This window comes from Miscanthus floridulus, chromosome 12 (assembly GCF_019320115.1).
Source record: "Miscanthus floridulus cultivar M001 chromosome 12, ASM1932011v1, whole genome shotgun sequence".
Lineage (NCBI taxonomy): Eukaryota > Viridiplantae > Streptophyta > Magnoliopsida > Poales > Poaceae > Miscanthus > Miscanthus floridulus.
Genome location: NC_089591.1, coordinates 45,240,778 through 45,312,533, shown reverse-complemented (window position 1 = coordinate 45,312,533; position 71,756 = coordinate 45,240,778). Strand labels below are relative to the sequence as shown.

The 71,756-nt window shown below is 48.4% G+C and overlaps 3 protein-coding genes and 2 pseudogenes across 3 annotated transcripts; 2 read left to right on the top strand and 3 right to left on the bottom strand.

Annotated features, from left to right (window-relative positions):
• The first annotated feature begins 15,730 nt into the window (after positions 1-15,730).
• LOC136497790 (thioredoxin M3, chloroplastic-like) lies at positions 15,731-17,420 on the top strand. Its single transcript, XM_066493652.1, has 2 exons — positions 15,731-16,097; positions 16,898-17,420. The coding sequence occupies exons 1-2, from the start codon at positions 15,845-15,847 to the stop codon at positions 17,218-17,220; spliced, it is 576 nt and encodes a 191-aa protein (XP_066349749.1). The 5' UTR covers positions 15,731-15,844; the 3' UTR covers positions 17,221-17,420.
• A 17,928-nt stretch (positions 17,421-35,348) lies between these two features.
• Positions 35,349-37,535, bottom strand: LOC136495797 (uncharacterized). The gene is made up of 3 exons (XM_066491624.1): positions 37,098-37,535; positions 35,959-36,546; positions 35,349-35,507 (listed from the first exon to the last, which is right to left on the bottom strand). The coding sequence occupies exons 1-3, from the start codon at positions 37,533-37,535 to the stop codon at positions 35,349-35,351; spliced, it is 1,185 nt and encodes a 394-aa protein (XP_066347721.1).
• A 1,856-nt stretch (positions 37,536-39,391) lies between these two features.
• On the bottom strand, positions 39,392-39,919 carry LOC136495796 (lysine-rich arabinogalactan protein 19-like). Its single transcript, XM_066491623.1, has one exon. It carries the CDS (start codon positions 39,917-39,919, stop codon positions 39,392-39,394), a length of 528 nt encoding a protein of 175 aa, XP_066347720.1.
• A 2,684-nt stretch (positions 39,920-42,603) lies between these two features.
• Positions 42,604-45,180, bottom strand: LOC136498513 (subtilisin-like protease SBT1.7; annotated as a pseudogene).
• A 26,399-nt stretch (positions 45,181-71,579) lies between these two features.
• The window catches only part of LOC136495795 (uncharacterized), a 757-nt pseudogene continuing 580 nt past the window's right edge, over positions 71,580-71,756 (top strand).

Sequence of the window (71,756 nt, the reverse complement as noted above, 5' to 3'; positions counted from 1 at the left end):
AAGTCCTGGCGTGCTTCAAGTGAATCCTTTGGCTTCTCGTACACACCCATGAATCCTAACAGGTTCACACAAAGATTCTTTGTTAGGTGCATCACGTCGATTGCGTGGCGGACCTCTAGGACTTGCCAATAGGGTAGCTCCCAAAAGATGGACTTCTTCTTCCACATGGGTGCGTGTCCCTTAGCATCTTTGGGAATAGATTCACTGCCTTGTCCCTTTCCAAATACTACTTTCACATCCTTGACCATTGCGAGTACATCTTCCCCGGTTTGGTTATAAGGCTTCTTCCGATGGTCTGGCTTACCTTTAAAATGCTTCCCTTTCTTTCTTACTTGGTGATTCAACGGAAGGAATCGACGATGGCCAAGGTACACGACCTTTCGACATCTTTTCAAATATATACTGTCAAGGTCATCAAAACAATGTGTGCATGCATTATATCCTTTGTTTGTCTGACCTAAAAGATTACTTAAAGCAGGCCAATCATTGATTGTTACGAACAACATTGCTCGTAGGTCAAAGTATTCTTGTTTGTACTCATCCCAGACACGTACACCTGGTTTGTTCCATAAAACTAGAAGTTCTTCAACTAATGGCTTCAGATAGACATCAATATCGTTGCCAGGTTGCCTCGGACCTTGGATGAGGATCGGCATCATAATGAACTTCCGCTTCATACATAACCATGGAGGAAGGTTGTAGATACATAGAGTAACTGGCCAAGTGCTATGACTAGTGCTCTGCTCTCCAAAAGGATTCATACCATCTGTACTTAAGGCGAACCTTAAGTTTCTAGCCTCATTTGCAAACTCTGGAAATTCCCTGTCTATCGCTCTCCACTGGGACCCATCAGCTGGGTGTCTCAGCATATTGTCTACCTTACGGTCTTCTTTATACCACCGCAACAACTTTGCATGGTCTTTATTTCTGAACAAACGTTTTAAGCGTGGTATTATAGGAGCATACCACATAACCTTGGCAGGGATTTTCTTTCTAGGACGTTGTTCACCCTCGACGTCACCAGGATCATCGCGCCTGATCTTATACCGCGATGCTTTACATACCGGGCATTCATCCAAATTCTCGTATTCATTGCCATGGTAGAGGATGCCTTGTCGGATATACCATTCTTTGCCTTCCATTATAGCAATTCCAGTGTTGTACCCAGCTTTTTTTGCCCCTCTTCGGCCGTCGGGTATAGCAACTTCCTATGATCCTCAAGCATGCGCTCGAACTTAACTTTCTCTTTTTCACTTTCCCATTCTTGTTGTGCATCACGAATGGCATCGCCAAGAGCATCACCGAGATCATCTTCTACCGCTACCTCTTCTTCATCTCCCCCCATTGTAGTATCATCAAAGGCACCATACTGAGCAATAATGTCATCAATGTCTAAATCTTCTCCTTCACCTTCTTCCATCATGACCCCGCTTTCTCCATGCTTAGTCCAACATATATAGTTTGACATGAAACCTGACTTAAGCAAATGTGAATGAAGACTCATTGAGCTTGAATATTCCTTTAAATTCTTACATAGGGCACATGGACAGCACATGAAACCATCCCGCTTATTTGCCTCGGCCACACCTAAGAAATAGTGCAAGCCCTCAATAAAGTCTTGGGAGCGGCGATCGGCATTGTACATCCAATGGCGTGACATAATCTGTATTACACGACAAATTATGAAAACCTTGAACATAATTTAGTATTTTATTACACAACATAAATGACACACACACGGTTGATTAATTAACTAAGTCTGGCTACAACGTAAGCAATCCCAACTATCACTAAACAAACTAAAACTATAATGCACTTCAGTAACATAATTATTTCGTGATCGTACGCAACTAAAACAGACAAATCATTCTTCTATTGAATATCAATAAGCTTCTCCTACTGGCTCACTGCCTCATCAGCAGCAGCCGCTACCTCAAGCGCACCCAAATTCTGCACGTATGTAGCATAATCTTCCTCCCAGTACCAACCATCGCATCCATTGCCCTCCCACTGTAATTAAAGCCAAAAAATATTTAGTCAAAAATATTCAAGAAAAGCAGGTCAATTAGCCATAAAGATAAAATGCGTAAGAAACTCACATCGCGATCCGGGCACTTGTAGAAAACATGGCCCTTGTTGGGTCCCTGTCTCTTGACTCGGTACTCCATCACAATCTTCTGCTTACACTTGCCGCAGATAATGAGAGGGAGTTCTGGCCTCAGTCGTTTTGCAACCGAACAAGAGGCCGATGATCCGGTACCAGTTGTCATCTACTTTCTATACTTATTTTTGCAAACTAGTGTAAATTTCATATTTTCTAAAATGATATATTTAAACAAAACTAGTACAGATTTCACATGTTTCAATAAATAACCACCCGTACTAGTTGACCTTGCTTACGTGATCATCTTGGCCAGCATTTCTCCACCGGACGGCACCATACTTGGCCAAGGAAGAGCTCCGATTCTACGAGAAAGGGAACACGGTCTTCCACGACCGTTGCAGCTCTCCCTCGTAGCATCAAAGTTCCTCCTTGACGTCCGTTACCGCTCGGTAGAGAACATGTTGGCCGAGCTGAACACGGTCCGCAAGTTCAACTAGTACGGATTTTCTATAATTTTCTAACTATTTACTAAGTTTTTCATTTCATGGAAAATTTAATTCTAAAAAAAAGCATGATTTCTAAGTAGTTCATTTCATGGAAAAAATAATTCTAAGTGACCTGCTCGATATCGGCGAGCTCGCGGACGTTTAGGTTGCCGAGGATAGTAACATTTGTAGATGACATTTGTAGGTCTAAAGTTATCAAATATCCATCAAATTATAGCTCAAAAACATGTTTCAATAAATAACCATCCGTAGTAGTTGACCTTGCTTACGTGATCAACTCGGCGAGCATTTCTCCACCGGACGGCACCGTACTAGGCCAAGGAAGAGCTCCGATTCTACGAGAAAGGGAACACGGTCTTCCACGACCGTTGCCGCTCTCCCTCGTAGAATCAAAGCTTCTCCTTGACGTCCGTTACCGCTCGGCAGAGAACATGCTCGCCGACTTGAACACGGTCCGCAAATTCAACTAGTACGGATTTTCTACAATTTTCTAAGTTTACATATAAAATCATAATAAAGTCCAACATATAAAGTTACACATGCATCTACATCGCAAAATGAGATAAGCTACTGATAAAACATAAGAGGATTAAGTTTGTTACCTCCAAAATCGAAGAGCAACACCAATGGAGGGGGAGAGAGCAAGAACAACAGCAAGCTGAAAAACAGAGGCAGTGAGTTTGAATGAAATGGCTCGGGCTCGGGGAGGAAGAAATGAGCTGAATTATAGGCCGGGATTATTAGTCCCGGTTAGGGGTCCAAACCGGGACTAAAGATTAATCTTTATTCCCGGGGCATCACCCAAACCGGGACTAAAATCTTTAGTCCCGGCTGGTATTACCAGCCGGGACTAAAGGTTTACCTTTAGTCCTGGTTGGTAATACCAGCCGGGACTAAAGGCCCCTGCCCCGCGGACGACCATTGGGCAGGGACCTTTAGTCCCGGTTCGTATTACCAACCGGGACTAAAGGGTCCTTTAGTCCCGGGGGCAAAAAATGCTGAGGCTAATGCCAAATTGGGACATCGTTCTAAAGTCTGTTCTCTAGTAGTGTCGTGATTCACCCACATTAAAAAAATTCAAAAGAATTATTACCCTAATACTATGTGGAGGATATATATTATTTATTTATTTTATATGATCGGAACCTAAAAAAGTTAAGTTGGTAAATCAATAAATTTTAGAAGTGTCTAAAAAAATTAGGAGCATATTTGTTGGCTTCCTCCAATAATTTTTAAAAGCTCACTCCTAAAATATAAAAGATAATTTTGCATCAGGAATTCAAAATCACCACTTTATACTTTCTTTCTCTCTTGTACATCTGCATCATGAACCATGTCTTACTCTTTATTCTTTCCACATCCTTCCACCTCCGGATCGGCACGTCGATACACGCATGTATATTTTCACGCGATTTGATGTTTTTCCCAAGTTTGGAAAGTTTAGGAGTTGAGATAGATAATGGTTGGAGAGCAATTTTTTAATGTTGCTAAGAGCTTGTTTGGATGGCCATGTATCCTGTCGGGTTCATAAACCTGGGGTCCCTCGATGACCGGCTTCCACGCCCGGGCTCGGCCCAGGAAAACAACATATAGTTCATGGGCCGGCCTAAGAGTCTAAAACACAACGGGCCGGAAGGGCAGTCCGGTCACCGACCGGAAGGTCTACCCAAAAGAACAAGTGCTTGCTCGTCAACTTCTTTGGCCCACCTCTCCGACCGGAGCACTCGGGCACCAGCCGTCTCCGAGCGGTCTCTCCAATCGGAAGGCCTGGCCCAAAACACTGCTTCCTACTCTGACCCCGCGACTCTGACCCCGCGATCGGGGCTCATGGGAACCCTGCTCACCGCTCTTCTCCGACCGGCGCACTCAGAGCCGACTGGAGCCATCCGACCGGGGGCGCCCCGTTCGGTAGGAACCAGAAGACGTGCGGAGAAAGGCAAGGTAAGGCTCACAAGTAAAAACCACTGTACCAGGGACCATACCCTGCACGAAATAGTACTCTACAGCCACCATCTCTCCCTACAGTTTTGTAGGGGCTGCTAAAACTCCCATACGGTAAGCCCCCGCGTGTCTCTGGACATCGATCGCGGTATGGGCACCAGGATTTGCCGTACTAGGTAAACATAGCGCGACTCCTCACATGCCACTAAGCATCAAATAGTATTTGCAGGTACCAGCGTCCATCCTTCCTGAAGAAGATAGCACGATCTCCCATGCGCATCCGACATTCTACAGCGACATCAACAGTGTTTGGGGCGCCTACCATTATCTAGTCTTCATCAGCGTGGGCAACAAGGCTTAGAAACATTCGAACTCTCTCCCTCTCACCTGTAAAGCCAACCCCTTTATCTATAAAAGGGGATGCGCTCCCTCTAAGAAAGGAGGTTGACTTCTTCAAGTTCAGATTCACTAGATCGATAGCTCACAACCCCTCAAGCACACGCTTGGACTTCTAGCTCATAGCGGAGTTCCGATCACCCTCGGCCCTTCCGATCAGACCCGACCGGGCCTCTTGAACACCCCTCCTTTCTCCTTCTCGTTTGTAACCCCACTACAGACTTCGAGCTCCTAGGCTCAGGAATAAAGTCATCGACCGACCCCGACTGGACGTAGGGCATGTTGCCCGAACCAGTATAAATCCTGTGTCATTGAGTGCCAGGCCACCTCCGATCACAACGTACAGCAAAACTATAAATATTCACTAGTTGGTCACTTTCTACACCGACAGTTGGCACCGTCCATGGGGAAGACGATGTACGTTCAACACTTTTTGGTCATCAGATGGCCCATTTCTTTACCACCCCCGTCGTGACGGGCTTGGGCGATACGATTCGCTTCGACTCGTTGGAGTTTCCTGCACTCTCGCCCATCGGGATGTGGGTTCCACCCGTCTTCGAGCCATCCTAGGCCTTCCTCTTCAGAAGCCTGGACTTTGTCGCTGACCGACTCGGCGTACTCCACCTCCGCGAGAAGGCTCACGACCCGGCACCCATCGGAGGGATGTCCTCCATCGACTCTGGGATGCACGACTTCGATGGCACGGCATCTGCGCTTCATTCCAAGCAAACTCTCTACTCAAACCCCACTGTAAGTAATACGCGTACTTTTATTCGCCCTTTATTTACTACCTCCCACCGATCGCCCGGGGCGACTTCACCACAAACACCGTACGGTCGGTTCCCCTACTCCCTCGCATCCTCTATAGATGCTTGCACTCAGGGGCTCCGAAGGGCGCTGGCACAATCCCCACTCACGTCCGAATTTGTAGGAATGGCAGGCCTCGCTCCTATCGTTTCCCATGAACTCTTGGACAACGAGGGCGAGAGAGATGGTTCCAACATCGGTGATGTGGCGCCCCGCCACCATCTGTCCTAGGAATGCGCTATGATGAATAGTCCAGGATAGCCACCGATGGTTGTGGAGTCCGCGCAAACTCATGCCCCTCTAGACCCGCGTGCGGAGGCCCTCGCATCTGCGCAAGCGCATGCTGAGGAATTACGACAACGGCGGCAGAGCCAGCCGTCACCTGCGCCAGCACGGTTGGCGTGGCACGTTGCGCCCCATGCGCATGGCCCGGTGGGTGGCGCCCGTGGTCGCACTCGTCAGGTCCAGCACAACATCATGAATGAGGGGAACGATGTCCCATAATTCGCCCAGGACGACCAGAATATCGCTGCCGTAGCAATGCTTCTCCACGATGTTCCCGAGCCCATCGACCCTCAGGAGCGGGCAGTCTACCGGAACCTTTGGGTTCTAGTAGAGGCCACCGCCGTCCAATAGGCAGAAAGCTCCGCATCGCGACTTCAACCTGTGCCCTCTCTCCCCACCGGGGGGGGCACGTGCCAGCCGGATCAATCCGTTTGCTCACCGCTGCAGCCGTCAGGCTCAGCTCGGGGTGCGGCAGCCGCGCCACGGTCTGACCAGGCACCTGCTCTACACCAACCATACCAGGACACTCGTAGCATCATCAATGACTGGCATTGGGCCCAACATGGCAACGACGTCCGCCATAGGGCAGCAGGCGACACGAATCCTGGGCGAACCATCGAGGGAAGCGGTGAAACGCACCCTAGGCGCGGTCGCCGACCGGAAAATCAGAGCCCCAGCCCTGAGGGCCCGGGGCCACGGGCCTTCAGCCGACGCATCCAGAGAGCACCGTTCCCACAACATTTCTGGTCTCCCACCAACATCACCAAATACACCGGGGAGACAAACCCAGGCATTTGGCTCGAAGACTTCTAGCTCACCTGTCGAGCTGGAGGAGTGGATGATGACTATTCCATCATCCAATACCTTCCCATTTGCATGGGGGAACATGTTCGGGCATGGCTCAAATTCCTTCCACATGACAGCATCCACGACTGGGCAGACCTTAAGAGGGTCTTCCTCGAGAATTTCCAGGGGACGTACGTCCACCCGGGAAACTCCTGGGACCTCAAAAGCTGCCAGCAGGAGCCCAGCGAGTCCCTACAGGATTACATCCGTAGGTTTTCCCAACGATGCAACTCCCTCCCTGATGTTGTCGATGCAGACATCGTCAACGCTTTCCTCTTCGGGACAAACTATGAGTCCCTGATCCACAAGCTTGCCTGCCTAAAACCCCGTACCACCCGTGATCTGCTCGACGTCGCCACCAACCACGCCTCTAGCGAGGAGGTGGTCGGAGCGGTCTTCAGCGGAGGCCAGGACAAAGGCAAGCCCAAGCGCGCGTATCCAGACAAAGGCCCCTCCACTTAGAGGGGCAAGAAGAACGGGAAGGATCGGCACTGATCGAATGACACTGCATTGGTCGCCGCGGCTGATCACACACCTAGGTAGCCCCAACAGGGACCGCCTGACCACTTCAACAAACTCATGGATGATCCATGCCTCAATCACACCTACCCCGTCAAACACTTCTACAAGGAGTGCGAGCTCCTCAAACGTTTCCTCCGACAGGCCGGCGTGCCAAAGGAGGGAGACGGCAAGGAGCTGGTAGCCAAGAGGGGTGGCACGGTAGGCAAGGACGGGGATGGTTTCCCTGAACCTGAGGAGTGCATCATGATCTTCGGTGGGTCCGACGCCATCTGGTCCAAATGTCAGCATAAGGCATGCTACAAAGAGGCGTGCGCCGCCAAAACGGCTGTCCCCTCCTTTCTCAGCTGATCGAAATCCCTAATCACCTTTGATCAGAGGGACCATCCCCCCTATGTCGCGAGACCGGGACGCTACCCGCTCATCATTGACCCCATCATCTACAAGAAGCGCCTCACCAAGGTGCTGATGGATGGGGGCAGCGGCCTCAACATCCTGTATGTTGACACCCTCAATGCCATGCGCATCCCCTGATCGGAGCTCCACCTGGCGGCCCCCCCTTCCATGGGGTAATCCCAGGAGCATAGGCATACCTGCTTGGATAGATCGATCTGCCCATCACGTTCGGCAGCTGGGCCAACTTTCGCTTGGAGGTCCTCACCTTCGAAGTGGTAGACTTTTTGGGGTCCTACCACGCCATCTTGGGGCGGCCATGCTATGCAAGATTCAATGGTGATCCTCAACTACACCTACCTCAAGCTGAAGATGCCGAGGACCAAATGGCTGTCATCACAGTGAGTAGCGCCTTCTCACACGCCTTCGAGTGCGACCGCGAGCACTACGAGCTCGCCACCGCTGGTCGTCAACTCATCTGAGCTCCTACAGCTCAGGGAGTCATCAACCCCTAGCAGTCCTAGACTGCAACAAACCAACCTCCTCGATGGCCTTTCACCCGCTCGAGGAAACCAAGGCGGTGGGTGTCGACCCCACTGACCCAGCCAAGACGGTGCGAATCGAGACCTAGATCTCGGCCCAATAGGAATGCGAGCACATCGACTTCCTGCACGACAATCACGATGTCTTTGCATGGTAGCCTTCTGACATGCGAGGATACCACAGGAAGTCACTAAGCATGCGCTACGCCTTATCCTAGGCTCAAGGCCCGCCAAGCAACGCCTACATCGTTTCAACGACGAGAGGCGCAGGGCCATAGGCAAGGAGATCGCCAAGCTCTTGGCAGCCGGATTCATTAGGGAGGTTTTCCACTTCGACTGGCTCGCCAATCCCGCCCTTGTCAAAAAGAAGACCGGGAAGTGGAGAATGTGCGTCGATTACACCGGACTTAATAAAGCGTGTCTGAAGGATCACTTTCCTTTACCACGCATAGACCAGATAATTGACTCTACCTTGAGTTGCGAGATCCTCTCCTTTCTAGATGCCTACTCAGGCTATCACTAGATCATGATGAAAGATTTCGATCAGCTCGTGACCTCGTTTATCACCTCATATGGTTCATACTGCTACATGACCATGCCTTTCGGTCTAAAGAACGCTGGCGCCACCTACCAAAGGTGCATGCAGCAATGCTTCACCGACCAAATCGACCCGCCTAATTAGCCTGATCAGGCTGAATGGTCGAAAACCAACAATCGCCATCTATATTGATGACATAGTGGTCAAAATGGCTTGAGCTTGTGACCTGATCGCAAACTTGGCCGCAACGTTCGCAAACCTCCGAAGGTTCAACATCAAGCTAAATCCATGAAAAATGTGTTTTCAGGGTTCTAAGGGGAAAGCTGCTTGGATACATCGTATCCGAGCGTGGCATCGAGGCCAACCCCGAAAAAGATCGCAGCCATCTCCAACATGGGCCCCATACACAATGTAAAAGGCGTACAAAGGCTCATCGGCTGCCTAGGCGGCCCTTAGTCGCTTCATCTCCCGGCTCGGCGAACGGGGGCTACCACTTTATAAGCTCCTCAAAAAGACAGACACCTTCATCTGGACTGAGGAAGCCTAGTAGGCTCTCAAAAGCCTCAAAACATCCCTGATGTCAACCCCGATCCTCGTTGCAACCAAACAGGGAGAACCCCTCCTCCTTTATGTCACGGCAAGTAACCATGTGGTGAGTGCCGCCCTGGTCGTCGAAAGGGAGGAACTGGGACACTAGCTCAAGGTACAGCGACCCATATACTTCGTCGGAGAAGTACTTACCGACCCCAAGGTCTGGTACCTCTAGGTGCAAAAACTCCTATACGCCGTGCTAATGGCCACTAGGAAGCTCCTACACTATTTCACCGAACACGAAGTCACAGTCGTCACTTCATACTCACTCGGAGACATCATCCGCAACCGCGATGCCACGGGACGAATCTCTAAGTGGGCCCTTGAACTCATGGGCCATGACATCAGGTATACCCCCTGCACCGCAATTAAGTCTCAGGCTCTCGTGGATTTTGTCGCCAAATGGACGGAGGTCCAGCTACCGGCCCCAGACATCTCCCACGAGTACTAGACAATGTACTTCGATGGGTCCATAATGGTGCCCAGCTTGGGGGCTGGAGTGGTTCTGATCTCCCTAGATGGGAGTAGGCTCCGCTATGCCATCCGCCTCCACTTTTCGGCTTCAAACAACGCCACGGAATATGAGGCCCTTATCAACAGACTATGCATCGCCATCGAGCTCAGTGCTACGCGACTCTACGTCTACGGTGACTCGGAACTAGTCATTGATCAGGTCATGAAGGAGTCCTTCTGCAAAAGTCCCCTCATGATAGCATACTGCTAAGAGGTGTGTAAGCTCAAGGACAAATTCTAGGGAATCGAACTGCATCATGTCCCTTGAAGGGACAACGATGCCGCCGATTTCCTGGCAAAACTGGCCGCCAGGCGAGATCCGTCCCCGAGCGGAGTCTTCATCAACGACGTCCATGAGCCGTCCGCCCGCATCCTAAAAGGTCCAACCCAGACACAACCTGATGGCCAGCCGGCGCTTGGGGGCTCCGATCCCAGTACCTCTATAACGACGTCACCCGTGGACGTCGCCGTATTGGCACTCGATCAAACCGATTAGCGAGTACCACTACTCGCCTACCTCCTCGAGGAGGTTCTCCCACCTAAAAGAACTGAAGCCCAATGAATCGATCGACGCGCCAAGACCTTCATCGTGCTCGGTAACGAACTCTACAAACGGAGTCCGTCAGGAGTGCTCATGAAGTGCGTTCCCGCCAGCCGAAAAAAACAGATCCTCCTCGAGGTCCATGCCGGGATCTGTGGGCATCATGTGGCCCCAAGGTCCCTAGTTGGAAAAACCTTTTGCCAAGGTTTTTACTGGCCCACCGCGCTATGAGATGCAGAGGAGGTCGTCCGTAGGTGCGAAGGATGCCAGTTCTACGCTCGGCAAACCTATTTACCGGCGCAAGAGCTCCAAACCATCCCAATCACCTGGCCATTCGTGGTCTAGGGCCTTGACATGGTAGGACCCCTTAAGAAAGGCCCAAGTGGTTTTACTCACCTACTTGTAGCAGTCGACAAGTTTACCAAATGGATAGAGGCCAAGCCCATCACCAATCTCCGCTCGAAAGAGGCGGTCAAATTCTTCCTCGACATCATCTATCGATTCGGCGTTCCTAACTATATTATCACTAACCACAGGACTAACTTCACCGAGAAGAAGTTCCTAGACTTCAGCAATGAATACGGCATCATAATCGATTGGGCTTCGGTCGGACATCCACGAACTAACGGTCAGGTCGAACGCGCCAACGGCATGGTCCTCCAAGGACTCAAGTCATGCATCTTCGACCGACTCAACAAACACACCGGACGATGCGTTGTAGAAGTCCCAGCGATCCTCTGGAGCCTAAGAATGACCCCAAACCGATCCATGGGATTCACACCTTTCTTCCTGGCCTACGGAGCGGAAGTCGTGTTGCCCTCCGACCTCGACCACGGCGCACCAAGGGTAAAAGCTTTCGACCGCGACTGAGCCGCGGTGGCTCAACAAGACGTAGTCGACCTACTTGAAGAGGCCCGCGAGACAACCATCATCCGCGTCGCTCGCTATCAACAAACCCTCCATAGGTACCACGAAAGGAAGATCAAAGGAAGGATTCTCGAAGTCGGTGATCTCGTGCTCCGAAGGACCCAATCGACAAAGGAAAAACACAAGCTCTCTCCACCCTAGGAAGGACCCTGTATGGTAACCGAAGTAATCCGACCGGGCACCTACTGACTAGAGGACAACAACGGCAATGTTCTCAACAACACTTGGAACATTGGACAGCTATGTCATTTTTCCCTTAAAATTGGTCTAAACACTTTTGGTTAAAGCACATGCTCCTGTAAGAGCGCCCTCGCCTGAACGCTTTCAACCCGGGTCGCTCGGGGGCTCCATAAATGTACAAATATTGAGTATTACCTCTCTTTCTCTTTACTTTCATATGGAGAAACTCCTTCCTACCTGAACAAAAGGGCAGTTCGTTCCTTTGATTTATCTTACGTAACTTTGCTTTAGAACATTCCGACTGATTGCACCCCGCCTTTTCCTATGGCTACGACTGGTTGAGCCTCGTGGGCCACGCCCTGGGCTCACAAAGTTGCTACCTACGGAACAAACGGGCAGGTATGAGAGAGAAAGAAATTTAAAACAAAATTATGCTAAGGGAGAACTAAGGAATGAAAGGGAACAAGCTTCCCCGAACGGAGCAACTCCACCACAAAAACAAAAACCGATTGCAGTCATTAAACACACACATGAACGTTTTACACAGGGGTCCCCCCCATAAACTTAACTATTACATTTTCTACTATTACAAAAACTACTGCGGCCACTCGACAACTTCGCCTGAACGCCAGAAATCGCTCGGTTCCGCTCTTTCAAAACTTCGGCAAAACGCAATAGGTACCTCAAGGGCGTCGCACCTATAGATGCTCAGCAGAAGAACATGGAGCTCCTGACCTTCTTATGCAGTCAAGGCAGCTCCTGAGTAGGGGCACCGCTACCAAGGTAAGGTCACCATGGCTGAAAGAAATCTCATCAAACTTTATGAACTGGCCAACTTGAGCAGCTACAGGCATGGAACCCTCCACTGGCATAGTCGTGAGTAACCTCCCCTCCGACGAGGCTCGCCCGGTAAAGATCCACCAGAGAGTCTACACACTGCTCCATCCCGAAGGAGGCCTCGCAGACCAGATCCAGCGTCACCTCTAGTCCGACATCACGCTCTAGGTTTGCAAAAGGATCCGTAAGTCCTCCCCCTCGCTCACTCTTCCTCTCACTTAGGAACCGCCGTAGCATACAGGCACTCTCGGTGAGAAAGAAGAAGGAAGAGAGAGCGAGGAATCTCCGCCAGAAGAGACCACCGGACCTCCCTGAGTCGATCGAATCACCCAGGAGGGACACTAGGCGATAGGTAAGGAGCAAAGGGACACCTCATGTAGGCCATGCTGACTCTGTCTCGAACGACGAGCATGGGTCCTGGTCGGACATTTCCGACTGAAGCTCTCCGACCCCTGTCACTCCAGTCGTCAAGGTAAACATTACCAAAACCCCCTCTATTTATTTACAAATCACTCATACATCCATATGTGCATTCATCTCATACGCCTGAACCCCTCGGACGGTTAGGGCATGATCCGCCCGGGGGCTCAGGAACTAAGCATCGCACGTGCAGCGAAATGCACCAGAACGCTCCATGTTGCGCCATGAAGTGGCGTTTGCCTCATTCGACATGAGCAAACAATAGAGCCAGGGGAGAAAACCGTAGATGAGCACCGTGCGGCCTTCGCTCGGTCTGGCAAACCGGGTCATCTCAACCTTCTCGTTCGATCCTGAACCTCTCACCAAGCCCATAGAATCTCCATCGAGGGGAGGCCATTAGGCCACCCGAGTCGGTCTCCGGAATGACCTAGGCATCTGCAGGGTTGCAGGTAAAGGAGTAGTGGAATGCCACAAGAGGGCTATGCTGACCCCGTCACGAATGACGGACCCGGATTCCGCTCAATCACACCAGTTAGCGAGCTCACCGAGCTAGTCTTCGAGCCCGAGCGATCGGGACAGGCGACGAAACTTCAGCCTCTCTAGTTGTGAGGAACTGGATGGGGTAGCGTAAAACAACTCACACCGACCCCCACGAAGGCCCGACAAGGCTCAGGGGCTCAAATGCCAAGGGACCGCGACTCCGAACTCGCATCGACAGGATCGGCGACATCCGGCTACGGCTCTTGGGACCGTGACTCTGAACTCACATCGACAGGATCGGCGACATTTGGCTATGGCTCTTGGGATCACGACTCCGAACTCACGTCGACAGGATCAGCGACATCCGGCTACGACTCTTGGGACCGTGACTCCGAACTCGCGTAATGGCTTCACTAGCTGAAACTAACTAAAACTAACTCTCTCGATCCACGACGCGCACCGACGCCTGGGTCTACTCATGACTCCGCCTCACCCGATCCCACGATGCGCATCGACACCAAAGATTAGTAAGCTCTGTCGCATCCAAACTAAGCTATCTCCGTTCATGGCGTGCACCGATGCCAGGGTTTGTCTCAAACTAAACTTCCTCGCCCGATCCCCGGTGCGCACCGATGCTAGGATCAGTAAGTTCTATCTCGATCCAATCCCCGCACTTAAAAACACCTCGGCTGCACAACGACGCCATGGTTAAATAAAATTTCGTCTCAAAACTAAAAACACACACACCCACGGGTGCGCTAGCGCGCACCCACCGACACAACACAAAAACCCCCCAGCCGGTTCCGCCCGAACCACCCGGGGACTCGGGGGCTACACCTGCGGGTGCGCTCGTGCGCACCCACCAGCAAGACAAAAAATCCCCTGGATGATTCGGCTCAAATCGCCCGGGGGCTCGGGGCTCCTATCGGGTTCATAAATCCGGGGTCCCTCGAGGACCGGCTTCCACGCCCGGGCTCGGCCTAGGAAAACAACATATAGTTCATGGGCCGGCCCAAGAGTCTAAAACACAACAGGCCGGAAGGGCAGTCCGGTCGCCGACCGAAAGGTCTACCCAAAAGAACAAGCACCCGCTCGTCAACTTCTTCGGCCCACCTCTCCGACCGGAGCACTCGGGCACCAGCTGTCTCCGAGCGGTCTCTCCAATCGGAAGGCCTAGCCCAAAACGCTGCTTCCTACTTCGACCCCGCGACCGGGGCTCATGAGAACCCTGCTCACCGCTCTTCTCCGACCGGCGCACTCAGAGCCGACTAGAGCCATCCGACCGAGGGCGCCCCGTTCGGTAGGAACCACAAGACGTGCGAAGAAAGGCAAGGCAAGGCTCACAAGTCAAAACCACTGTACCAGGGACCATACCCTGCATGAAACAGTACTCTGCAGCCACAATCTCCCCCTACAGTTTTGTAGGGGCCGCTAAAACTCCCATACAGTAAGCCCCCCCGCGTGTCTCTGGACATCGATCGCGGTATGGGCACCAGGATTTGCCGTACTGGGTAAACATAGCGCGACTCCTCACATGCCACTAGGCATCAAATAGTATTGCAGGTACCGGCGTCCATCCTTCCTGAAGAAGATAGCACGACCTCCCGTGCGCATCTGACATTCTACAGCGACATCAACATTGTTGGGGGCGCCTACCATTATCCAGTCTTCATCAGCGTGGACAACAAGGCTTAGAAACATCCGAACTCTCTTCCTCTCACCTGTAAAGCCACCCCCTTTATGTATAAAAGGGGATGCGCTCCCTCCAATAAAGGAGGTCGACTTCTTCAAGTTCAGACTCACTAGATCGATAGCTCACAACCCCTCAAGCACACGCTTGGACTTCTAGCTCATAGCGGAGTTCCGGTCGCCCTTGGCCCTTCCGGTCGGACCTGACCGGGCCTTTTGAACACTCCTCCTTTCTCCTTCTCGTTTGTAACCCACTACAGACTTCGAGCATTTAGGCTCAGGAATAAAGTCACCGATATATCCACCTCAATCTACGTGTGTTGGTGGATTGGTCATCCAAACATGACTTTTGGGCTCTTAGGGGTTTAGGGTCTATTTGGATCTCCTCCTTTAAATTTTATAGAGCTCTAAAAGATTTATTAGATCAATTTGGCTCACTCTTAAGCTCTAAAGGTCTGATGTAAGATGGGTTAAAGTTTAAATTAAATTTTAGACTATTTATTTGGAGCTTTAACTTTAAAATTTAGAGGAGAAAATCCAAACAGACATTAAATATGCTATGAAAATCTTTTTGAACTAGACTTTAGTAAAAAAAAATTGTCCCGTGAGATGGAAGGAGAAGTTTTGGAAGGGTTCAACACTCCAGCGGTCCAGCCACAGCATCTACACGTTTTCGCCCTGGTCAACGTCGCTGTTTTGAGGCAGGATCGGCGGTGGGCGGCTGTCTCGTGAATTTTCTACCAACCGCATTTCTCCGCCACGACTCGAGCTCGACACACGAAATCAGACATGGCCGCCGCTGCCGCCGTCGCCGCTCCTTCCTGCCCCGCGCCTCCGCGCGGGCTCCGTTGCGCCAAGACGGTGTCTTTTCCCTTCTCCGCCGCTTCCAGCCGCGGAAGGGTCGTCTACGGCTCCTCCTACGCCCGCCGGTGGCAGTGCCGCCGCTGGGCCCACCGGCCGGACGCTACGACGACGCGGATCCGGCGGCCGACGGCGCCCCTCACGGCGGTAGTGAGGGTGAGCTGCGCCTACTCCCCCGGCGGTAAGGGCCTAACTGCCGCTGAATCGCTGATTGATCTCCGTGCCGTGAAGCTTTATTTCTCACGCCCTCTTACTGCTCGCTTACCGCTCCTCGGAAAGTGCCATAGCCTGCTTCAAGCTTCTATTGTAGTTTCCGATTACCATTATTTTGTAGCGTACATGCTTACGGGTGTCTAGTGCTTGGCCAGTCGGCCTAAATGCTGTGGTGAAAGGCAACTTGATAGAAGCTAGATGTAACGGATGGAATGGACATTGTAGTTCATCCTTCGATTTGAAGCCGTGATTAGCTAGAATGATGGAAAGTTGAGTCTTGATACATGTTGAAATTAGCTTTTGGCAGCTCTGGCTGTGAAATTGAACTTTCCTGGAACTTCTTTGAAATATTCGAATGGCTGTTTGCTGTTCCCATGCAACAATGGAATTTCATGAGTATCGTAAATAAATTAAAATATCAATTAGTTTTATACCATAAAGATAGATAGGCACTACGCATCTATGCTTATTTTGTTATCTTACTGCCATACAGCTTTCAGCTTTGTCCATTCATAGTTTGATTGAGTAGATTTCATTCTCTGTTTTATTCATCTTCTTTGTGTGATAGATAGCCCATCAACTTTGGGCATCTTTGTGATTGACCTAAATAAAGACTTTCAGATGCCCTGTATACTTCTTGTTTTTTTTAACTTTTCTAACTCTGTTATATGAGCAAGAACTACTGCTTTATATTCGACATGGATTTTTATCTGTGAAGCTTATGTAGAATATTTAGAAAATGTCTAATGATATTGTCTACTTCTACAGCTGAAACAATCACTGCATGCTCTTGGAATGAATATGTGATCTGCAGTGATGTACCTGTGCTTATTGAGTTTTGGGCCTCCTGGTGTGGACCTTGCAGAATGGTCACACGGATTGTCGATGAGATAGCACAAGAATATGCTGGGAGAATAAAATGCTATAAGCTTGACACTGACGATTACCCACAAGTTGCTACAGCTTACAGCATCGATAGGATTCCAACTGTTTTACTCTTCAAGGATGGAGAAAAAATACATAGTATTACCGGGACACTGCCAAAGGCTGTTTATGTGAAAGCCATTGAGAAATCTATTGCAGAACAATGACATATTTGGTTAATATTCTTTGGTCCAGAGTTATTGATCTGTATACTTCATTTTATACCAGATAGTGCAGAGAGAACTCAAGGTAAAATTTGAGTTTACAGCACAAGCATCTTATCTAGAAGTATGGGACTGATGGTGATCCTTTTGCTATACAATAGCAGTGTAAATATAGATGTATTTCTTAAAAGCCAGTGTTTTTTTTTTAAACCAAAAAGCTTCCCCAAAGGCTGTAATGTATTACAGGGCAGCATATTTGAGGCCCTCGGCGAAACCTTATTAAATGAAACCAAAGTGAGGTTTTCCTCAATTTTATTGTTGCGTCTCTATCATCTAATTTTTATCTTGATTTGCTTAGGCCTTGTTTGGGTAATCCCGAGGATTTGGAGGGATTAACCGAACAAGCCTTTGGTGCAAGAACATCACTGCAATCTGAGATAATTTATTTTGTCCAGAACATACTTCTACTTTTGCTAACTGCTAAGGTCATATATGATACCTTTTTTAGAGTTTATACTATATGATATCCACATTTTGTCTAATTTCCTGATTCTTTAAGTGAACGAGCAGGGGATCTGCCTATTGTATTACTTAAGAAGACACAGACGGGCAAAACTAATTTTCCTGATTACCTCCGTATTTCTGAACAGTTTCTTTAATGCTGGTTTGGATGCCCATGTGAATATTTTAATTGGATGTAGATTAAGTGATTTTCCATAAGATCCTGTTTAGCCTTTCATAATTGTTTGTATTCTCAAGAATGATCAGGAAAGGTAATCTATATCAGGATTGGGCACCGGTGGAGCTGGTGTGGGATCTCTTAGTCACCGCTCCTACTAAAAAGATTAGGTGCACAATTTAAGGTTGAAGTGTTAACATGACACAACTATTATCAATACATGGCAGAATTTTGCCTACTCTAGCTCGAATGCTATTGATCTTGAAAGTGCATTTGTCTTCTATGTGGGTTTTGGTGTATTGATGACATCTAAATTAGGGACTAATGTGATCTTAATAAGATATGTCGCAGCTATTAGTCCCATGAAAGACTCAAAGAGTTGATAAAGATGAAATTGTATCTCTCAATTCTTGAAGTTGTAAAGGCGGACGAACTCAAAGTGCTCTCCAAGGATTTTGTATTTTGTTTTGAGTTTAGGATCCATCGTACTATAAAAAGAGATGTAAACTTAGTTGGTCTGAGGAAGATAGAGTGCTCAAGCATACAAATAAAATCAAAAGAGAGAAACTCTAGCACTTAACGAGCACGTAGAATATCTTTTTGAGACTTTTGGTGTCGAAAGTCCCGACTTGTAAGTCGGAACTTTCGACGGTCGGAAGTTCCGATGCCCAGTCACTTAGCCTACGCGGTGATTGTGGCTGTCGGAAGTCCCGACTTAGGTCGGGAATCTCGACATCTAGACCTTGGCTGGCTCGCTGACTGCTCTCGTCAGAAGTCCCGATGTACGTCGAGAGTTCTGATGTTGACCTGCTCGTAGTGACTTTGACCTAGTTGGAAACAGTGTTTTCTTTATAGGTCGGAAGTCCCGAGATCTTCGTCGAAACTTCCGACGTAGATCTGAACGGTTGGTTTTCTACGTTGAGTATAAATAGCTTCTCCTCTCTTCTAACCGTCACTCATTCATTGCAACCTACTCACGTCAAAACTGCTCCCAAGCATTGAAGACTGCCCTCTCCTCTCCCCTTTGCTCCAATCTTCGATTCTCCTAGGGTTTTGAGTGAAAGGAGAGTGTATTGAGTGAGAGCATCTGTTATGGCAAGTGGAGCCAGACCAGGGGCCCACGCGGTACTATAGCGCGTGAACATAACAACGTGAACAGTACCAGATTAGATTAGATTGGTTTGGTTTGTTAGGAAAGGAATAAGATAGATTGATTCGATTAGGATGTTTCCTTAGGGGTCAAGTCAATCATCTCTATAAAAGAAAACCCTGTATCAGTTATAATCAAGCAAGAAGCAACAATTAAGTTGCTGGCTTCCCCTAGGAGCCAGCCATCCCTACCCTCTCTCCCTCGCATGAACAGTACCCCCGCGGGGTACTATAGCTCTCTCTCAACTCTCTCCCTCTCAATCCTAGCTAGTAGGACATCAAGTCCTATTAATCTGGTATCAGAGATCTCTAGTTCGATCATGTCCAGCCCTCTACAGAGTTCTTCCCACTCGCCGCCGCCGCACACCCACCCGCCGCCACCAGCGTCTTCATCGGCGCTACTGCCCCACACATCAGGCGTGCCGACATTGGGCGCGCTGGCGTCCTCAGGGGTGATCGTGCCCTCTGCCCCGACGCCATCATCTCTCGCCGCCCTCGTCCTCACCCCAGAGCAGATGACGGCCGCAATCCTGGAGTTAGGGCAGGCCGTGGCGGACATCAGGGCCTTCCTCGTCGAGCCCTATGCACCCCAGCCGCAGTCATGGTGGAGGACCCTGTGCTGTAGCAGGGGGTCCGTGGCTGTGGATGGCATAGATCATCATGATCTTGTCGATGCCACCGCCGTCGACGAGACTCTCGAGCATGCTTTGCACATGGAGGAGCTCATGCAGATCACCGACTCCAACCAGCTGCGCGGCTTCGACGAGGCACCAGTGGCTGTCCACTTCGCCGAATTGGATCAGATCGATTCCGCTGTGGTTGCTGCACCACTGTCCTTAACGATGTCGCCAGCAGCACCATCGACAGCCGTAGTGGTGCTAGTGCAGTTCCACACTGCTACGCCACTTGCTGCATCGGCGCCATCACCAACAACGACGGTGTCAGCTACGTCGTTGCGCTCCTCTTCCCCCGCCATGGTCACATCACCAATGAAGGCCCCGGCTGCCACAACTCCAGCAGTCTCATCACCAGCTTTGCCAACAACCCCGCCGGCACTAGTGTCACCAATGCAGGCGATCATCCATGCACTGACATTGGCGGACATGGTGCCTTTGTCGCTGCCTCTACGAGCCGCAGCACCGATCCCTCGAGCAGGGCCGTGGCTGTTTGCATGCGCTTATTCTCCGCCGGCTCAGCAGCAGGCCTTCAAAGCTCCATCGTGAAAGGATCAAGATGCCCAAGAGGGGGGGGGGTGAATTGGGCTAATTCTAAATTTTCTTGCAATAATCAAATCCTACGGATAGCCCAATTAACCCCTTGTGCCTAGAAAAGTGTTTCTATCAAACTAACGCACAAAGGACTTGCAACCTATGTTCCAAACTTACTCTAGCATGGCAATTCTATGAATGTAAAGACAAGTATTGAATTGCTCAAAGTAAATACTCAAAGTAAATGCTCAAAGTAAAGAGAGAGAGGAACGCGGCGATGTTTTACCGAGGTATCGGAGAGTCGCCACTCCCCACTAGTCCTCGTTGGAGCACCCGCGCAAGGGTGTAGCTCCCCCTTGATCCGCGCAAGGATCAAGTGCTCTCTATGGGTTGATTCTTCGACACTTCGTCGCGGCGAATCACCCAAAGCCGCTCACAACTTTAGTTGGGTCACCCACAAGCTCCGCTGAGTGATCACCAAGCTCCCAATCACCACCAAGCCGTCTAGGTGATGGCGATCACCAAGAGTAACAAGCATGAACTCTCACTTGACCACGCGAAGCCTAATGAGAAGATGGATGCACACTTGGCTACTCTTGATTCACTAATGAGGCTACTCTCTTGGATTCTCAAATCTCAATCACCTCACTAGGATCTTGCTCTTCTTGGCACTCACAAACGTGTTTCTCAGCTGTTGGAATGAGCAAAAGTGACTCCACACACGAGTGGAGCTTCTATTTATAAGGCAGCCTAAAAAACGAACCGTTATGAGCTTCTGCAGGGTGATCGGAGGCTCCGATCATGTTGACTAGACGCTCCGGTCAGTTCAACCCACAAGCCAGTGAAAATGTATTGACCGGACGCTGGCAGGGTCCGGTCACCACTGACCGAACGCGTCTGGTCGCATGAAACCCTCACTGGAGGCTTACTGGACTCGACCGGACACTGAACCCTCAGGGTCCGGTCAGTACTGACCGGACGCGTCCGGTCAGTACTGACCGGACGCGTCCGGTCATAGATTCCCTTCTCTGGAACCTTATTGGAGTCGACCGGACGCTGCCTTTCAGTGTCCGATCATTTGACCTCTCCAGCGCCCGGTCGCACTGAACGCAGACTGCTGATCAAATGAACTGACCGGACCCTGCGGCCAGCGTCCGGTCGCATCGGGGCCATCGTCTGGTCAGCATTTGACCCTCTATTCATTTCCAACTCTCGATCATATGTGAATAAAGTTTGCTCCAATGGATCTTAGGCATTCGTAGGAGCTACCTAGAGCTAGTTTTAACAAGTGTGCACCACACCTAACTCACTAGACTCAACTAGGTCAAGCTACCCGTCCATACCCCCCTTAATAGTACGACCAAAGGAAAAATAAAGTCCTAAACTACTCTAAGTGTCTCTCTAACTCCAATCGACACTTAGAACTAGTCATCCTTAACCTTGTCGTCCATCCTTTGAAAACCAAAATGATTTCCATCGTAGGGGCATGACAACCTTGATTGCCCAATTGATCTCCATTACCATGACCTAACTTAATTGCCTCTACAAAACACACGTTAGTCATAGTAATCTTGTATTGTTATTAATCACCGAAACCCAACTAGGGGCCTAGATGCTTTCAATCTCCCCCTTTTTGGTGATTGATGACAATACCACCTCGAGTATGTGAAAGAGTGAGGTTTTTGATGGGCTTGGTTCATATAAGCTTTTGTCGATAAGAACAAAAGTGTTTGTCAAGCTTATATGACCTGAGCCAACACAATGTACTCAAAGGATATGAATTAAGCATGAGTACGAGTAACAAAGCTCATTTGCATCGGAGTATAAATGCGGAAGCAAAGGCAAATGAGCATAACACAAGTGATATGACATATAAATAATGTAAAGTAGAGATCACATATGTCATATATCACAATCACGTAGATAGCACTATCACATATATATAATAGTATGCATGAAAGTAAACACACGAATGCATAAGTAATAGTGTATCACACAAATAAAACTCCAAATGTATATAATAGGCTAATACTATATAACTAGCTCCCCCTAGATCACCCTCCCCCTGAGTCTACATACTCGAACCATCTCCCCTTTTGGCGTCGAACACCAAAACCTAAGGGTCGGTCGGCGGGGCTGCAGCGGATGAGTCAGGCGCTGAAGTACGTGGAGCAAGCTGGAACTAGGCACCATCATCATCTAACCCTAAACTCTGAATAGACTGACCCTCTGTAGCAGGAAGTGTCGCTAAAGCGGTCTAGGTCTGAGCTGGGGCAGGTGCTGCCTGTGAAGCTGCTAGTACGTCTGTCGTAGGATCTGAAGAGGCGATAGACGAGGGGAGCCTCTGAGTAGTCACTGTGACTGGAGCTGCTATAGAAGGACCGGCGGTATGCATATGAGGTGGTGTAGGCATGCTGGTCAGCTCACTGAAAGATGCTCCAAGACTCCTGGAGACTGACGTGTCGGGCACAAAAAAGCGAGGGTGACTGCTCCTATGAGAAGCTCGTGTGATATGGAGTGAACTGCGGGGCAACCACTGGTGAGGACAACCACTGGGACACCTGAACTGTAGGTGAAGCAAACTGAGCTGGAGGCTGTCCCTGACTCTGAAGCCCACTGGGCTGTATAGCTAGAGTCGTCGAAGTGGTGGCAGGCTGAGCAAGCTGGGGCGAAGGCTGTGGTAGTGGGGCCCCAAGTGCTGTCACTACATGCTGCATAAATCCCATAAGCTGCTGCTGCATGAGTAACTACTGCTGATGCATCTGCTGCTGCTAGAGAAGCTACTGCTGCCTCTAGAACTCATCCTAACGAGCCTAGAACTATGCGAAGTTGGCAGCGGTCTCCTGTGCCTGTCGTGCCTGATCCTGCTACATCTACTCAAGAATGGCAATCAATGCAGGGTCCATCTATGGTGCTGGTGGAGCTAAGCTAGAACTGCCGGCCTCTGTATCATGTCTGCGTGGAGGCATCTGAGGAATCGGCAGATAGTCATCATCTAAACTATCACTGGACTCAGTCATCCCCTGCTGTGCCTCAAGCTGCTCCTCCTCTGTAGCAGCTATGCCTCTAATGATCTCATCCTGCTGAGCTGCTGACTCTAGAACATCTAGACGACGACTAGGCTGAGCGGGTGCCTATGGAGTGCTGTGCCTGATCCTCTATGCCATGTTATATGTGGGAAACTCTGTGGTGGCAGCCTTGTACTCTGCAACCATCTTAGGGGTCCTGACCTGCACAGACTTGAGCATCAAGAATGTGACCCAATGTGCATAAGGAAGCTGTCTGCGACCCTTGAAGCCCTCAGCAATAGTATCCTCCATCTCTGATAGAAGGAGGTCCCATATGTCGAACACGGTCTACTGCATCAGGGCATTGAGGAGCTAGAGCTGTAGGCGAGTCAGACCCTCTCTGTATCCCAACCTGGGAAGTAGTGTCCTCCTGATAATGGCCTCTAGCACACAAGCTATAGGAGTCAGGTCACTAGGGTTCCTGCTCGACCCCTCACCAAAGGGCTCCTTGAAGCAATGTCGCACCAAATCTATAGGGGGCACCATCCCTCCATGAGGACGCCTGGGAGGCTCCTGCTGTCCATAGCATACCTCATGCAACTTGACAGGCTGATCCTGTAGCCTCAGTATCTCCCGGGCCCTGAAACTCATCACCCTGTAGTCTCTGTCGTTGAATGCAAAGTGAATGAAGTTGTGATGCGGATCAACGTAGAGTGAAGCATAAAACTGCCGAACCCACGATGGTACATATACTCCTGTCTGGCCAATTAGATCTATGAGCCCCGACAAATATGACAAGTAGGGGCGGATGTGCTCTCCGGCTGCTGCCACAATAGACTCTAAACTATAGACTCTCTGAGATTTGAACACTGCCCCACTGTTTAGATATGCGTTGTAGAAGTCCTCCTGGAGCGGTGTGTAGAAACCCTCAGCTGCTCTCTCATCCCTCCTTAGAGGGAACCATGCATCGAACTCAACAAACCTCAGCAGGCGAACCTATCTGGCTGTGGCAGCCCTCAAGTCAAGGTGTACCACTGGAGGCGGACCCTGTGGTCTAGGCAGAGGGCATGAACCCCTGTGCTGTGTAGCTGGCCTCGCTGGAACTATAGCACTAGTACGACCAGAGCGGCGAAGCTGGGGTGCCGGCTCGGTCTCCTCGGCCTGCTGGCCCTCCTGAGTCTCCTGAGCTGGCTGAGGCTCTGCTGGTGGGGGCTGCTGCTATGGCTCCTGCTGGGACTCCCCCTGACGTTGAGGCTCCTCAATAGCTAGTCGACGACCTGCCATCATGACACTCCCAGGTGGACTACCATGAAGTCACTCAATCTCCCTCAGTCTATCCTGTGCATCTGGTGCCAACTGATCTGCTATGACAACTCCACTGTGGGCACCGCCTCTCTCGGCATGCTCTGTGGCCTCAGCAACTGCAACTGCTCTCACTGTTTCTACGTCGAGGTACTTGCACTTCTTGGATGTCACTTGCTTTGTTGCTTTGCCTTTCGGTCCTGTAGGCTTGCGAGGCGAGGGCCTCCGGTCATCATCACCTAGGCCACCACCAATGTTCTTGGTGCGAGCCATCTAATCTGACAAGAGGATGAACTACCGCTAATGAAGACCAACTATCAAACTGACACTCCCGAGGCTTGGCCTCGATCCTTACTCGTGAGCTTGGCTCTGAGTTGGCTGCCAACTGCCACAAGAACCTCAACGGCACTGACTCGCTGCACGATAGAATAGATGGATATACAAATAAATACAATATATCTAATAGATGCAAAAACCTAGGAAGCAAGCAATGTAGGTACGAAATTGAGACGACGGGCAAGCTACCTGATGATCAGCGATCCGGAAAAGAAAAGATGTCGCGCGGGGAAACCTCGGAACCGGCTGGATCTAGGGTTGCGAAGAACAGTGAATGGAGTGACTGCCCTAGAGGATTTGAAATCAGTGCATAGCCATGGATCTAGGTCACAAACAAGGTAAATTCAACACAGGGATAATGCCTTACCACCCAATCGAGGAGAAAGACTAGGGCTTGGATCAATGGCCTTCGTTGGAGCAGCACGATGACTAGAGGCGCTGGACTCATGGGTCAGACAAGCGCGCGAGGAGGCTCACTGGCTGGTGGCGCTGCAGGCATGGAAGGCGCACGGTGGTGACGGCACGCTAGCTGGCGGCGCTGGGCGCACGGTCGCAGGAGACGGGAGGCTCGCGGCTACGGTGGACTGGCGGTGCGTGGAGCAGGTCAGCGTCGTTGGCACGAGCTCGGCAAGATGCGGCGGCGCGGTGGCTATCACGGCGGCGTATGGGTTAGGTCAAGAAAGGACGCAAGAGCTGCGGTTTAAATGAGGACCCCAAACGCGACAAGAAAGGAAACAGAACAGAGTCCTGAAGCCGCGCGAGATCCACTGACCGGACGCTCCGGTGGTAGCGACCGGACGCTACCACCTAGCGTCCGGTTGATTCTAGAGAGGTCCAATTCCTCTGGAATCAGGACCAGACGCGTTTGGTGGTCTATGACCGGACGCAGGCAGGGTCCGGTCAGTACAGCCTGTTCTTCCTTCAATCGACCGGACGCTGGATCCCTTCCTGACCGGACGCACAAACGCAGCGTCTGGTCACTCCTTCACCAGTAGTTCACCTCCTGTGAACTAACTGGACGCTGGACAGCAGCGTCCAGTGCACCTTTTCTAGCAAATCTTCAAAGTTCCTTCGCGCTGCCTGTTCCCAATCAAGTCCTAACTTGAATAAGATCCAAATAAACACCAATTGGGACTAATGTGAGTTACCTCTCTCAAACCCTCATATTTTTCAAAATATTTTGCCTTAGGCTATTATTCTTTTTAAGAAAATAGGCAATAAGAGGGCAAATGGAATAAAACGACAAAACAACATTCATGCATATGCAATACTTGTAAGTAAATCTAGTTGCTTGTCAAGTTTGATCCAAGGTTAAGCTTCTTCACACGCTTTTTGACGGTTATCTTAACCATGTTAGACAAGCCCTATATGCATTGACAAAAATTAAACATGTTGTATATTATAATGAATGCAAGGGACAACACAAGCTCAATTTTTAGTGAAGTTGCTAAAGTCAAGTACATTGAGCTCATTCCGCAATCTACAAAATGTAGCCTCATCTAGCGGTTTAGTGAAGATATCCGCTAATTGATCTTCGGTTCTTACACCTTCTAGTGATATATCATTTTTAGCAACATGATCTCTTAGAAAGTGATGGCGGATATCTATGTGCTTGGTGCGAGAGTGTTGAACTGGATTATTTGTAAGTTTTACCATACTTTCATTGTCGCACAAAAGAGATATTTTTTCTAGAACTACACCATAGTCTAGCAAAGTTTGTTTCGTGTATAAAATTTGTGCACAACAAGCACCCGCGGCAATGTATTCCACTTCGGCGGTGGATAAAGCCACACTATTTTATTTCTTGGAGGACCAAGACATAAGTGATCTACCAAGCAAATAGCACCCTTCGGATGTGCTTTTTCTATCAACTTTGCATCCGGCGTAATCCGAATCGGAATAGCCAATTAATTCAAATATAGCTCCTTTGGGATACCAAAGGCCAATGCTTGGTATGTGCTTAAGATACCTAAGGATTCTTTTTACGGCAATTAAATATGTTTCCTTAGGACTAGCTTGAAATCTAGCACACATATACACACTAAACATGATGTCGGGCCTAGATGCGGTTAAATATAACAAGCTACCAATCATAGAACGGTAGAGAATTTGATCAACCGGGTTACCTCCCTCATCTAGGTCGAGATGTCCATTGGTAGGTATTGGTGTCTTGATTGGCTTACATTCATCCATCTTCAATCTCTTAAGAAGATCTTTTGTGTATTTCTCTTGAGAGATGAAGATGCCTTCTTTCATTTGCTTGACTTGAAAACCAAGAAAGAATGTAAGCTCACCAATCATTGACATCTCAAACTCCTTTGATATCAATTCACCAAATTCTTTGCATGAGTCTTCATTTGATGATCCAAAGATGATATCATCAACATATACTTGACAAATGAAGATATGTCCATCAAGCTTCTTGATGAATAGTGTGGTGTCGACCTTCCCAATGGTGAAGCCCTTCTCAATGAGGAAGTCCCAAAGGCGCTCATACCAAGCTCTTGGGGCTTGCCTAAGCCCATATAGTGCCTTGGACAACCTATAAACATAATTAGGATATCTAGGGTCTTCAAACCCAGGAGGTTGATCAACATAGACTAGTTCATTAATAAAGCTATTTAAGAATGCACTTTTCACATCCATTTGATATAGTTTCATTTCATGATGTGATGCATATGTAAGTAGGATACGAATGGCTTCTAATCTTACAACCGGTGCAAAGGTCTCTCCAAAATCCAAACCTTCAACTTGAGAGAACCCCTTTGCAACTAGTCTTGCCTTGTTCCTCATAACAACACCTTGATCATCTTGCTTGTTGCGGAACACACATTTTGTTCCAATGACTCTTGCACCTTTTGGTCGCTCTTCAAGAGTCCAAACTTTATTACGAGTGAAGTTATTCAACTCTTCATACATGGCATTGATCCAATCCGGATCTTTAAGAGCTTCTTCTACCTTGGTAGGCTCATAACAAGAGACAAAAGAGTGATGAGCAATAAATGAAGGAAGTTTTTAAGATTGAGTCATTACTCCCTTTGATGGACTCCCTATGATAAGATCTTGTGGATGATCTTGTAGGAGAGGTGTATTTCTTCTATTGACCACTTGAGGAGGAGGTTGTGGAGCATCAACATCTTGTGCTTGTACCACCATTTGCTCATGGGAGATATGAGTATCTTTATTTTCTACTCTCCCATCTTTTTCACTATCTTGTGGCACACTTGATGAAGAGGGTTGATCAATGACTTGTACATCATCTTCATCATCTTTTGGCTTGATGTCTCCCACCGGAATATTCTTCATAGCCTCCCTCAATGGTTCATCACCTACATCATCAAGATTCTCATGTGCTCCTTGGGAGCCATTAGATTCATCAAATTTCACATCATATGTTTCTTCAACCAAGCCGATGGCATGATTAAATACTCTATATGCTTTGGACTTTGATGAGTAACCAACAAGAAAACCAATATCACAACGTCTTTGGAACTTCCCTAGGTGTTGCCGCTTCTTGTAGATGTAGCATTTGCAATCAAACACCCTAAAGAAGGAGACGTCTGGCTTCTTCCCATTGAGCAACTCAAAAGGTATCTTGCCAAGAAACTTTTGAAGGAATAGGCGGTTAGATGTATAACATGCGGTGTTGATTGCTTCCGCCCATAGAGCTTCGGGGGTGTTGTACTCATCTAGCATTGTCCTTGTAAGAGTGATCAAAGTCCGGTTCTTCCTCTCAACTACACCATTTTGTTGAGGAGTATAGGTTGCGGATACTTCATGCTTGATCCCAACTTCATCACAATAGGCTTTAATGTTTGTGTTGTCAAATTCTTTCCCATTGTCACTTCTAATCTTCTTGAGCTTCACTTCAAATTTATTTTGAGCTCTCTTGGCAAACTTCTTGAAGCAAGATGCAACTTCGGATTTGTCATGAAGGAAGAACACCCATGTATACCTTGAATAGTCATCCACAATCACAAGACAATAGAGATTCCCTCCCAAACTCTTGTATGTTGTTGGTCCAAATAAATCCATGTGTAGGAGCTCTAGCACTCTTGTGGTTGACATGAAAGCTTTGGTTGGATGAGTATTTGCAACTTGCTTGTCGGCTTGACATGCACTACAAAGCTTGTCCTTTTCAAACTTCACATCCTTCAATCCTCTCACCAAATCATTCTTCATAAGCTTCTTGAGTGAGCTCATCCCAACATGAGCAAGTCTTCTATGCCATAGCCACCCAAGTGTTGTTTTGGTGAATAGGCAAGTCTTCAAATTTGCATCTTCGAAGGTGAAGTCCACTATATATAAGTTGTTGTATCTAAATACATTGAATATCACTTGATTGTCATCTACCTTGGATACAACAACCTCCTTCTCGGTGAACAAGCATTGGAAGCCAATATCACACAATTGTCCAACAGATAGCAAGTTGAAGCTTAATGAAGCAACATATAACACATTGGAGATGGAATGATCATTTGATATTGCTACTTTGCCCAATCCTTTAACCTTGCCCTTTGAGTTATCTCCAAATGTTATTTTCGCTTGCTCATCTACCTCTTCATCTAGTGAGGTGAACATACGAGGATCACTGGTCATATATTGAGTGCAACCACTATCAATAACCCAATGACTTCCACCAGTCTTGTAGTTCACCTACACACATGAGATTCAAACTTTAGGAATCCAAACTTATTGAGGGCCCTTCACCTTCTCAACAAGTGACTTAGCCACCCAAATCTTCTTAGGCCTACTCTTGTTGGGGGTCCTAAGAACATGACTTTCATCTTTCCACTAGAATCTTTTCTAAGCATGTAGTGAGCATTGAAAGCAAAGGGTCTAGCATGCTTGGGCAAGGGTTGTGGTGGTGGGGTTTGACACTCATGAGCAAAGTGGCCTTCTTGTCCACACTCAAAACATCTCTTTGGCTTTGGCTTTGGCTTTGATTGTTGTTGTTGAGCTTGAGCCTTCTTCTTCTCTACACTTGCCACATATCCAATGCCACTTCTATCCATCTTCATGACGGTGTTCATGAGTAGCTCACTTTAGAGATGCTTGCCTCTAGCAAACTTGCTCAATCTAATCTTGAGATGCTCTTTCTCTAACTTGAGCTTCTTATTTTCTTCTTTTAGAGCATCATCTTTCTTTTCTTCCTTGAGCTTCTTGTTTTCTTCTTTGAGCTTCTCATTCTCAAGGATCAACTCTTTGTCATGATCAAGAGTTTCTAGCACAATGATGTTGTGGCTTTTCATCTCTTCAAGATCTTTCATGAGCTTCTTATTATCACTCTTGAGCTTGACATACTTATCATAGTCATTGCACTCAACCACTTGCTTGCCTTTGCTACTAGATCCATGCTCAATGCTCTCATCAATTAAATCATCACATGAAGTAGCTATATCAATCTTGACAACATGGTTAGTAGCATCATGTGGCTCATTTGGTAAAAATTCTTGAGCAATAACAAGAGTATCATGATTAATCTTAAGAGTAGTGTATTCATCTTTTATCTTATTGTGGCTAGTGATGAGTTCATTGTGCACCCACTCAAGTTTATCATGTTTATCTTTAAGCTCTTTCTTGGAAGATTTGAGCTCCTTGAGTTTGGATGATATAGCATCATTAGTTTCTCTAAGTTCATCATTAGCCTTTTCCAATGTATCACACTTAGCTAAGAGTGAATCATTTTTAGCATCAAGCTTTTCATTGGTAGCTCTACTCTTTCTAATGATCTTAGTGTATTTTCTTAGTATTTTGACAAGATCATCATATGTATGTGAATCATCATCATCGCTATCGCTATCAACATCACTAGCATGCTCATCATCACTACTACCATTACTCTTAGTTACCTTGCGTTCACCCTTGGCCATACGGCATAGGTGTGTAGAGGATGATGGCGATGGTGGCGGTGAAGATGCAAGATCAATAGCAATGGCGGCCACCTTTTCATTATCACTATCATCATCGGATGATCCACTTGATGAATCAATGTCTATGAGCCAATCACTGACAATGTAGGCCTTTCCACTCTTCTTCTTGTGGAAGTCCCTCTTCTTGCCATCTCTCTTCTTGTATGGCTTGTTCTTTTTCTTCTCATCTTCATCTTCATTGCTTGTGTCATCTTTCTTGCCCTTGTTCTTGTTCTTGAACTTGTCTTTCTTGGGCTTTGTGCATTGATGAGCTAGATGACCAAGTTTGCCACAATTGTAGCAATCCATCTTGGAGATTGGCTTTCTTCTTGAGCTAGTGAAGAACTTCTTCTTCTTGCCGTCAAACTTGATGCCACTCTTGTTCAGCTTCTTTAGCATCTTGGCGGTCTTCTTCACCATGAGAGCAAGGCTTTCTTCATCATCTTCATCACTTGAGCTCTCATACTCAAGTCTTGCTTTGACGTTATCTTGGCTAGCTTTGAATGCAAAGTCCTTCTCTTTCTTCTTTGTAGAGGATGAGCCATCTTGTGGCATGATGTGCATGTACATCTCATGAGCATTGATCTTTCCCAAGATTTGTGTTGGTGTAGCGGCAGAAAGATCACCTTGATGTAGCATGGTCACAATGTGCCCATATTTGTCAATGAGGAGGACACTCAAGATCTTTCTCACAACGTCGGATGGTGACATTTGAGTAAGTCCAAGCCCATTGACTTCCTCTACAAGAACATTTAAATGAGAATACATCTCATTAGCACTTTCTTTGGGAAGCATCTCAAAAGAATTTAGCTTTTTAATCACAAGATGATAGTGTTCCTCATGCTCACTCTTGGTTCCCTCATGGAGTGCACAAACGTCCGACCATAGTGCATGGGCGTATTTATGGTTCCTTACACGGTTAAACACATCTTTGCAAAGGCCTCTAAAGATGGTGTTTCGAGCCTTTGCATTCCATTTTTCATAGTTAACCTCATCGCCTTGTAGGTTAGTAGCATCCTGAGGTTTTGGGAAGCCTTGAGAGGCGGCTCTAAGAATACCAACATCTATAGCTTCTAAGTACGCCTCCATGCAGAATTTTCAATATGGAAAGTCATCTCCCTCAAAGATAGGAGGAGGTCCATCTCCGTAAGACATCTTGCTCTAAGCGATTAAGCTTAAAACATGAGCATGAGGCTCTGATACCAATTGAAAGGATCAAGATGCCCAAGAGGGGGATGAATTGGGCTAATTCTAAATTTTCTTGCAATAATCAAATCCTACGGATAGCCCAATTAACCCCTTGTGCCTAGAAAAATGTTTCTAACAAACTAACGCACAAAGGACTTGCAACCTATGTTCCAAACTTACTCTAGCATGACAATTCTATGAATGTAAAGACAAGTATTGAATTGCTCAAAGTAAATACTCAAAGTAAATGCTCAAAGTAAAGAGAGAGAGGAACGCGGTGATGTTTTGCCGAGGTATTGGAGAGTCGCCACTCCCCACTAGTCCTCGTTGGAGCACCCACGCAAGGGTGTAGCTCCCTCTTGATCCGCGCAAGGATCAAGTGCTCTCTACGGGTTGATTCTTCGACACTCCATCACGGTGAATCACCCAAAGCCGCTCACAACTTGAGTTGGGTCACCCACAAGCTCCGCCGGGTGATCACCAAGCTCCCAATCACCACCAAGCCATCTAGGTGATGGCGATCACCAAGAGTAACAAGCAGAACTCTCACTTGACCACGCAAAGCCTAATGAGAAGATGGATGCACACTTGGCTACTCTTGATTCACTAATGAGGCTACTCTCTTAGATTCTCAAATCTCAATCACCTCACTAGGACCTTGCTCTTCTTGGCACTCACAAATGTGTTTCTCAGCTGTTGGAATGAGCAAAAGTGACTCCACACACGAGTGGAGCTTCTATTTATAAGGCAGCCTAAAAAACAAACCGTTATGAGCTTTTGCAGGGTGACCGGACGCTCCGGTCATGTTGACCGGACGCTCTGGTCAGTTCAACCCACGAGCTAGTGAAAATGTATTGACCAGACACTGGTAGGGTCCGGTCACCACTGATCGGACGCATCTGGTCGCATGAAACCCTCACTAGAGGCTTACTGGACTCGACCGGACGCTGAACCCTCAGGGTCCGGTCAGTACTGACCGAACGTGTTCGGTCATAGATTCCCTTCTCTAGAACCTTACTAGAGTCGACCGGACGCTGCCTTTCAGCGTTCGGTCACTTGACCTCTCCAGCGTCCGGTCGCACCGAACGTAGACTGCTGATCAAATGAACTGACCGAACCCTGCGGCCAGTGTCCAGTCGCACTGGGGCCAGCGTCCGGTCAGCATTTGACCCTCCATTCACTTCCAACTCTCGATCATATGTGAATGAAGTTTGCTCCATTGGATCTTAGGCATTCGTAGGAGCTACCTAGAGCTAGTTTTAACAAGTGTGCACCACACCTAACTCACTAGACTCAACTAGGCCAAGCTACCCATCCATACCCCCCTTAATAGTATGGCCAAAGGAAAAACAAAGTCCTAAACTACTCTAAGTGTCTCTCCAACTCCAATCCACACTTAGAACTAGTCATCCTTAACCTTGTCATCCATCCTTTGAAAACCAAAATGATTTCCATCGTAGGGGCATGACAACCTTGATTGCCCAATTGATCTCCATTACCATGACCTAACTTAATTGCCTCTTCAAAACACACGTTAGTCATAGTAATCTTGTATTGTCATTAATCACCGAAACCCAACTAGGGGCCTAGATGCTTTCACATCGATCGCTTGGAGTATGCCTCTAGCACAACCCCACTCTGCTGCACCCATAGCGGGGGTGGCTGCTCGTGGACGGCACCATCGACTCCACATGCAGGCGCTCCATGGATTTGAGCCAGGCGGATTCAATTCTAGGCAGATCAGATGGCGCAGCCAAGTTTGGCACCTCGAGGAGGAAGGTATGGATCGTGCACAACTACAGAAGCAGATCCCATGGGACGGAGTTGATTTTGGGGAGCCATATGTCTTCTGCCTCGATTACAACTGCAACATAGGACTCCTTGAGTAGAGCTGCCATGGCGATCTTCTCTGGACTGCAAGCTCTTCTGCTCTAGCAATCTCCACAGCTCGAGGACGAGCTGTCTTGGAGGGGCGGAGTAGTGTTATGGCAAGTGGAGCCGCACCAGGGGCCCACGCGATACTGTAGCGCGTGAACATAATAGCGTGAACAGTACCGGATTAGATTAGATTAGATTGGTTTGGTTTGTTAGGATATGAATAAGATAGATTGATTCGATTAGGATGTTTCCTTAGGGGTCAAGTCAGTCATCTCTATAAAAGAGAACCATGTATCAGTTATAATCAAGCAAGAAGCAACAATTAAGTTGCTGGCTTCCCCTGGGAGCCAGTCATCCCTGCCCTCTCTCCCTCACATGAATAGTACCCCATGGGTACTGTAGCTCCCCCTCAACTCTCTCCCTCTCAATCCTAGCTGGTAGGGCATCAAGTCTATTAGCATCACTTTAGCAAGCTTGAGCACTCGATTTCTTCGTCAAACTGGTTGGATTTGCGTCTATTACTCCTGGGGCTTTGCCTTTAGCCGGCTAGGAATCGTCCAAGAGCTTCTATCTTGTGGAAGAGCCTTGGGAAGTTTGTATTATCCTTGATTTCTTAGTGGAAACCTCGAGTGACCTTTGTGGTTGCTTTGAGAGAGGCAAGGAGGTGAAAGAGACTCCGACCTTTGTGGTCACCTCAACAAAAAGGACGTAGGAGCTCCTTTATGGGGTTGCCGAACATCGGAATAAATCCTTGTGTCCCGCGTGTTTGTTGTTGTTGAGACATGTGCTATCACTTTTATTCTTGTGTGTCTCTTCCTTCCCAAAGATTTTCTTAGAGTTTGGACTCGATCTACGGAGTAGTGACCTTTCGGCATCAAAGGAGCAACCCCAACGCGTTACTTTACCACTAGGAAGTGGGGTTGTAAGTTATCGAAGTAACAAAATTTATTTCAGCACTTGTAGTACATTTTCCGTAGGCGTTGGGACTTCTGACAGTTTGCGCCGGAACTTCTGACGACGTTGGGAGTTCCGACCCAAACTGTCGGGACTTTCGACAGTTGCTGATAAGTGACTTTGAGTTTTGTGTAGAATTTTTTAGATACGCCTGTTCAACCTCCTCAAGGCATTGTTTACCTCTGATCAGAACCGAGGTTCCTCCCTTGACCGAGCGTAGGTTGTAGCGGTGGGTGATCGGGGGTCGAGGCTTAAACCACGATGGACCACGGCGGGGCGCCGTGATCTCGCGGGTGGAGACTGGCGGCGTGCGTGAGGCAAGAGGAGAGGCAATTAGGGCACAGGATAATCTCCTGGCTCCCTAAAGGAAACCAGAAACAATAATATGTTTCTGCTTAATTTCCTCAATAGAGTTTACAGGTATTTATATGTCTCTGAATAATAATAGAAAATAACTCTAATATTATGTAAAATATGATAAATATGGGCCTTGAGCCCCCTAACCCGCCGGCATCCTCTAGCCACTACTAGGCCTTCGCCTGGAGTACTGGATGCCGGTCATAACATCTCTCCCCGCCTTCTCAAACAGCTCGTCCTCGAGCTGGAAGTCGGGGTAGAAGGAGCGGAACTCGTCGACGGACTCCCATGTCACATCCTCTTCTGGAAAACCATGCCACTGGATAAGCACCTACCAGGTGTCATGGTGCCACTGGACATGTAGCGCCTTGGCCGGGGCAGGAGTGTAACGGCCGTCGAAGGTCGGCACAAGGCTGGCCGGCATTGCTGGAGGGTCACCACGGTGGCGCTTGAGCAGTCCCACGTGGAAGACATCATGAAGACGGGCACCCTCGGGCAGCTGTAGACGATATGCCACCGCTCCAAGATGCGGAATGGCTCAGCATAGCAAGGACCGAGTTTGCCCTTGGCCCCTAGAGAGAGTGACTGGGCCGCGTGGTTGAGCAGCCGCAGCCACACCCAGTCGCCCACCTAGAACTCGACATCGCGGTGGCCGGCATCATAATATTTTTTGGACAGCTGCTGAGCCTGCAAAAGACGTTGGCGCACCTTGGCGAGGATCTCATCATGGGACCGAAGAAGTGCATCCGTAGCCTCGGTCCTAGCTGTACTCGGCATATAGGGCAGCGGCGGCGGAGGAGGGCGACCATAGACGACCTCAAACGGTGTGGCGCGAAGAGCCGTGTGGAAGGAGGTGTTGTAGCAGTACTCCGCCCAGACAGCCAATCCACCCAAGCGCGGGGGCGATCCCTCATCACACAACAGAGGTACATGGCGATGACCTTGTTCACCACTTCGGACTGGCCATCTGTTTGCGGATGGAAAGCTATGCTCATGCGCAACTGGATGCTCGCCATCTTGAAGATGTCTCGCCAAACGTGCCCGGTGAACACGGGGTCCCGGTCGCTGACGATGGACAGCGGAAACCCGTGAAGGCGAACGATGCCGTCGAAGAAGGCACGAGCGACGGACGTAGCAGTGTAGGGGTGGCCAAGCGCGATGAAGTGGGCGTACTTGGAGAAGCGATCCACCACCGTGAGGATGACTGACTTGCCCACAACCTTGGGCAAGCCCTCGATGAAGTCCATCGAGATATCCGCCCACACTTGGGTGGGAACGTCGAGGGGCTGCAGCAAGCCCACAGGATGAACCGTCTCCGTCTTATTGCGCTGGCACGTGGTGCAAGAACGCACCAGGTCCTACACCAGCACACGATCACGGGGGATGAAGAAATCTGCATGGAGTCAATGTAGCATCTTCTGGGTGCCCTCATGGCCAGCTGAGTGAGCCAGGAGGAGCACTTGCTGGCGTAAGTCCCCATGGTCCGGCACATAGACGTTGGATCCATGGAGCAGAAGGCCGTCAGAAAGGCACCATGGGGCCTCCAGCTCCCCTGCCTAGAACTGCGCCAGTAGGTGCTGGCCATCAGGCGCGGCTGCTGTTGCCCACCGGATGGCGTCTAGAAGGTTGAAGGAGGGTCCCGACACGGGGAGGGCTGCTGCAGCCGCAGCCACCAGGACGGCTGCCCCCCATCTTCGAAGTCCCGGTGAGAGAGAGCGTCTGCCATGATGTTCAAGCGGCCCGGACGGTACTCTACCGAGAAGTCGAAACCAAACAGCTTGCTGATCCATTGATGCTGCGGAACTGTAGACAAGCGTTGATCAAGCAAAACTTTCAAGCTATAATGGTCAGTGCGAACCAAAAAGTGGCGCCCCCACAAATATGGACGCCAATGACGAACGGCCTGTACCAAGCCGATCAACTCCCACTCGTAGGCCGCCAGTTTGATATGACGGTCCGCGAAGGGATGGCTGAAGTAGGCGAGAGGCCCGACGCCCTGGTGGAGGACGGCGCCGAACCCTGCGCCCGACGCGTCGCAGTCGACCACGAAGGGCTTAGTAAAGTCTGGCATCTGAAGAACAGGTCCTGTGGTCAAAGCGCGCTTGAGCGCCTCAAATGCCGCCGAAGCATCGTCGTCCCACACAAACGCATCCCGCCGCAAGAGACGCGTGAGTGGGGCGGCGATGATGCTGAAGTCCTGGATGAACTTCCGGTAGTAGCCCGCGAGGCCGAGGAAACAACGTAGGCCACGGGCAGAGCACGGCAGGGGCCACGCAGCCACGGCGGCGACCTTGTTAGCGTCCATGGCGACGCTGCCCTCAGAGATCACGTGGCCCAGGTAGGCCATCGACGACGCGCCAAACAAGCACTTGGATCGTTTCAAGTGAAGGTGGTGTACCCGAAGCGCGTGGAGTACGATGTTGACATGCTGCAAGTGCTCGGCCCATGATGGACTATAAATTAATATATCATCAAAAAATACCAGCACAAACCGCCGCAGGTAAGGCCGAAGGACATCGTTCATCAGCGCCTGGAAGGTTGCCAGGGCATTGGAGAGCCCAAATGGCATCACCAAAAACTCGAAGTGGCCATGATGGGGTGGTCATAGGGGCACGCCGGAGGGAGCCCAGTAGGCTCATCGAAGATGTCATCGTGCTGCGCCAACAGACGATCCAGGAGAGGTAGCCGCGGGTCAGTCATGACCGCGGTCACCGCCTGCTGTGGGGTGGGTGTCTGAGGCCCGGGCACGCCCTGCCAGGTGACACGGCGGCCCTCCCTCTAGAATGCCATGGTGAGGGCGTCGCAGTCCCACAACATGGGCCCCAACGTGCGAATTAAGTCAAAGCCGATGATGAAGTCGAAGGCGCCCAGGTTGAGACCAACACACGTGATGGTGAAGTCCTCATCGCTGATGCAGACAGGCACATTTCGAGCAATGCCCTCGCACGCCACGTGCTCACCATTGGCGACCGTGACACGGAGGTGGTCACCACCAGCTAGAGACAGGCCCAAATGGCGCAGAACAACCCCTTGGACAAAATTATGAGTGGAGCCGGTGTCGAGGAGGGCAAGGAAACTCTCGTCCTCGACGGTGACGGGGAGCAGCATGGTGTTGGGCGGGCGGATTCCTGCAACAGCATGGAGAGAAACGACGAGGGCGTTAGCGGCGCCTGCTGCATCGCCGCCACTCCTTGGCCGGTCGGCTCATCTAGAAAGGCGGCTACGTCGGTGTCTGCAGCAGCCACCTCCCTGGCTTCCTCATCGACGAAGTCCGTAGACTTGAGGTAAAACAGCCGGGGGCACACATGGCCGCGGACATAGGGCTCGTCATAGTTGAAGCACAGCCCTTGACGGCGGCGCTCCAACTGTTCCGCTGGCGTGAGGCGACGGAACTGACGCACGGAAGGAGCGCCCTGCCCGCCCACGGGACCAGCACCCGGCTGAGCTGGAGCTCCGCTGCTTGTGTCGGGGCACGCGGGGGCAGGTCGGGACAAGGTGGAGGCCGGGCACCCCGCGGAGGTGGCGCCGTCGGCATGGCCGCCACCCGACGCTCGAAAGCTCGTGCCAAGTACATGGCCGTCTGGATGTCCTGGGGATCGTGCATCTCCACATCCACCCGAATGTACTCGGGAAGGCCGCTGACGAAGAGATCGGCCTTCTGTTTGGCGGAGATGCCACGTGCATGGCAGGACACCGCCTGAAAGCGTCGGTAAACTCCTGGACAGTAGATTGGAACGGCAAGCGCCCCAACTCCGCCAGCCTTGTACCGCGCACTGGCGGTCCGAAGCGTTGGCGACATAGCTCGACGAAGCGCTCCCAAGAAGGCATGCCCTCATCCTACTCGAGGGCGTAGTACCAGGTTTGCGCCAGGCCCCGGAGGTGGTACGACGCAATCCACGTTCTGTCGGAGGCCGGCCATCGTTGGCCCCGGAAGAATTGCTCGCAGTGGTTGAGCCAATTCAGGGGGTCTTCTGAGCCGTCGTAGGTTGCGAACTCGAGGCGATGCGTCTTGGGCGGCAAGCGGTCGAAACCGCCCCCCATGGCCTGCGGAGGGCGCTCGTAGGGGCCCTCCTAGTCGGCCCTAGGTGGCACGGCCACGTAGGCAGCCACGGAGGCGCTAGTGTCGTGGAACAGCGTCCCGTCCACGCCGCCGTACAGGGTCCCTGATGCATAGGGTTCCCCATGGGCGACCGTCGATGGAGCCTAAGGGATGGTGGTCCGAGGCGGCGCCGAGGAGTAGAGCGGCGCGGTCATGGAGTGGTGCGCCGCCGAGGATCCAAGGGCCCAAGCCGGAATCGGCGACGGCGAGTGTGGAAGTTGCAGCATATGGATCGGGACCTGGGATACCGCTGGTTGAACGGAGGTCGACGGCGACGGCATGGAGTCCGTAGGCATCCCGTAGGGGTAGGTGAGGAGCGGCACTGAGACGGATGAGGGCAACGGCAGCGGCGGAGGAGGAGGATGCGACGGTTGCGGTGGTTGAACCACGTACTGGCCGCTCAGAAACGCCCGCATCATGTCCTGCAGCTCCTTCACGCCATGGCTGAGATTGACGATGGAGGTCGTCACCTCCTCGGGCGTGAACACCGGCCGCGGCGCGACGGTGGTCGTCAAGGATTGGGAGGACGGCACCACCAGAACGGCCGACGTAGCAGGGGGCGCGGTGGAGTTGGTCGGCACCGGCGGAATCGTCGGCGATGGCGCGGCGGAGGAGGCAGCGGAGGTGTCCATGATCGGCAAGGTCTGTGATACCAAGCTGATAGGAACCGAGGTTCCTCCCCTGACCGAGCGTAGGTTGTAGCGGCGGGTGATCGGGGGTCGAGGCTTAAACCGCGATGGACCACGGCGGGGCGCCGTGATCTCGCGGGTGGAGACTGGCGGCGTGCGTGAGGCAAGAGGAGAGGCGATTAGGGCACAGGATAATCTCCCGGCTCCCTAAAGGAAGCCGGAAACAATAATATGTTTCTGCTTAATTTCCTCAATAGAGTTTACAAGTATTTATATGTCTATGAATAATAATAGAAAATAACTCTAATATTATGTAAAATATGATAAATATGGGCCTTGAGCCCCCTAACCCGCCGGCATCCTCTAGCCACTGCTGGGCCTTCGCCTGGAGTACTGGATGCCGGTCATAACAACCTCCTTTCAGATCTTCTTAGTGGTATTATGGCCAAATATGCTGTTTTCATGGCTGACTTGATGGTTGCTGCACATACTTTCATGCATGGCATGCACCAAGCAAGTTTGTAATAATTATGTGGTTATGGTAGAATGAATGTGTACTGGATGATCAGCTTGGTGTCACCAATCTCCGTGCATCTTATTCAGCACTCAATTCCCTCAGCAGCAGCACATGTGGTCACGACTCGTGGTGTTCGCTTCATCCCCAAGTCAGCATGGTGAAATGGAATTGGTCTTTGGTGCACATGTTGCAGCTATGTAATTTATTGTTATGTCCAGCATTTAAGAGCCTGATATACAGCCTTAGCATGAAGAAATTGCTTGGTTCTTGCAGTGCTTGCACACCATCTAAGGCTGTATATCAGGCTCTTAACCACTTCATGACTGTTGTTCCTTTGGACTTTATCTGGCCTGTTATGCCATAATAAGAAAATTATTGGATCACTTATCTGCAATTGACATGAAGACATGAAGTTAGTGTTGATTGTAAATATCAACCAGTACACCATCTGGTCTGGGACATTTATGAGCATGTACCTTGGGAGCCATGCCAGCTGAACATGAATGAAGATCAAATTTACCATGGGTATAAAACATCATGTGGTTATTGAACTACTGGAGGCCTGAGAAACGTTTGAAATCAAGTGGTTGGTACCAGGAAAGTAACCATGCAATTAGGTTTGTAAGTGCTGATGAAAAATTGCATGTGCTGAGACTAGAACATAGTGCGGGCCTGTACAGTTTATGGTGGTAATGGTTGATGTTGAATCCAATGACAACTGAAACAATCAACCATGGTGACAGGATCAGTAGTTGAAACCATGAAGATGTGGGATTGATGACTGTTGTAGTCTGTGGGTGCATTGTCAATGTCATCATCTTTTTTTGTGAACTTTTTTTTTGTCATCATCAGATGTACTGGTCTGGGTGTTTAAGGCTTCTTCAGAAAACTTCATGAGCCTTTGGGTACCTTGTGAGGCATTACCTGCTTGTATCATCTCAGACTTGCTCCTCTGTCCTCGCCGATACAAGAGATACACCTGTATTGCACAAGGTGACACGGCACTAGAGCTTTGGAAGCACCACAGCTAGCAGTCAGGCAACTCAATAAGACAATGACTCATTTATGCTTGATGGTCTTTAGTGTTAGTGTACGTCTCTGGTGCTAGTATGGTCAACAACATGAAGTACCTAACTGTGGGTGGCAAAAGACTTTGATGTGATATGGATAATCATTTGCAAGTGTTGTTCTGCTGATAATGATTTTATACATAAGGTAGAAGTTTAGATTGAGTAGGATTTTGGATTTTTTGCAGGAATGGCGTCAAGTAGTACAGACCTGCAGTGATCTGATTACAGTAAGATGACCATGACTTCTCAAGATTTTTATGCTGGTACTAGTGCTTTGTGCGTAGCAAGTTGTTCGCTGGTACTAGTGCTTTGTGCGTAGCAAGTTGTTGCACTGGAACCTAGGACACAATAGTTTTGGATGTTTTGGATATATTGAATACAAAATGTCCTTCATTAATTTACATAGCGTGGGAATGATTCCTGGCCATTTCAGGCCGGGAACGGGCTAACCGAACGCCCCCTTAATGTGAAGTGTATCCAGTTAGATTTATTGTTAAGAGTATCCCCATTTGCCTGCATCAACCTATGTCACATAATTTTGCTGATCCAATTGGGTTTTGGCTATGGAGAGGTGCTGCTGTTCAATTTTGGAGAACTATTTTCTACATTTGGGACTTGGAAGTTGCTTTTGTTCGATGTTGCATCTGATCTATCACTGCCCATAGGACAAATTGTAGGAGGGAGGAAGCCTGAGATGTACCTGCTCCAACTCATTGTATGAGGTTTATTAACATGATTGTCCTAACTGTTTCATAATATTATAGTTTATCTGCAGCAACGTGACATTTTAGTGCTGTTCATGATTATGAACACGGAATCCATGTGATTCTGAGGTTCCCAGAGATGGGGTGCAGTCCCTTTCAATTTCAAACGTTCTGCAATTGTGTGCTTCTTATGAAGCAAACCAAAATATGGAAGCAGTTCAGTGGATTGGAGCAGAGTCTGATACGCTGAGGAAAAATCAATAATTGAGAAACCTATAATTTGATTTATCAGGTATAAATACACTTGTCAACTGTAGTAATTTAGTATCTGTTGAGGCTTTCCCCCCTTTCTTCAGTCTATGTTTCTTTATGTTCCTGATCAGGATTATTGTAAATATATAATTATCTTTTCTACTGTCATGCTCTTATAGTCTTATTTTTGCTCCTGTTATGCTAACATGTCTTCCTCGATCATTGAGCAAATGCACAGACTATTGGGCTCCTGACAACATGCTTGCCTCCATCTTCATTCCAGCTCAAGAACCCATAGTTCCCAATGTAGTTGTACTCATATGAGTTCCTTTTCACCTGGCTGACCTGCACCGTGACTGTGAACGGCTGCTTTGCTGCCTTTGCCGCTGAAGGACAGCGCCGTCGGCGAAACCGTCACCTTCATCCCTGCTGGCGCCGTCACTGACACACTGTACTTAGCTGGTGCGGCTGCGACGTTTGTCAGTACCCTCTTGAACGTGTGTGTGGCGGAGTTGGTCCTGTTGAGGATGACCATGAAGGACGGGTAGTTCAGGTCCAGGTTTGCTCCGGCGCAGCTGGGGTTTCGCCGGCCGGTGATGGTCGATATCTGGCGGCTGCTGTAGTGCAGGGCGCACAGGAAGTTGACGTAGTCGTCGGCCGCCACGTCGTACACGAGGCCAGGGTCCATGGCCTCGTTGGGGCTGACGTGGCCACTGCCAAAGTCCAGTGGCGTTCCTGGTGACCCGCTCGGCATGCTGACGATGACGTTGCCTGGCGCTGTCCTTCATGTACGCCGTTGTCATCATGGCGGACCGGATGGCCGTCGGGCTCCAGTCAGGGTGCACCTGACCGCAGGAGGGCGACCACGCCGGCGACGTGCGGCGACGACATGGACGTGCCGGAGATGAGCTGCATACTTGGTGAAGAGCTTCTGCTTGCTGAGCTCCATGATCTCCTTGTTGGGCACCCACGCCGCCAGGATGTCCACCCCGGCGCGACGACTGTCCGGCTTCAGGATCGTCGGGCTGATCTGGCCGGCCCGCGGGCGGAGAAGTAGGACACAGGTCGGCGCCGGCTTGACGCCCGAGCACCGTGCCGCCGAACTGGACGCTCGCCTTGGGCGCCCCTCTGGCTGGCCGTGCCGTCGCGTACTTGGCGATGGCCGCGCCGTCCGGACTGGGTGACCAGCACCATCGGCATGGTGTACTCCGTCGGCTCGAGGAACTGCTTCATGTCGCTCGCGATGATGGCGCCGAGGCCGCCCGTTGCTCTGCACCTCGTCCCATCTGCTCCTCGATCTCGGTGCTCGGGTCGGCGGAGCAGAAGACGTACTTCCCTCTCACGTGCCTTGCTTCTCAGGCTGGTGGGCTCGCACCTTTGCTTGCTCCTGTCGCCGTAGCCGTAGTAGAGGTTCGCACTGGCAGGTCGGCGTGCTCAGCGGGTACACCGACTTGCCCTGGACGGTCGCGCCGCTGCCGAGCGTGACGGTCGCGGTGAAGTCCCTGTCGACGCTCGCGGCGCCGAACGGTCGTGATCCAGGGCGCGCCGTTCATGATGGTGTACCCGTCAGAGCCGTCGTTCCCGGCCGAGCACGCCACGAAGACTGCCCTTCTGCATGGCGGCGAAGGCTCCGATGGCTATCACATTGGTGTCGTAGGACGTCTCCGGGAAGCCCAGGGACAGCTGACATCACGTCGACGCCGTCGGCGATGGCCATGGTCCATGGCGGCCAGCACGTCGGTGGACGCGGACTCCAGCGTGTCGCATCGAGAACACGGCCTTGTACATGGCCACCCGGGCCTTCGGGGCGATGCCGGTGGCCGTGCCGTTGGCGTAGCCGAAGTAGCTCGCGCCGCTGACGTCGGAGCCGGCCGCCGTGGACGACGTGTGCGAGCCGTGGCCGTAGTAGTCCCGCGGCGAGTCGTAGTCGTCGGGCGCTGATCGTGAGACCGCTGCTGCTTGAGGCCCTTGCTGAAGGAGCGCGCCCCGATGAGCTTCCGGTTGCACATGGAGGCCTTGAACGCCTGACCGGCCTCGCACGCGCCCTTTCCACCTCGCCGGGACGGGGTCCCATACCGGCGTCGCTGAAGCTCTCGCTCTCCGGCCAGACGCCCGTGTCGACGATTCCCGATGATCACGCCGTCGCCGTACTTGGACGCCGGCCAGACGCCCGAGCCGCCGCTGCATCAGCCCGAGGAACGCCGGCGTGTGCGTGGTGTGGAGCCTGCCGTACGTCTCCGGGAACGCCGCCACGTGGCCATCCACGGCCCTGAGCTTCCTCCAGCTGCCGCGAGGTGAGCACCGCGCTGAACCCGTGCATGACGTGCGTGTACGTGTACAGGTGAACCGGCGCCGCGCCCTCCCCTGCCGTCGTCGAGGACGGAAGCGACTGACAGCACCGAGAGGTACCATCCCTCGTGCTCCACGAACGGCGCCGGCATCTTCTCCACGTCCATGTGGACGATGTACGATCGCCGTTCGCCGCCAGCCGCCGCCGCGGCGGCGCACGCCAGCAGCAAGAGGCTGATGGCGCCGAACAACACGGCGCGAAACATGATCGCGGACGTCCGAAGCAGCCGCCCGCAGACTGGCTGCGGTCGAGCGGATGAAGTTAGCTGAGCTGAGACGCTTGAGCTCAGAGCTGCCGCTTCTTATGCATCGGCAGTGGAGTGGAGAGCTGAGCTGAGCTGAGTGAGAGTGAGTGAGTGGATGCCACGAGTGGAGAGCACTCGCCGTCGCGTCGCCGGTGCAGTGGTGACACCCTACCAGATAGTACATACATTACATACATATATATGATGGATTCCATGGCGGCCATGCATGGGATTAATCAAATGTGACACACAGAAGAATCTTAGCAAGATCGATCGTCACCAAATAAAGCAAAGCTCAGCCCTGGGATAAACCCATGGGTGGCCTGCATGTTTGTCGACGTTGCAATCATTGTACAGTGCCGCCATTAGCTTTTCATGAAAGCACATGTATATATGTAAATTATAACCGCCGTCTGGTGCGCGTCCATGTCACTGGACTTGCTTTCCTCCCACGACAGCGGCTCTTATTCGCACCTGCTCGAGCGGGTTGAATGGCCAGTGTAGCGGAGAGTTTCATTGCGTTGTTTTCAACACTGCCATGCCCATATAAAATGAAATGAAACTAGGATGAAACACCCGCTCTCATTGCAAAGTTTCATTTCACGGTTTCATAGAAAATTAAATTTCGAGACTCATAGAGAATTAGTAATCGTGCCCAGAGAGTTTCATCCCATGAAACTCATTTCTTCCCTCTCTCTTCGTTAAAACATTGTTATGTCATAAAAAAAATGCAATGTGACAGGCTATTAAATATAAATGAAACTCTCACAACTCCCACTGAGAGTCTGAGACTGGCCCCTATAATCCTCCTGCCTGCCTTTACAGTGCTAATGCCATGATGACACCTTGTTTACTCGCCAATCAGTTCGTTATGCAATTGCAGCAGTGCTTTTCAAGTCAAGCCGCGCCACTTGTTGGCACTTGGCACTGTTGCTACGTCAAAGAAATTCAGAAAAAAGGGGCACGATTTGGGTATGGATATGCTATCTGTTTCCTTCGATATGATCGCGTGAAACCGATGCACAACAGGAACAGCAGCGCATGAAAACAAACGCACCAGGGCGCAGTGCTGTGGGTGCTGCGTGCACTCAGGCAATCAGTCAGGCTGGCATGCATTCAGATTCAGGGAGGGATGGTCTTGGTGTGTGTGCGGTGTGCGGTCAGCTGCCTTCCCTTCATAATGTGCTCCTTTTCCGGCATTGTGCTCCACCGCCGGCCGCCTTCTCGCCGCCGTACGTCTTCGGTTGCGGCGGAGACCGACCCGTCGACTGGATGACTGGAGGACAGGCGGGCAGCGAGCACTGAGAGTGACCGGTGACACCGTTGAGTTGAGGGTGGAGTACTGCAGGAATGCAGCACGATTGCGTCGTCCTTCCATTCAATTCCGAGCCCTCTCGCGTAACGGGTTCTGATTCCCGAGGGTTGCATTCTCCATTTAATTCTTCTTTTCGCGTAACGAACTCTACAACCACTGACGTCTGACGACGATGCCAGTCCGGAATTTAGAAGCATTTTCAGGTGGATGTGGATGTGGCATCGTCGATCTTCCTTGCTCTGAGTTCCTGATCAGTTATCACAACCTAGCTACATGAACTGGAATTTTGAGGAGGGCTAAGGAAGAGTGCAGCACGGTCGCATGCTGCACATTCAATTCTGAGTTTCTAGTGTAACACATTCTAATTCCTGACGACGTTGGCAACCGAAAGCGACACCAACTGCTTCTCAGATTGCCAGGCTGCAGTCCAGCACTGCACAAATCATCACGTTTTCAAGGACAGATCAGTTGCCTGCTGTGAGCTCCAAATCAAATCAAATACATATACAATATGAACTGGAGCTCTGAGGCTTTGAGCATTCCACCTGCCATCGCACTGTTCCATAATTTGGTTCAGTTGAGTACTCCGTCTGAATTCCACACGAAAAACCTTGCTTCTTGTAAACTCATTGCATACATGGCACACTGCACTCATAATTGCAATAGCTCCATAGATGCAACTGGGCAGAAGTAGAAGGCAGAACAACAAGAGATTGGTAGTACTGTACAGTAGTACTATAATAGCAGTGGTTGTAGAGGCTTGCTATTGCTAAGGTGGCAATTGTCCTGGCAAAGCCTTTTTTTCAGTGGCGATTACTGATCATTGGGGTGTGATTATGAAGCGAGAGGCCGCCGGCAGCATGATGCAAAGGTGAACGATGGCGATGATGCTTTGTTTAGGTCGATTATTACTCTTGTTATAGCGGTTGGTGTGTCAAGCGTGCGGCTTTTTGCTTGTTGTGGACACAAGAATACCAACGAGAAAAAGGATCGGAGAAGGTGGCCGCTTTTGTTTCTAGACCTTATCAAAAGCTTAGCAAATATCTTAGCAAAAGCAAACTGTATGCTTCATGTGTATGTGCTCTAAAGCAAAGTTTGATGTGTACTTCCAGCTCTCAGGTTATATGGTGATATGGTCGAGGATAAATCTTTTTCTTTCTTTTAGAAACTGAAGACAAGATAAATCAAAGCTTGAGCGGTATGTATCCTGGTTATGGACTTATGGAGGCCAATGGCTCAATGTAGTTGTCTTGATTTTGATAAAATTTTCCTTTATCCGAAAAGACAAATCTTAAAGATGCTAAGAAGTTGGAAAGAAAATGAAAGGATATGAAAAAACAAAGGTGATAGGCTAGCCCAACATTGTCCCTCTGTCAGGGCCCAGTTTAAGAACGGAACTACTGAACTGTCACAACAAAAGTAATCACACCCTATTCGTTGATGCTGAAATTTGGCTTATGTTGATGCTTATGCTGAAATGTTGTGAGAGAAAAATACTATTCCATTGCTGAAAAGTAGTTCAGAATAAGCTCAAGCGAACAGGGGATACTCTTATGTTCCAAGCATAGAAAAAGATGTTTATTTTTTCTTTATAGAGGGAAATGATCAAAAGAGAAGCTATGTATTAGAGCACTCCCAACCCAGAAATCACATATTTTATACGATTATTAATTGGGGTGTCATCTAAGAAAAAAAATTATGTGGCACTGAAAATTAAATAAGAGAAATGAGGAAATGGTTTCTTAATAAAAACCATGTCTACACGTGAACCAAGATACGAAGAGATGTGATTGGTAGATGAGGAAGAGAGAATACATGTGATTGGACAAAAGATTATTTCGAAAACATAGTTTCTATTTGTAGTGTCTATAAAAATTAATAAGCATAAAAATTATATGTGGTTTCTAGCATTGTGACTGCTCTCCGAAACTATGAGTAGCTACCGTATTACCAAGACGTCCCATTAAATTTTACAGAAAATTCCTTGACACAAAAAAACTTGGTGTTCTTATTTTAGCACCAAAACTTCAAATCTTCCTTATCTAGCCTTGCATAAAAATTTTGTTCCCAAACTGTCACTACCGTCCATTTAGTCTTCTACCATGAACGGTCATGTGGGCCACATGCAAAAAGACGAGAATATCGTGTCTTCTCATCAGTTACATAAAAACAGTTACATAAAAAGGAGAACACTCCGATCTCTTCATTCGCATGTGAGCACCATGCGTGAACCTAACCCTAATGGAGGCCGGTAGGGCGGCCACCGTGGGCACCACGCATGGCCCCCGCGCGGCTACTCCCGGCCTTGGCGCAACTCCTCTCGGCCCTGGCGATGCCCCTCCTGGCCCCGGCGTGGCCGTCATGGCACCTCTCAGGCCTGGCACTTCCGTCGTAGACTCGGGCCCTCGCGCTCCCCCCGCTCTACGCAGCGTGGCCCAGGTGAGTCCTCCTTGGCCACCTAGCGCTCCCCCGACGAGGCCTAGCTACCGGACAAGCCCATCCCCTGCGCGCAGCTCTAGTAGGCTGATGCCAGCCCCGCACTCCCCAGACCTGTGTGCCGTCAACCCATAGGCGCGGGCCAGTGCCGCTGTGCGCTAGCCGCTGCTGGCCGCCCACCCGTCCCGATCGGCCAGCTCCTGCCCTGTGTAGCCATGGTTGCCATGGCAGTGTGCTTCCAGAGGAGGAAGAAGGACCTATTCGAGAATACGCTGAACCAATGTTGATATTCCCATTATCGCCGCCGGATGGTCTGCCAGACCATCGTAGATGTTCCCATCAACACTATCGGTTAGGTGCCTAGACGGGTGGGAGTGTAAAATACCACCGACGGTTCGAAACCGGCGGTGATGGACACCAACCATCACCAATGACTTTTACCAACGGGGGCCAAAACCGTCGATGAAGGGGGTCTAGAACCGGCGGTGATGAACTTTCTGTAGTAGTGAATATAAACACATAGTTGGCTTAAACCCATGTAAAACTGGGTAGCCTAGTTTTCACGAGTTGGCTTAAAATAGAGGAAAACTCCCCCTTTCAAAATGAACTTCAAGATTATGATCTCAAACTGAACATGTGTGCAGCCTTCCATGAACTTGGATGCTTGTCGGGAGACTTCACCTCCTAGAGTGATAAATTCTTTGAGTTTTTTTTACTTGCCACAAGTGTTCAATGCTTCGGTTTGTTGTCTTGTGCTCCCTATCTCTAAGTCTCTCAACTAAACACTTGGATCTCACAAAAATCACACAACATCACAAAAAGAGGGTTAGGAACAACTCTCACAGTGTATATACAATGCATCTACAAGTTCCTGGAGACCTCTCAAAGGAAAGTATCCAATGTGTGTACTCAGTAAAAATCAAAGTTACTTGGTTTCCTGAATGAAAGAACAAATATGTCACCTAGGGGGTGGGTGAATAGTTGTTTGCTACAAATTTAACAAATAAAAAAAATACAACGGTAACCGTCAGAAGTTATGAGGGAGGGGGCGTCGGAACTTCCGAACTTGACGGATTAAAATGAAATGAAACTACGCCTAAAGACTTGTAGATCAAACCAAACTTACGTTCAATAGCAAGTCCACGAAGAACCTATACTCGAACATGCACAACAAAGTAGATCAAGTGGTAATCACAAATATGTAAAGTAAAGCACAAAGCCACAAAGGGGACAAGAAATTGTTTCATCGAAGTTCAGGTTCCTATTTAAACCCTAGGTCTCCATTGAGGAAGCTATGAGTAGGGCTGGATAACAATCTAGCTCGGCTTGGCTTGTTTACAAGCACGAGCTAGCTTGTTTAGCTTGCGAGCCAGACGTAAAATACATACAAAACATAATCTATGCATTTATCTTTAGCTTGAGAATAATAATAATAATAATACAAAAGCAATCCATCCCTAAGCCTTAAATCAAACAAATAAATTAATACGTGCCAACATATGTAAGTATAGTTATACTATAGTGCTACACCACACCATACATAATGCATTCATAATCCATGGCCCATACTCCATACTATACACAATACATCCATAACCCATTATTGATGATCCATGCATCCATTGAAAACAAAGTGATAGAGTCATAGTAATCCCAACTTTATACAGTCCAGATCCAAACCAATTATAATGTGCGAGGTATCAGGTCATACAAAACTAATATAAGTTTAAAACCAACAGCCCTCGCTGATCCGGCACTCCTCACTAGTCCTGGAGCACCTCATAAGGTATAGCTCTCTCTTAATCCGTGCAAGGACCAAGTGCTCTCTAATAGTTGATCCTCCTCCACCCATGTAACACCCTCGGTGTTACACTGTAAATCATTTACTAAAACATGTCATGAGCATCATGTTTATGTGTTAATGCATGTGATAAGGTGTGTAGATCAATTTCTGTAACTCGAAACGATCAACTAAAATGCGAAACGAAAGTTGATTCGATAGTCATGTTATATCACTTAGGGTTTAAAATCAATTTTTATTAAGCAAAAATGCTATAGAACATATATGTGTCACCTTAATAAAGTTGGAAGTACAAACTTGTTAGATGACAATGAAATACTTGCGGTCAAAAAATGATCTTACTAGCTAATATTTCCACTGGCTTAGAAATCGCAAATGCAAATCAAATTCAGCTCAAAAACTTAGAAAACTTCAAGTCTGTCAACAGTTTGACACTGCTATGTTTAGCAATTTATTGTGAGAGATTGGGTTAAGGAGTGGTGTAGTGTTATAGCTCAATTTAGTAGTCTCATGTGCCATCTTGAGCATGGTGAAGATGGTTTAGGTGCTAAAGCAACCGTTTGGTCATATTGAGCGCTTTAAAATTCATGCGTGTACTTGTCTCGGGCTGGTTGGCCGCGTGGCCGCAATCACCACGCTCGGGCGCTCAGCGTCGTGCGTTGGTCGCGCTTGCGCGCGCTGCCGTTCGCGGCCGGCCGAGGCCGCCTCTAGCCTGACCATCACTCGGCTGCCGCTGGCCCGCCGCGTGGAGCCGCCGCTGCTGCTACCTGCCCCATCCCGCGCTACGTTGCCATCACGGCTGCACTACCGACGCTCCTCGTGTCCTGACGATGCAACCGTTGCATCGTTGTCGCGTCTGCGCCGGTCCGTTGCACCTCTACCCTATTGCTACCCCTATGCGTGTCGCCTCTGCCACGCGCACGTGGGCGAGTCGCCATCGCCATGCCATTTATGGCACTACGGCGCACGAGCCACGCTGGTCGGACGTGGGCACACGTTGTCCGTAGCGCGTGGGTCTCTTGAGCTCAACGCTCGTGTCCCGCCAAGGCAAGGACGAGCCGAGCCCATTGCCGCGCTCCATTTCTCTCTTTCTCTCTTTTCCCTATGTTTCCGCCGTCGTCGTGTCGCATCACAGTGAGCCCGAGAGCGAGCACCTCTCATCAATTCCTCGTGCTCGCGTCTCCGCCTTCACACCCCCTCTCCAGCCGACCCCACCCTGCCTTGACTCGCGTCACGCCGAGCTCTAATTTTGGAGCTTTGCCCGTCGCCGTGCCGTTAAGGCCCGTCACCGCCCGTGCCGTGGCCAGCCTCCACCACTTCACCCCGCACTAATTCCTCTACACCACTAGCTTGCCTTGGCTCCCTCTTCGTCTTGTGCATGCTAGTCGCAGCTCTAGTGCCGCCTCCTCGCTGCTGCCGTGGCCATTCCTTTGCGGTCTGTCGTTCACCTCGCAGCGCGCATGTGGCTAGCCTCATTCGGGTCATCTCCGGCCAAGCCGATTTCTCGGTAAGGTCACTAGTGAGTTGTCGTTGCTCACCCGCTACCCCTACTGCCTTATTGTTGCCGCGACTCACCAGAACATCATCGCCATTACCGTAGGGTGCCCACCGTCATGGAGAGGTCCTTCTATGGCGTCCCGGCTCATGCAACCGCCGCCCATCATCTCATGTCGAACCCTAGGTGAGCGTTGGCCTCGTAGATAGGTTAGCGTGGGTCCCGTCTAGCCGGCGCAAGCGCTAGTGCCATCGCTCGCCGCGCCGAAGCACGCGGGGAATGCCGGGGGCCTTGCCATTGTAAAGAGGAGAAATGTCTGAGGGTTTCGTTGCAAAGTCGCTGTCTATAGAAATAGTAATGTGGACTGTAGGTTGTTTTGCTCGAAGTCCAGTGGCGTTTTTTCTAATATGTCAGCGTGCGCGGGATTCCCCCATCGTGGGCCACCTCGCGCTGCAGGCCGGCCTCACGTGGACCGCGCATGTGGGCCACAGCGCGCTCGCGCGCACGCTGCGTCGCGTGTGGGCCACGTTGGGCCAAAATCAGTTTAAATTTTTCGTGGAAAATAGAAATATCTTTTCATTTCAATTCTGAGCTGAACTTTGATAATTAATATAAAATAATGTAGATGTCCAAAAATTGTAAAATAAATTTTGTTAAGTTTCTAAAATTATGCTCTATCTGTTAGTATATTTAATTCATATATATACTTGTTGATACAAGGAGCTGTTAAATCAATTGAGAGTGCTTAATATTATTAGGTTAAATATTGTAGGAATTTTTGTGGTAAAATGGTGATAGTTTTAGCTTTGAAAATTTTACAGTAGCTTCATGGTATTACTATGTGCTCACTATAATGTTTTTAGATCTAAATAGACTATTTAATATGGTAGCTAAATACCCATTAAGGCTAAATGGATAATGGCATGATATTGGTTTATAAAAATTAAGCACTTGTAGGGTGAGCTTTGAATCTATTTGATAGAGATAATGATTAGCTTAGTATTTTAGTCATTAGAGCTAGCTTAGTAGCTTAGCATGTGTATTTTTATTTTAAGAGTTGTTGTTGCCAAAATACTAAGTGTTGCATCATCATCGCATGCATGTAGAGAATGAGTTGGCGGAGATCATGACCATAGGAGATCACGAGTTCGAGGAGGTGATCGAGGAGTATGAGGAGGAGATTCTTGTGTAGAAGGAGGTCCTAGAGTCACCACTAACTAACTGAGCTGACACCCCGCCTACCCAAGGAAAGCCCTGGTGCATAACCCTTATTTTGAATATATATATGATGTGCGTTTATGTTACAGGCATTTTATGGAAACCACCTGTATAAATATATTTGTTCTATGAGTCCTACTAGTATAGGTGTGCATAGCTGCTATGCTTAGGTTTTTCGGTAGCGTGAGTAACCTGCCGTTACTCGCAATAGGTGATTATTAATATTACTCTCATGATAAAATGGTGAATACAAATGGAGACCAGGTAGGGATATGGTACGGGTATTGGTGGGTGTAAGAGGTTATGTCCCGTGGACAACGGGGCATAGCTTGGTTACTATGTTTTCCCTATCCGTGTTGGTTAGGGACTGGCCGTTGCTTTCAATTCTAGTCAGGTCACAGACTTATTATCCTGAGTACATACTTGCTTATGGGAGCGGGAAGGCTCATTGCTCTCTTATCGTGGGTTCCGGCTCTTTCTGGACCGACTGATTGAAGGCGGGGATGGTGGAGGTCTAAGCACCACACTAAGTCCGGGACTCAGGTGTGGGGGCTTAGAGTCCAGGTTTGGATGGGTGCCTAGACCCCTTGACAGGAGAGTGGTGGGTTGATCTTGCTTGTGCCTAGGGTACAAGCGGGGCATGTGTTTTAGGGTACCCAGCTGGGCTACATTGATTTACGAATCACCGTGTAATACGATATGACTTATCTACGATCTAGCACCGTAGTAAGAACTAAAAGATGAAAGATGGTGAAATAGATCTGATTGCTCAACTCTTGCTTAAAAGTAGAACATGTGCTTACATAGAATGGTTAGCTAATGAACTAATCATGACTGCTAATAAAACATATATAAGGATTCACTACTAGTAATGCTTTTTGTAAAAAGGAAACCCAGCAACCCATAAAGCTTATCATATCCTTTGGAGTCAAAAAATTATTCCCACTAGTTGGGTAAGTCTTGCGAGTACATTGTGTACTAAGGGTTTATTTACCCCTGTTGCAAGTGCAGCTTGAGGAGTGACTGTTGTGTGGAGGATTCTTCTGGTGGGCACAGACAGATCCTTGTATCTTATCGTTAGAAGTTTATTTCAATTCCGTTGTTTAAATTCCGCACTCTGAACTTAGTATTGTAATAATGTATTTCTGAGAACTCTTGATGTATAAAATGGACTAAGTATGGTAAACTCATTCTCATTATTGGATCCTAGAGGAAAAACATGGATTGTTCACGTTCTCCCTTGGGGTGTGCTCGACGGAACCGTTTGATATAGCTTGCTTTCGGGGTGCTTAGTGTCTAGTGGAAGACAAGCGCCTCTGAAGGTGTGTTATTTTGGGCGGTTCTATCACAACCCGAAACAATGGATCACCAAATCGTGTACACCAACATGGGTCTCTCACAATCGCCACAGAGAGATCACCAAGCACCACCAAGTTGTCTAGGTGGTGTTGATCACCAAGAGTAATAAGTACAAACTCTTACTTGACCTAACCAAGCTTAACGAGAAGAGCGGATGCATGCTACATCCTAAGCACTAATGGAGTCCTTAATCTTTTACTATGATTTCCAAATCACTTGAATAGGCCAAACTCTTTCTTGGAACCCAACAAGTGCCTAACTCCTCAAATGTCCAAAAGGGAGTCTGTAACACCCCGGTGTTATGCCTGCATTTAGGCACTGCAAATCATACATATCATGCATCATCAAGTATCCTAATCATACATGCCTAACCATGTAAATAACAACTGAAACACTGCTTCGAAACATATGAAACATGTTGTGAAACCTGAATGTTGCATACCTTTGTTAGAATTGTTTTGCCCTGATTTTGCTTGCTAGGTTAGTAAAACTTGTTTGGCTACTATTGTAAATCATCTAGGATTATTTAGTTCAATTTTTGGAGCAAGGTTTGTATTCAAATTAATTCAAAATTTTGCTTCCAAAGTAATTTCCCAAAAATTAGGGTTTTGAGTTAAACATGGACTTTGATTTTACAATTCAAAATCGAGAAAGAATTTGGCGTTGGTCATAAAAGCAAAGTTGTAGAGAATTAAATTCTAATCAACTTTCATTTTTGGTACATTTTCAAAAGATGTCATTTTCTTGCTCAAAATGATATTTGAAAGCTGGCATTTAAAAATTTCTTGAAAATATAAATGGAAAAGAATTTTTCTCATTCGCGGGCCGCCGCCTCGTTTCCGGCCCACGGCCGAAGCCGGCCCAGCCAGCCTCCCGCCGCGCCGCGCGCCTCGCCTTAGGCCCAGCCCAGCCCAGCGCCACGCCTGGCCTGGCCTGCCTCCGTGCTCACTTGCCCGCTGACGCGCCGTGCCGCACCCGACCGCGGTAGAGCTCGCCCGCCACGTGGCGGCCTATGCGCCGACGACGCCCACCGCGCGTCGCAGCCGGTCTGCCTCGCCCTCCATGCGCGCGCCTACACCTGCCGAGCAGCGCTACGCTCTCCACTCCCTCACTCACTCACTCAGCAGCAGCGACAGCAGCGCGCGTGCCCGCCATCGCCACCGCGCGCCGCGCCTTGCCGACCAGCTCGCCTGGTCCACCACGGCTCGCCGTTGAACCCTCCACCTCGCCCGCAACACCGCCACCTCGCGCACCACGCTGCCGACCAGCTCGCCACGCGATTCGACCGGAGGTGAGGCCCAATCGCGTGTTTTTCCTCCGCGCTGTCGCTCGTCGGTGCTCGGCAGCAACACACGCCACCGTGGCTAGCCCTGCTCCGCCTCCCTCTCTTCCTCTTTTCGCGCGCACCGTGCCCGCCTCGCAATGGCGGAGCTCGGTTGCGAGTCAACAACGCCGCTCCGGCCACCCTTGCGCCGGAACGAGCCCGTGCCGCCGCTCTGCAGCGCCGCCGCGCGCCATGGCCGCAGGCCACCTTGCTCCGGTGGTCCTCTGGCCTTGCAAGTTGTACCAACGGGTGCGCATCGCTGTGTGGAGTCCAACGGTGCCGACCACGCCGCCGGCGACCTCACCGCCGGTGAGATCCGGCCGGTCAAAGCCGTCCCCTGCCTCCGGGTGACTGGCCAGTGGGGCCGGTTGACCCGCTGGGTCCCGCGTGGCAGCCTCTCTGGGTGTACAGCACCGGGTGCACCCAGCGATTGTGTCGGCTGAAGTAAAAGAATTTCAAAAATGATTTTTCAGATTTCTACTTAAAGGCTTTGGAAAATGTTTGTGTACTCATTTTGGCTCCAAATTTGTTGAGACAAATTTTGCTAGGTTCCTTGTCGCCAGATCTACATGATAAAAATATTGCATGTCATTTTTGAGATACTTTTCTGTAGAATTTTATTTAATCATGTATATTGCTGATAACTTGAAAAATATGTAGAAAAATCTACAGACTTCAGAAAAATATGATTCCAAGTTTGTTAATCTTCTTATGTAATGTACTTCCTAGGAAAAATATGTTTCATGCATGTGCTGTGGGAAAATTTTGAGGTGTAGTTCAAGTACCTTTAATGGCTGATTTTTGTTATTTTAGCTAGAGAGCAAACTTTGTATAAAACATGCATGTGATAATTTTTGTACAGTCATTGTATGCTATGAAGAACCTAGGAAAAATACTAACTCTGTTGTTTGACACTTTTCACAGTTCAAAGTATTTTTATGTTCATAATCATGCCATAGCTTGTTATTTTTGTGTAGGCTAATCCACTCATTCAAATACCATGAAAATCTGATAGTAGACTACTTAGGGTAGTACTATGCTGTAGTAATTTTCTAAGATTTTTCTAAGCAAGAAAAATAGAGGTTGCTATTCAAACCTATTATTTATTAGGGTTTAATTAAGTGTTGCTTTCTGTGGGATTAAGAAATTAGTAAAGCTTTGGTGTATCTTTGAAGCATTTAATAAGATATGTTGACTTAACATATTAGTAGTAGAAGAGAATGCAGTAGATGACATGTGCTTGTAGTATATTTTCTTGGATGATGTTGACTACCTTGCATTTAAACATATCCATTGTATTCATCTCATCCGATGCACCGATTGCATAAGCACTTACGCACATTGCATCATACAGGATCGCAAACCGAGAACCCAGTCATCATACCCGAGGAGTCCGAGGAGCAGCTCGAGGTGCAGCCGCAGGAAGTGCCCGAAGCCGACGAGGAGGACGTTGAGGAACTTCCGGAGTGCCCCGATCACCGCCCGAGCTCCTTCGAGAGAGGCAAGCCCCGGAGCATTTTCTCCCAGGTTTGCAATTATTAATTCAATGCTTTACTTTAATTGATGCATTACGTTCAGGAGTTGTTTGCAACCGTTGCTGCATTATACCTTGTTTACCTTTGTTATACTATATCCTTGTTACCCTGGTATCCGCAGTCGAGTCAATGCTTAGCTGGCTTAGACCGGTAGAAGTCGGGTGATTTCCTATCACCTGCGAGCTATAGGTGGTTACCTGGATCTGCTTGGATGACTATGAAGTCATGGTATAACTAAGTGTTAAATGAAGTTGAGACCGGACGGAGACTTGCAGAGTTTTGGACTGTAGTGCTTTCTGTCTGTGTCGATTAAGGACCGACCGTTGTTGGGCCTCGAGTCATGTTGAATGCATGCCTTACATTTAGCTGGCCGGATAAAGTACCTTCCGACCGCGAAGCTGGGAGATTATTCGGGCCGAGTAGATTGCCCGCAGCGCACTGTGCCGGAGCAGGAGTGGTAGGACACGGGGGCGAGATGATAAGACCAAAGTGCAGTCGGTCGGCCCCCGGGTACATGTGGTTCCTGGCAAACTCGAGATTCCTGGATAGTTGACTCGGTGATCAATATCTCACTTTAGCGGGTGAGTGAGGTTTGTGTAAGGAATAAATCACCAGCTGGTTAGGAATCGATTCGAATCGCCATCGCTCCTGGACAGTGAGCACTTGACTTGAGTGACTTCATTGTAGTAAATGTTTATGGAACACTTGGACAGTTATAATGAATATGACAGTATGGAAGTTGTTTAATGATCATTGGTTATCATTATCTGCTTAATCACATGTTTGCTCTAGTATAGGTGCAAATCTAGTCGACAGGTTAATAACAATTAACTTGACAATAATGCTTTAAAAAGGGTCATGAAATGCTAAAAATGCTCCTTTTTGCAAATGAGTCAGCTACCCTACTATAAAGCCCTTCATAATCCTTGGTGTCACTTATTTTCGGTTATGTCGGGTAAGTCTAGCTGAGTACCTTCTCGTACTCAGGGTTTTATTCCCACTTGTTGCAGATGGGCAGATGTATTACGGCTACTGTATCAACTGCCTTTATCCTACGATGGGTGATGCTTAGGACCATGGGCATGGTCATTCCTTATGTCTTGTCTGATGCTTTTGTTGGAGATGATCATTCGCTGGCACTGTATTTAAACTCCGTGTGAGTGTGTGTGTGAATTGAACAAATGACTTCCGCTACTTTTATTCGAACTGGTTTTGTAATAACTATGTTGAAACTCTGATGTATCTGAGATTGCGAACTTTTATGTAATATGTGATGGTGACCGCTAAACTGATTACGATCTTGGCTGGAATGGAAGTTGGTTTGAAATCCTTCGTGATTTCACGGACTACCAGGATTATACGGGCTTAAGTTTGCTAAATCGTCTGCTCTGGCGGATGATTTTCTCACTTAATTTCGTATAATTGGTCGGTTCTGTTACAGCTGGCATCAGAGCATGGTTTAGCATGTTACTGTTCACAAGTGTATTTAAAACAAAAAGGCATTTGAAAAACGTGATTTCCAAACTATAAGTGTGCCAGTGATCATATCCTTTATGCCCAGTTAAGGACTTTAGGTGGCTTAATTAAGTACTGACTTGGGGTTCTTGCATCATATTTCTCTTTCGTCGCTCATACGGCGTGCTATTGTATGAGTGCCACTTGTTTGAGTGGTAATGTATGGATCATTTGCCTCTACGCCTCGGTAAGTGTGAGTTGTGAGAGCATGATCGGATACACCGCCGATCTAGGGTGAATGCTTATATTATGCTGGAGTAATTACATGTTTTACTGCATGTTTTACAAAGGTATCTCATGTATGGGTCTGCCGTCTGTTGAGACGATGCCGTCAATAGGACGATGGTTCGGGTAGTTACTACCGTTGTACACGTATCTGGGGATTCGTGTAGAGCGTGTAGATAAAATTTACTGCTTTTATGCATTCATTGGGAATTGGACTGAAATGAATCTTCTGCAGGTACATAACAACGCTATCGTGTAGAACGTATTAGCTACGTATTTGAGAGATCGTTTGTATGCCACCGAATTCGTCGTTAGAAATTATTCATTTCATAAGTTTGTGAGAACGTACGGCACGTACATACATCATATTACTTGTGCATTTCATTCATGTCATGCATTCCTCCCCTTATAAATTGATTATCTCATTTTGATAAAAGTTGTATCACCTAAAATATGTTTCCCTCGGGGTAATAAAAGAACTTTTGCTACAGATGGCCCGCACGAAGCAGACCGCCCGTAAGTCCACCGGAGGAAGAGCACCTCGACGTCCGTTGGCCCTGAGGGAGCACCGCACCACGGACACCTTCTTGAGCGAGTTTGGCATGCCGACTTTGCTTTGGAGAGTGCTCCATGATGTGGGGTACCTAGAGGGTCAAGAGCCGGTGTACTCCTGGAATGAGAGCCAGTTAGCAGAGGATGGACTTGCAGTGGTAGAAATCACGGTTCCTGCTCTCGGTGATGCTCCAGATTGGGATGGTTGGCACTTGGAGTTTGAGGGTCGCACTCCTGCTGAGGGTGCAGAGGGAGCAGCCTTCTGTGTCATCAGGGATATTATGAGCAGATTTCCTAGTGAGCTTGCAGCAGCTCTAGCTGGCACTTTTCCTAGGGATGATCCTCGTGATGCCATTTGGGTTCAGCCTCAGGGAAGTGCATTGGTCAGAGGTCCAGCTGAAGGATAGGCTAGCGACAACCAGGCAATGAGTGCTATGTTCACCGCCATCAGAGCGTATGAAGGTCTCGAGAGTACCTACTGGACTTTGACTGGCTTGCGTGGTGAGGATAAGCTCAAGGGGAGAAAGCAGAAGAAGAGACAGGCACGTGCTATAGCTAGTTTGCAGGAGCAGTTGGCTGATATGAACTTACAGCTGAGATCAGGCGGTTGAGAGAGGTGATAGAGCTATGCAACGGGTGCATACGTTGACTCAAGCCAACAACAATGCAGACCGCATGATTGGACAGTTGGTTCAGGAAAGGAATGAAGCCTGGGACGAGAGGGACCTTCTGCTGTAGAGGGTCGATGAGCTAGAGGAATACAACGGCAACCTGCACGAGGAGTTTCACACGCTCTACAATGGGGTTGGCCCATATGCTCCACCAGACGCCGCTGGCATGGACATCGACTGACGACAACGAGGACGAGCCTAGTAGTTTCACCTGGGGGCGATGGTGACGTCTCCGATCCCGACGATGGCCCCGAGGAGTAGGCTAGTTGCCTTGCGCTAGTATCTAGGTCCTGTCGCGATGACCTTTCTTTTGTTGGCATGTAACTTATTGTATGTTGCTTCGAACGTATGAGACTTGGCATGTGGTGGAACTTGATTTCGAATGCGATATCTGAACGCATAAAAAGTCCAGTGTATGTATGCTGGCAATTTGGTTGTATGGACGTGATGTTTGCTGTTGAAGTAATTTGATTAAGTGATGTTGTTTTAATTGGGATGCGATTGTTGTGCCTCTATTTTATTGTATGAATTTATTCTCTCCAGTAAATTCAGTGCGGCATAATTTTTCCTTCACTCGCAATTATTACAGCTTCACTCAATCATTACTTGTTGCTGAAATATGCAGATGACAAACACTCGCCGAACCACGTATGAGGCCGCTGAGACCGGTGCTAACGGTGCGGGGACCGGTGGTGGTGGTGGTGGTGGAAACCACGGCAACAACAATGAGCCTCCCCATGAACCGCATTTGCCACCTCCTCCCCCGTTTACCCCCGAGATGTTCCTCGCACAGTTGCTCGAGGAGTCAGCGCAACGCGGAACAATCCCAGAAGAACATGGAGGATTTTCTGCGTACCATCGCCAACAATGTTCAACGCGGTAACAATCAGGGCGGTGGCATGGGAGTGAACCAATATAGCAGCTTCAAAGATTTTATGGACACTAGGCCGCCAGTATTCAAGGAAGCAACAGAGCCACTCGATGCTGAGGAATGGATCAACACGATGGAAGATAAATTCCAGTGTGTTGAGGATGACTGAGGTGTTGAAAACGGAGTATGCTGCACTTCAGTTGCAAGGACCAGCGGGAATGTGGTGGAAGCACCATCGCACCACCTTCCCTCCAAATGCTCAGATTTCGTGGAGAGAGTTTGCTGAGGCCTTCCGTGGAGTCTATATTCCACCCGGGCTGACCGAGATGAAGTTGGGAGAATTCTTGGCGTTAAGTCAGGGCACCAAGACCGTGACGCAATATCTGCATGCCTTCAACAACTTGTGTCGCTATGCTCCCGACATGGTTGACACAGATGCTAAAAGAATAGCCAGTTTCAAGAGGGGACTCAATCCAAAAATGATGAAGCATGTTGGTACCAACAACCGCGTCAGATTCAATGACTTCATCAGCGACTGTCTGAAGCAGGAGAAGAATAACAACGCCAGCACCGCAGCCAAGACACGCAAGAGAGCCCTTGAAGGTGGTCCGTCGCAAGCTAGAGCACCTATGGGAGGTCGTCCTCCATATCGCCCATCGGCACCCGGCGCTAGGTTCAGGCCACCTCAGCAAAGAAGTCAGAATTTTCGTGGACCCCAGAAGCCTTACAAGATGGTAGTACAGCCCAACAAAGCAGCCGCAACTGCGGTACAAGGCAGTTCCAAGGGAGCTGTGGGATCTGCCGGGACAGTGAGGGGACCCTGCTATAACTGTGATCAACCCGGCCATTTCTCGAGGTTTTGTCCGTACCCGCCCAAGAAGAAGCAGCAGACTTATAATGCTAGGGTGCATAGTACGACTGTGGATGAAATTCCTAGGGAGAGCCCGTCACTGCTGGTAAGTTTCCTGTCAACGAAAACCCTGCAGTTGTTCTATTTGATTCTGGATCATCGCATTCTTTTATGAGTCAAGCATTTGCACAGAAACATGAACAACTATGCACAGAATTGGGTTATGGTTACCGTATAAGTTCAGCAGGGGCTGATGTTTTGACCAACCGGATGGTTCGAGGGGCAACCCTTGAATTAGGTAGTAGGAAGTTCCGAGTGAACTTGATAGTTATGCCTGGATTAGTTTTGGATGTCATCATAGGGATGAATTGGATGAAGGATTGGGGAGCAGTCATAGATACTAGAAGTCGAGTACTTACCCTTAAGGATCCCCTAGGTGAGGGTACTTTCCAAGTACCATTGCCTCGGAGAACAGACCTTATAAGTGTTACTTGTGCTACGAGCAGTCATTCCTATTCATCAGATTCTGGTAGTGTGTGAATTTCCGGATGTATTCCTGGATGAGCTACCTGGTCTTCCGCCGGATAGGGAGATTGAGTTTGGAATTGAGTTAGTCCCCGGAACAGCTCCGATTTCAAGGAGACCCTATCGGATGCCTCCAGATGAGTTAGCTGAGCTGAAGAAGCAATTAGAAGATTTATCAAAAAAGGGGTTTATTCGGCCAAGCAAGTCTGAATGGGGATGTCCCGCCTTGTTTGTGAAGAAGAAGAAAGAGGGCACATTGAGAATGTGCGTAGATTACAGGCCACTCAATGCTGTAACCATCAAGAATAAGTATCCCTTGCCACATATTGATGTTCTGTTTGACCAATTATCCAAGGCCAAGGTGTTCTCAAAAATAGATTTGAGATCCGGTTATCATCAGATCAAGATTAGGCCACAGGATATACCAAAAACTGCATTTTCCACCAGATACGGGTTGTATGAGTATCTTGTCATGTCCTTTGGCTTGACAAATGCTCCTGCATACTTTATGTTTTTGATGAATACAGTTTTCATGCCAGAATTGGATAAGTTTGTGGTGGTGTTCATCGATGACATTCTGGTGTACTCCGAGAACGAGAAAGATCATGAAGAGCATCTGAGAACTGTCTTGACCAGACTTAGGGATCATCAACTGTATGCTAAGTTTAGCAAATGCGAATTCTGGTTGAGGAAAGTTCCTTTCCTTGGTCACATTCTGTCAGAAAATGGAGTTTTAGTCGATCCAAGTAAGGTGCAAGAAGTGATGAATTGGAAAGCACCGACCACAGTTCCTGAGATTAGAAGTTTCTTAGGACTAGCCGGTTATTACCGTCGCTTTATACCAGATTTCTCGAAGATTGCCAAACCGATGACAAGTCTCCTACAGAAGGATCACAAGTTTGTGTGGACAGAGGAGTGTGAAGCAGCTTTCCACACTTTGCGGAAACTATTGACCACTGCTCCTGTTCTAGCACAACCAGATATCGAGAAACCATTTGATGTGTTTTGCGACGCATCGAAGACAGGATTGGGCTGTGTTCTTATGCAAGAAAGGAGAGTCATTGCTTATGCATCACGTCAATTGAGAAAGCACGAGGTCAACTATCCAACACATGATCTTGAACTTGCTGCAGTTGTGCACGCCCTAAAAATTTGGAGACATTATCTACTTGGTAATGTGTGCAACATTTTCACAGATCACAAGAGTCTTAAGTACATCTTTACCCAACCAGAGCTGAACATGAGACAGCGCAGATGGTTGGAATTGATCAAGGATTACAACTTGAATGTGCAATATCATCCTGGAAAGGCCAATGTAGTGGCAGATGCTTTGAGCAGAAAGTCACATTACTTGAATGTGCAGCCATTACTTGAAGATGGGTTCGATCTAATGCATCCTACTGTGTTACATAGTATTCAGATTAGTTGCTCTTTGGAGAGTAAGATAATAGAAGGCCAGAAAACCGACAAGGGAATATTCCACATCAAAGAGAAAATCAAAGAAAAGTCGTCTCAGCACTTTAAAGTGGATGAACAGGGCGTGTTGTGGTTTGACGACCGTCTTGTGGTTCCCAAGGATCGAGAGCTTAGGAATAAACTCATGGATGAAGCTCACCTTTCTAAGCTATCTATCCATCCCGGAAGTAGTAAGATGTATCAAGAACTAAGATCTCGTTATTGGTGGACCAAAATGAAGAAAGAAATTACAGCATATGTTGTCAGATGTGACACATGTTGTCGAGTGAAAGCCATTCATATGAAACCTGCCGGTATGTTGCAACCCTTGTCAGTCCCTAGTTGGAAGTGGGACGATATAAGTATGGATTTTATCACGGGTTTGCCCACTACTCAAAAAGGACATGATTCGATTTGGGTAATTGTGGATCGTCTTACCAAGACCGCTCATTTCCTACCTGTCAAAACAACATATCGACCACCTCAATATGCCGAGAAGTATATCGCAGAAATTGTGAGGTTGCATGGTATACCAAAGACCATAGTATCTGATAGAGGCTCACAGTTCACGGCTCACTTTTGGGAACATTTACACAAAGGCTTAGGAACTAGTTTGATTCGCAGTACCGCTTATCATCCTCAGACAGATGGTCAGACTGAACGAGTGAATGCTATTTTGGAGGATATGTTAAGAGCCTGTGTATTGTCTTCTAAGGGATCATGGGAGTCATGGTTACCGTTAGCTGAGTTTTCTTATAATAATAGTTATCAAGAAAGCATCAAGATGGCCCCATTCGAAGCTTTATATGGCAGAAAATGTAGAACACCATTGAATTGGGTCGAGCCTGGTGATAGAAGGTATTATGGCATTGACTTTGTAGAAGAAGCCGAGAAGAAAGTTCATATTATTCAGCAGAATATGAAAGCGGCCCAATCACGTCAGAAAAGTTATGCAGACAGAAGGAGACCCCTTGTGTTTGAAGTTGGTGACTATGTTTATCTGAAAGTCACGCCAATGAAGAAGAAAAGGTTCGGAGTCTGAAGAAAGCTTGCCGCGAGATTCATAGGACCATACAAGATTCTGGAACGAAGAGGTCCGGTAGCCTACAAGTTAGAGTTACCTGAGACAATGAGTACCGTTTTCCCAGTTTTCCATGTATCACATCTCAAGAAATGTTTGCGTGTTCTGGAGGAAAGAATAGAACCTCGAGGTATCCAACTCAAATCAGATTTGGTGTATCGTGAGCAACCAGTCCGGGTGTTAGACACTAAGGAACGTGCTACTCGGAATAGTGTGGTGAAAACATACAAGATACAGTGGGATCATCATGATGAGGGAGATGCAACTTGGGAAACGGGAGAGTATCTACAAAAAGCTTATGAAGATTTTTATAACAAATGGTTCGTAACCCAAATCTCGGGACGAGATTTTTATAAGGGGGGAAGGCTGTAACACCCCGGTGTTATGCCTGCATTTAGGCACTGCAAATCATACATATCATGCATCATCAAGTATCCTAATCATACATGCCTAACCATGTAAATAACAACTGAAACACTGCTTCGAAACATATGAAACATGTTGTGAAACCTGAATGTTGCATACCTTTGTTAGAATTGTTTTGCCCTGATTTTGCTTGCTAGGTTAGTAAAACTTGTTTGGCTACTATTGTAAATCATCTAGGATTATTTAGTTCAATTTTTGGAGCAAGGTTTGTATTCAAATTAATTCAAAATTTTGCTTCCAAAGTAATTTCCCAAAAATTAGGGTTTTGAGTTAAACATGGACTTTGATTTTACAATTCAAAATCGAGAAAGAATTTGGCGTTGGTCATAAAAGCAAAGTTGTAGAGAATTAAATTCTAATCAACTTTCATTTTTGGTACATTTTCAAAAGATGTCATTTTCTTGCTCAAAATGATATTTGAAAGCTGACATTTAAAAATTTCTTGCAAATATAAATGGAAAAGATTTTTTCTCATTCGCGGGCCGCCGCCTCGTTTCCGGCCCACGGCCAAAGCCGGCCCAGCCAGCCTCCCGCCGCGCGCGCGCCTCGCCTTGGCCCAGCCTAGCCCAGCGCCGCGCCTGGCCTGCCTCCGCGCTCGCCTGTCCGCTTGACGCGCCGTGCCTGCGCCCGACCGCGGTAGAGCTCACCCAGCCGCGTGGCGGCCATGCGCCGGCGACGCCCGCCGCGCGTCGCAGCCGGTCTGCCTCGCCCTCCACGTGCTGCGCCTACACCTGCCGAGCAGCGCTGCGCTCTCCACTCCCTCACTCACTCACTCAGCAGCAGCGACAGCAGCGCGCGTGCCCGCCATCGCCACCGCGCGCCGTGCCTTGCCAACCAGCTCGCCCGCCACCACGGCTCGCCGTTGAACCCTCCACCTCGCCCGCAACACCGCCACCTCGCTGCACCACGCTGCCGACCAGCTCGCCACGCGATTTCGACCGGAGGTGAGGCCCGATCGCGCGTTTTTCCTCCACGCTGTCGCTCGTCGGTGCTCGGCAGCAACGCACGCCACCGTGGCTAGCCCTGCTCCGCCTCCCTCTCTTCCTCTTTTCGCGCGCACCGTGCCCGCCTCGCAATGGCGGAGCTCGGTTGCGAGTCAACAACGCCGCTCCGGCCACCCTTGCGCCGGAACGAGCCCGTGCCGCCGCTCTGCAGCGCCGCCGCGCGCCATGGCCAGCAGGCCACCTTGCTCCGGTGGTCCTCTGGCCTTGCAAGTTGTACCAATGGGTGCGCATCGCTGTGTGGAGTCCAACGGTGCCGACCACGCCGCCGGCGACCTCACCGCCGGTGAGATCCGGCCGGTCAAAGCCGTCCCCTGCCTCCGGGTGACTGGCCAGTGGGGCCGGTTGACCCGCTAGGGTCCCGCGTGGCAGCCTCTCTGGGTGTACAGCACCGGGTGCACCCAGCGATTGTGTCGGCTGAAGTAAAAGAATTTCAAAAATGATTTTTCAGATTTCTACTTAAAGGCTTTGGAAAATGTTTGTGTACTCATTTTGGCTCCAAATTTGTTGAGACAAATTTTGCTAGGTTCCTTGTCGCCAGATCTACATGATAAAAATATTGCATGTCATTTTTGAGATACTTTTCTGTAGAATTTTATTTAATCATGTATATTGCTGATAACTTGAAAAATATGTAGAAAAATCTACAGACTTCAGAAAAATATGATTCCTAAGTTTGTTAATCTTCTTATGTAATGTACTTCCTAGGAAAAATATGTTTCATGCATGTGCTGTGGGAAAATTTTGAGGTGTAGTTCAAGTACCTTTAATGGCTGATTTTTGTTATTTTAGCTAGAGAGCAAACTTTGTATAAAACATGCATGTGATAATTTTTGTACAGTCATTGTATGCTATGAAGAACCTAGGAAAAATACTAACTCTATTGTTTGACACTTTTCACAGTTCAAAGTATTTTTATGTTCATAATCATGCCATAGCTTGTTATTTTTGTGTAGGCTAATCCACTCATTCAAATACCATGAAAATCTGATAGTAGACTACTTAGGGTAGTACTATGCTGTAGTAATTTTCTAAGATTTTTCTAAGCAAGAAAAATAGAGGTTGCTATTCAAACCTATTATTTATTAGGGTTTAATTAAGTGTTGCTTTCTGTGGGATTAAGAAATTAGTAAAGCTTTGGTGTATCTTTGAAGCATTTAATAAGATATGTTGACTTAACATATTAGTAGTAGAAGAGAATGCAGTAGATGACATGTGCTTGTAGTATATTTTCTTGGATGATGTTGACTACCTTGCATTTAAACATATCCATTGTATTCATCTCATCCGATGCACCGATTGCATAAGCACTTACGCACATTGCATCATACAGGATCGCAAACCGAGAACCCAGTCGTCATACCCGAGGAGTCCGAGGAGCAGCTCGAGGTGCAGCCGCAGGAAGTGCCCGAAGCCGACGAGGAGGACGTTGAGGAACTTCCGGAGTGCCCCGATCACCGCCCGAGCTCCTTCGAGAGAGGCAAGCCCCGGAGCATTTTCTCCCGGTTTGCAATTATTAATTCAATGCTTTACTTTAATTGATGCATTACGTTCAGGAGTTGTTTGCAACCGTTGCTGCATTATACCTTGTTTACCTTTGTTATACTATATCCTTGTTACCCTGGTATCCGCAGTCGAGTCAATGCTTAGCTGGCTTAGACCGGTAGAAGTCGGGTGATTTCCTGTCACCTACGAGCTATAGGTGGTTACCTGGATCTGCTTGGATGACTATGAAGTCATGGTATAACTAAGTGTTAAATGAAGTTAAGACCGGACGGAGACTTGCAGAGTTTTGGACTGTAGTGCTTTCCGTCTGTGTCGATTAAGGACCGACCGTTGTTGGGCCTCGAGTCATGTTGAACGCATGCCTTACATTTAGCTGGCCGGATAAAGTACCTTCCGACCACGAAGCTAGGAGATTATTCGGGCCGAGTAGATTGCCCGCAGCGCACTGTGCCGGAGCAGGAGTGGTAGGACACGGGGGCGAGATGATAAGACCAAAGTGCAGTCGGTCGGCCCCCGGGTACATGTGGTTCCTGGCAAACTCGAGATTCCTGGATAGTTGACTCGGTGATCAATATCTCACTTTAGCGGGTGAGTGAGGTTTGTGTAAGGAATAAATCACCAGCTGGTTAGGAATCGATTCGAATCGCCATCGCTCCTGGACAGTGAGCACTTGACTTGAGTGACTTCATCGTAGTAAATGTTTATGGAACACTTGGACAGTTATAATGAATATGACAGTATGGAAGTTGTTTAATGATCATTGGTTATCATTATCTGCTTAATCACATGTTTGCTCTAGTATAGGTGCAAATCTAGTCGACAGGTTAATAACAATTAACTTGACAATAATGCTTTAAAAAGGGTCATGAAATGCTAAAAATGCTCCTTTTTGCAAATGAGTCAGCTACCCTACTATAAAGCCCTTCATAATCCTTGGTGTCACTTATTTTCGGTTATGTCGGGTAAGTCTAGCTGAGTACCTTCTCGTACTCAGGGTTTTATTCCCACTTGTTGCAGATGGGCAGATGTATTACGGCTACTGTATCAACTGCCTTTATCCTGCGATGGGTGATGCTTAGGACCATGGGCATGGTCATTCCTTACGTCTCGTCTGATGCTTTTGTTGGAGATGACCATTCGCTGGCACTGTATTTAAACTCCGTGTGAGTGTGTGTGTGACTTGAACAAATGACTTCCGCTACTTTTATTCGAACTGGTTTTGTAATAACTATGTTGAAACTCTGATGTATCTGAGATTGCGAACTTTTATGTAATGGTGACCGCTAAACTGATTACGATCTTGGCTGGAATGGAAGTTGGTTTGAAATCCTTCGTGATTTCACTGGACTACCGGGTTATACGGGCTTAAGTTTGCTAAATCGTCTGCTCTGGCGGATGATTTTCTCACTTAATTTCGTATAATTGGTCGGTTCTGTTACAGAGTCAAAGCATGAGTGTAGGAGTTATATATAGGCCACACCCAAAAACTATTGTTGGAAATCCACTTAGCCGAAAAGTACTCACCAGCTCAGGTGGTCCCTTTGAATTAGCACCAGAGAACTCTAGAGAAGCCCCTCCAATGGCTATATTTCATCTAGCTGTTACTGTATGCTTGTAACTCTGGTGATGATCTCTGGAGACTCACCAGAGATCTTCGGTGAGTCTGAGAGCTCTAAGTGTCCTCTGCAACCTTCTCTATTATGATGCTCCAGTGGAACTATCCGGTGACCTTACCAGACAAATTTGGTGAGTCTAGAAGGTCACTGATCATTGTGTTACCTCACTGTACCTAAGCTCCGGTGGTACAACTCCATTGACCACTAGAAGTAAAGGTTTTGTGCACAGTTTACTATCAATCAACCAACACATAGCCTAACCTCTGGTGGCCGCGGTGTTGACCCCACCGGGGAGCTCTGGTGGCTATATAAACAACCTAGGGCATGCTCATTTGAGATTAAAGTCAGAGCCGCAACAACAATTTAGTTCAATCTATAGTACTTTGTAGGAGGTAATTAAGCCGCGGCTGCAATGGCTATAGCGAACACCATACTATTTTCTTCTAAAACAAACACCTTTAAAAATGAATTGGTTTCCAATTGATCTTTGGGCTTCAACTAAGCTATCTAGTGCTAGATTTGATAAGTGTGCATCACATTCACTCACTAGACTCAATCTATAGGTCAAGCCACCAGTTTGTACCCCTTAATAGTACGACCAAAAGATAAAATAAGGACCTATACTATTCTAAGTGTCTTAGTCCTCCTTAACCTTCATGCACATCTTTAAAAACCAAAACGAATTCCATCAATGGGGGTATGTATGGACACTATAATTTCCCAATCAATTATCATCATTGTGACCTCACTAAATAATACCGCTAGATAACACACATGAGTGACAATGATTATGTCATCACTAATCGTTAAAACCGAATTGTAGGTCTACATGCTTTTAGCCATCTTAAGAGGCACAATTCTGGTTTTTTAGATGGTTATTTGTTGGATTATAACTACGTAAATGTGCCAGCCATTTCTAAAAAATCCCTAGGTAATTTGGGAGGCGAACACAATGGCAATTAACAATTTACAATTATTTCTATAAGTAGACAAGGACAAAAATTTATTATGTAATGACATAAAGACAAATAACAAATCACAAAAGTAACAAATTTATTTGTAGTAGTTGGTACAAGAGTGTTGCCTGAAATCATCTTAAAATTCAAGCAAGGAGAAATGTAAATATAATAGATGGGTTCTATTTTTTAATTATTAGTAATGCAAAAGTTCCATTCCACATGCCAGGCTGCAACGACAAGACTAAAGGAAGTATCAAAACAATTCAAGCTACTCTCTCCATGATGTAATATAGTATATTCTAGCATTTAAAAATTATCCTCAAATATAATACATTCTAAGGATAAAAATCAATTTTATATTAAATATTTTCTATTTATCAACCGATCACCATTAATCACGTTGATGATAACGTTCAATTAGAAAATAAAATAAGGATACATGCGTCTTTTATATTCTCTATTAATTTATCTTATAAAATTCCTAGAATACGCTATATATATTATATAGGACAGAGGGAGCCGGCAAATTCGTAGAATAACGGAAAGCGTGCATGCAGCGTTTTGGAACTTTCCAATCAATAATTCACACGGATCAAATCGATGTAGATATATATGGAAGATGATGAACTTCACCTGGATATAGAAGGAAGCAGCGACATCATTAGCCAGCTCTCCTAGATTTGTGGTAGGGTTTAGCGCCGAGGTATATATATAGGAGGAAGATTTCATACGTGTTCTCCGGCCGTTCCTCCTTGGATATCCGGAGGTGGTTACGCCAATGGCGAGTAGCATGGCGCCGCCTCCGCAGACTCTGCCGGACGATCTCATCCCGGGCATCCTCCTCCGCCTTCCTCCGTACGATCCTGCGGGGCTCGTCCGGGCCTCCGCCGTCTGCAAGGACTGGCGCCGCATCATCACCGACCCCGCCTTCCCCGGCCGCTACCGCGCGTTGCACCCGACGGCCCCC

What these genes read in the sequence shown, in the direction of transcription:
- LOC136495796 (XM_066491623.1), bottom strand. Translation starts at nt 39,919, where the DNA reads ATGGACACCTCCGCTGCCTCCTCCGCCGCGCCATCGCCGACGATTCCG.
- LOC136497790 (XM_066493652.1), top strand. Translation starts at nt 15,845, where the DNA reads ATGGCCGCCGCTGCCGCCGTCGCCGCTCCTTCCTGCCCCGCGCCTCCG. An exon ending in CTGCGCCTACTCCCCCGGCG is followed by an intron (nt 16,098 to 16,897) that starts GTAAGGGCCTAA and finishes CTACTTCTACAG; the next exon opens with CTGAAACAATCACTGCATGC.
- LOC136495797 (XM_066491624.1), bottom strand. Translation starts at nt 37,535, where the DNA reads ATGGCCTACCTGGGCCACGTGATCTCTGAGGGCAGCGTCGCCATGGAC. An exon ending in AGTGGGAGTTGATCGGCTTG is followed by an intron (nt 36,547 to 37,097) that starts GTACAGGCCGTT and finishes GTGCTGGTGTAG; the next exon opens with GACCTGGTGCGTTCTTGCAC. An exon ending in GCCGCTGCCCTATATGCCGA is followed by an intron (nt 35,508 to 35,958) that starts GTACAGCTAGGA and finishes GTGCTTATCCAG; the next exon opens with TGGCATGGTTTTCCAGAAGA.